Below are 72,089 nucleotides of genomic sequence, written 5' to 3'. Positions count from 1 at the left end.
TATTATCACTATTTGAATCCAGCGAGAGTTTTACAACAGGTTGCATTTTATTTTCTGGGGCTGGGTTAAGTGGGGCAAAAGATTTTAGTGGGCAGACTGCACTAGTTTATGAAATAGCTCCCCAAACTCCATTCATTCATTCAATCATACTTATTTAGTATTTACTGTGTGCAGAGCACTGTGCTATGCGCTTGGGAAGTACAAGTCGGCAACATATAGAGACATTACGTACCCAACACCGGTCTCACAGCCAGTTTATAATTAACGGACCTGGATTCCCTGACTATAGGTTCATATTCTCTGGACTGAGCATTGAGCATTTAAGCCCTACCACCCATCTGTCAAATAGTTACGGGGGACTGTCAGATATGCTCTCAAAATCTCAAGGGATTGGGTCCCTATGTTCCTCAAAACCAATGCAATCACTCCTACCTCTTCAGAACAAAACTCTGGGAACCATGGACGGGAGAGCTTTCTTTATATTTTCATCTTCAAGTAATCAATTGTATAGGATGGAAAAATACTCTCTGTCTAGACCCAAGAGTTAGGATAATAATGATGCTACATGTTACCTATTTACCACGTACCAAGGACTGTACTAAGCCTTGGAGAGATACAAGATAATCAGATCAGATTATGTGATTATCTGATTAGAGAAGCAGCATGGCTCAGTGGAAAGAGCATGGGCTTTGGAGTCAGAGGTTGTGAGTTCAAATCCCAGCTCCGCCAATTGTCAGCTGTGTGACTTTGGGCAAGTCACTTAACTTCTGTGTGCCTCAGTTCCCTCATCTGTAAAATGGGGATTAAGACTGTGAGCCCCACGTGGGACAACCTGATCACCCTGTATCCCCCCAGTGTTTTGAACAGTGCTTTGCACATAGTAAGCACTTAACAAATACCATTATTATTATTATTATTATTATCAGATACAATTCCTGTTCCTAAACGGGCTCACAGTCTAAGTTGAAGGGAGAGCAGTAATTAATTCCCATTTTCCAGAGGAGGAAACTGAGGCCCAGAGAAATGAAGTGATTTGCCTAAGGTCACATAGCAGACTAGTGGCTGAGCTGGGATTTGAACCCAGGACCTCTGACTCCCAGGCTCACAGTGATAGAAGCCTCAGTTATTTATTTGCAATTTTTCCAGGAAAGGGGAATATTTTCCGCATTTAGAGCTCACTCACTAGTGTAGAAAACAATGAATTAATGATCAATAGTGATCTCCTATTAATCCAGTATCTTTGGAACATAGCCGCTGCTAGATATTTGAAAAGTCTAGCTATTTGAGGGTCACAGTCTTACAGGGCATTAACTCATCTAGGGTCATCAGATTCTAGCTAAAAGAAAAGTTCAGTTGCCACCTGATTTGAGTCTGCCTCTCTCCAACCTCAGTGGGATAGCACTTCCTAAAGGAGAGTGTCAGCAGGAAGTGGGAACTTGTGGAATAGGTTGGTGCAGGGGTATAGGAGGGAGGGAGTGGAAATGCTAATGGGGATCCCTCTTTTGGGGACACTTCTCCCTGGTCTTAAGTGCTGAAGAGAAGCTGCATGGCCTGGTAGATAGAGTATGAGCCTGGGAGTCAGAGTAATGTGCGTTCTCATTCTGGCTCTGCCACTTACCTATTTTGTGACCTTGGACAAGTCACTTAACTTCTCTGTGCCTCAGTTACCTCATTTGTAAAATGGGGATTATGATTGTAAAATGTGAGACGTGGACTGTGTCCAACCTGATTAGCTTGTATAAGCACTTAGTACAGTGCTCTGCACACAGTAAGCACTCAATAAATACGACTGAATGAATCTATCCCAGTGCTTAATAATGTGACTGGCACATAGTAAGCTCTGAACAAATATCATTAAAAACCCCAAAAACTCCTTGACTGCTGTGAGGCCTGCTTTATTGGACCCTCCCCTTTTCTGTTTATTGCCTTTTTTAGTTTTAGAAGATCTTTCTGGTACAACAGATGTTCTGGGTATGAGCCTTGGAGAGCTAGCTCTTACTTTACCTGATTACTCCTTTACTATGCATAATTCCATAGCATGAAGTTCTTTGAAGTGATAGCCACTGCCCAATAATTTCCAAGCTGCCACACCAAATACAGTCATTCAGGAATTGTCCAAGATGCAATAAAGCTTTCTTACATTTCAGTAAAGTCTCTTGTATACTTCCAAAAAGACTTGAAGTAACACCTTGTTGGGTAAATTTAGAAACTGTTGCACATTAAGTATAGGCTTCGATTTGGCAACAGCTAAACTGACCTGTCTGCTGGCGACCTCGACCGGGCTTGACAGATAACCAATTGCAAAACAAAGGAGAAGAAAAACAACTTATCTCTGTACTCTGGAAACGGGCCATTTCCCACAGTACAAAAACATCTTGAATAAACACATCTTCCCAGGGTGACCTGGCCAGTCACCCGGGAACTTGTGCAATTGGTAAAATGCCTTCTTGGTTTGCAAAGGGTTTATTAAGGCTCGTACGTTGGCACTAACTCAGAATCTCACCCACGGAGAGGACGCTCTGCCTGGGACCCTCCCATTCGGGACCCTGAAAGCTGAATCCGGGATTCCCCAGCATGAAACTTCAGGAGTTGGTGTTCCCCCGAATTGGCGATGTAACCCCTTTTTTGTGTTTGTTTTAACCCCTTTTTTTGTATTTGTTTTCTTCTTTCGTATTCCCTTCCTTCTATTAAAATTGTCCTTCTATTAAAATTGCAATGATACACCTATATTGCTATGTGTTTGCCCTTCTTTCTCTGAAAAAAAGGGGACTTGTAGTCGCGGATCTGAACCTTATTCGTTGATTAACTGAAGAAATATTTCGTTAACCTAACACACCTACACTAGGTCGATGCCCACCAGAATATCCAGAGGCCTGTGTGCTGCCAATGCTGTTGGTGAACACTCGCGAGTCAGAGGTATGTTTGGGTGAGCCCTGGATCAAGCACTTATGCAAGGTTTGTCCGAGATATTGGCCTCATATTTCCTCATAAAACCAGAGTTGCTATCATGGAAATAGTAGTAATAGTGAGTATGGATAACTGTAAGAATAAGATACGTCCAACCTGAAGCGTATCACTGGCAAAGACCTGAAGATGATACTTCAATTCCCAGCAAGAAGTCTGTAGCCGTCAACTATCTTATTTCCTAGGTGATAATTATCCAGTAGGGTTGTTTTTCACTTTGCATCATCTTCTTCTTCCCCCTTCTCTTGACCCTTTTCATCCTATTCTGTCATATCCCACCCCAATCCTACATTTTTTTACGTTATTCTGGACAACAGAGCTTCCCATAGGAAGGTTCCCCAGTTCCCCAAGCCTGGACAGTATGGATTAAGCGACTGAAGCATGGGGAAGGACAGAATGCGTTTAGAGAATTGGAGTGTTCCATCCTCCTAAATGTGCTCCCAACTCAGCTTACCTGCTCACCCACACCCACACTCACCAAACTGAGACCCCACACCATTCCTGCTCTCCCTGCTGGCATAGAATGTAGAGAGAGGGTTCGTTCAAAGTCTTAGTGAGACAGTCTGGTCTATGAAGAGCTATCCTTCACACCACCATGCCCATCTTCCATCGTATCCCACCTACAATCAATCAATCAATCATATTTATCAACTGCTTACTGCATGCAGAACACTGTATTCGGTGCTTGAGAAAGTACAGTATAATAGAGCTGGTAGGCATGCATTAGGCAAGGTGGTTGAGTACTTTATGGCCAATAGTAAGGGATTTCTGTTGGACAACAAGGTGGATGGGCAACGACTGGAGGCACATGAGGAGTGGGGAAATATGGGTTGAAACCTTTTGTAGAAAAACGATCCTACAACTCCCTAGGATCTGAAAGTGTGCCCAAGGGGAAGGCTTTTTTTTTAAAAAAAAGAATTGTATTTGTTAAGCCCTTATTATGTGTCAGGCACTGTACTAAGCTGTGGGGTAGATACAAGCTAATCTGGTTGGACACAGTCCAAATCTCACATAGGGCTCACAGCCTTAATCCTCATTTTACAAATGAGGTAACTGAGGTTCAGAGAAGTTGAGTGACTTGCCCAAATCACACAATAGACAAGTGGAAGAGCTGGGATTAGAACTCAAGTCCTTCTGATTCCCAGGCCCACATTCTATCTACTGGGTCAGGATGCTTCTTTTCAAGTTTTTAAAAGGGTAAAGGAAGCTATATAGTGAGAGGCGACTGTGTGGGGACAGAAACCTGGATGAGTAGAAAAAGTAGCTTTACCTAACAATTATGGTTTGTGACATGCTGCTGCCTATAACCAACACAGGGAGTTTTGCAGAAGGAATGAATTTCTGGCTGGCAAAGGAGGCGACACCTGCTGGTCATCTCCTATTTGACACCAATTTAGACAGAGTTGTGAGCCCATTTCCCATGTTTGATTAATTATCATCGTCTTCAACATCAATGGTATTTATTGAGCACTTACTATGTGCAGTACACTGTATTAAACACTTGGGAGACGTACAATACAACAGAGTTGCTAGACACATTTCCTCTGCACAATGAATTTGTAGTCTAAAGAGGGAGACAAATATTACTGTAAATAATATATGATATAGAATTCATAGATATGTACATAACTGCCGAGGGGTTGAGTATGGGTGAACGTCAGATGCCCAGAGGCCACCGATCCAAGTACATAGACGATGCAGAAGGGAGAGGGGAAAAGAGGGCTTAATCAGGGAAGGCTTCTTGGAGATGTGATCTTACTGAATCTTTGAAGGTAGGGAGAATGGTGATCTCACATATATGGAAGAGAAGGGAGTTTCAGATTAAGGGGATGACATGGGAAAGAGATAGGCAGCAAAATAGGTGAGATCAGGGCACAGTGAGTGAGTAGTGATAGAGGAACAGAGTATGTAGGCTGGGCTGTAGTAGGAGACCAATGAGGTAAGGTAGGAGGGAGCAAAGTGATTGACTTCTCCATATTTAGTTTCCATCTGTTAATCTGATTGTACCTTAAATCTACAATGAGCATGAGTCCTGGAGGTGAAATATTTGGTGGAAACCATACCTCAGTTGAAGCGTTCAGTTTCTTCGGCCTGACTGATGAGGCCTGACATGGATGAAGATCACATGTTTCATTACATTTTTTTGGAATGTATCTTGTAACGTTAGTGGGGAATCTTGGAATGATCCTGTTAATCTGGACTAACTCTCGATTTCACTCTCCCACGTACTTTTTTAACAGTCATCTGTCTCTGGTTAATCTTGGTTATTCCTCCGCTGTCACTCCACACATCCTATCAGACTACTTAAGGAAGGGTAAGTAGATTTCTTTCAGTAGCTGTGCTACCCAGATGTATTTTCTTGTCATCTTTGCAAGCACAGAATGCTACCTTTTGGCAGTGATGGCTTATGACCATTATGTCACGATCTGAAACTCACTGCTCTATGCAGTTATCATGTAACCCAAAATCTGTGCCCGTTGGTGATCGGATGCTACCTCATGGCTTTTGTGAATGCAACCACCCAGACCATTCTGATGTTCCAGCTATCCTTCTGTGACTCCATTGTCATTAACGACTTTTTCTGTGACCTCCCTCCCCTGCTGGAACTGTGCTTCTCCAACACCCATGGCAACGAGACCGTACTATTCCTGTTTGCAATCTTCCTGGGCGTGTTCATGTTTCTAGAAATCTTCCAGTCTTGTAATTCATCCTCGCCACCATTTTGAGGATTGACTCTGCTGAAGGGAGATGCAAAGCTTTTTCTACCTGCACCTCCCACCTGGCAGCTGTGACAATTTTCTATGGGACCACGGTCTTCAGTCCCTTCTATGGACTGAATAGGGCCCAACGAAATTTGAGTTCCTGGGGCCCTATTTAACCTGGAAACACTCTCTGGCCTAGAACCTTCCTGCCCATAGGCATTCACCCTTTAGACTTTCTACCCCAAGGTCAAGGTCATTGATGACCTTTGAGAGGGTAGTTTCTGCAGAGTGAAGCGCCACTTATCTCTTTCATTCCACCTATATATTCAGTCTGTCACCAAATCCTGTTGGTTCTACTTTCACCATCTTGATAAAATCCGTTCTTTTCTCCCCATCCACACTGGTACTATGCTGATCAAAGCACTTATCAAATCCCACCTTAACTATTGCATAGATTTATCACTGACCTCCCTGCCTTCTGTCTCTCCCCACTCCAGTCCTTTCTTCACTCTGCTGCCCAGAACCTTCTTTTCTAAAAGAAGTCTCTCCACTCCTCAAGAACATCCAGTGGTTGCCCATCCACGTCCACAACAAACAGAAACTCTACCATTAGCTTGAAGCCATTTAATCAGTTCTCCCCCACCTACCTTACCCAGTGGATAGAGCACAGACCTGGGAGTCAGAAGATCAGGGGTTCTAATCCCCTGGACAAGTCACTTCATTTCTCTGGGCCTAAGTTATTTCACCTGTAAAATGGAGAGTGAGACTGAGCACCATGAACAGAGACTGTGTCCAACCCTATTTGCTTGTATCCACCCTAGCACTTGGTATAGTGCCTGGGACATAGTAAATGCTTAATCAATCAATCAATCAATCAATCGTATTTATTGAGCGCTTACTATGTGCAGAGCACTGTACTAAGCGCTTGGGAAGTACAAATTGGCATCACATAGAGACAGTCCCTACCCAACAGTGGGCTCACAGTCTAAAAGGGGGAGATTAACATTTAATCAGTTCTCCCCCACCTACCTTACCCAGTGGATAGATTAACTAATACTATTATTATTATTATTATTATTATTATTACTATTATTACTATTATTTCCTAGAACCAGGGCTGCCTATTTCCCTCCTCTGACACCAACCTACTTTTTATATCTCAATCTTACCTGCCTCGGGGCCGGACTCTTACCTATATCCTCCCTCTGACCTGGAACTCCCTCCCATTTCACATTCATAGAGCACCATTCTCCCTATCTTCACATCCCTACTAAAATACTATCTCCTTCAAGAGACCCTCCCTAACTAACCCCTCATTTCTCCAACCTATTTACCATTCCCTCTGCATCACTCATGCACTTAGGCCTGCATCCCTTAGACACTTAGATATTCACTCCACATCCAGCCCCATAGCACTTAGATATTTATCTTATACCCTGTCATTTCCTCTATCCATTCATTTTAATGTCTGTCTTCCCTTCTAAATTGCAAACCCCTTGTGGGCAGGGATTGTGACTACCCAGTCTATTGTATTGTAATTTTTCAAACACTTAGGGCAGTGTTCTGCACCGGTAGAGATCAATAAATATCATGGACCAATTAATTGATTGGCAGTGGCTATGTAAATCTGGGGATTGGAGGGTAATAATAATAATTGTGGTTTTTGTTAAGTGCTTACTGTGTGCCAAGCACTGTTCTAAGTGCCAGGGTAGAGATAAAGTAATCAGGTTGTACACAGTCATTCATTCATTCAGTCGCATTTATTGAGCACTTGCTGTGTGCAGAGCACTGTACTGAGCACTTGGGAAGTACAAGTTGGCAACGTACAGAGATGGTCCCTACCCAACAACGGGCTCACAGTCTAGAAAGGGGAGACAGACAACAAAACAAAACATGTAGACAGATGTCAAGTTGTCAGAACAAATGAAATTAAAGTTAAATGCACATCATTTACAAAATGAACAGAATACTAAATATGTACAAGTAAAATAGAATGATAAATCTGTACAAACATATATACAGGTGCTGTGGGGCGGGAACGGAGGTAGGGCGTTGGGGATGGGGAGGAAGAGAGGACAAAGGGGAAAAAGAGGAAAAAGTCCATGCCCTTCATGGGGTCCACAACCTTGATCCCTGTTGTCCACCAGCGGCCTTGGCATGACTGACTTCATCTTGTGCATACCAATAGTAACCCTTCATTTTGTGCAGACTCCAGTGTGTGCAAAGCTACATTAACCAAAGTGGCTCCACTCTGTCTGGGTTGTCCCCATCCTGTGCTGACTGTTATCTCCTGATAACATCCTGATAACAGGGATTTTGGCACTAACCAAACCATGAAAAACAAAGGGTTGTAATGTAATTTAGGAGCTAGGAATGCCAAGATTTCACGTGTGACACGTGTGTGGGAATCCTTTGTGTAGCTCGGATGGGGAACTGAATAGAAGAGGAACAAGAGGCTGGGATTGGGGTTGCTTGCCACTAGTACCTCTCTCTGGAGGTGAATGGGCAGGTAGTCAACCTTCCTATCGTTCCTGCTCTATCTGAACTCATGTCTCCGAGTCATTTTTCCTATCTGCGTCACCACCTTGGGTTCTCGAACACTGTGGCTGGCTTATACCGGTTATTCTGTTTTGCACCCTATTTTCTTTAACAATCCCCATTTTACAGATGAGGTAACTGAGTTACAGAGAAGTTAAGTGACTTGCCCAAGATCGCACAGCAGTAACAGTAACTTCTTTTGGTGACCACGAAAGGACCCGAGTGCTGTGATCTGGATAGGAACAACCTCCGTAGGTGAGAACGGTAGACTCTCCTTGTTGATGAACATGTAAGTAAGGATCCAAGTCTCCCCTTCTCTCCTTCTGGGTTGTTAATTTGGAGAGCTCAGTGAGATACCAGGTTAGTGGTTTCTTCCTTCTCTGGTTACACGGTGGAGGATGGTTTCTCCCCCCCTTCGGTTAGATGGGGCAGGTGGTTTCCCCTCCTGGGTTAGGAGGTGGGTTGTCGACCTCAGAAGACGTTCTGAGGGGCCTGGGAGATGTCCCAGGGGTTCTTTCCGGGTTAAGCGGAAAGGGGGTTCCGGTTGTTGGAACTATGGGCTCGAGTTACTGTAAGACTGGCTCGTGTCTGGCAAAACTTCTCCAATCATGGGACAAGGGGCAGCTACCTGAAACTAAAGGAATGTCTAAAAGACAACTTGTGGGGTGTCACAAGGCCTGGACTAAGTTCCTGGACCAACAGAGTTATTATTTCTGGCCCGAGGGAGAGTCTTTTGGTCCTCAAACTCTTCGCAAACTCTGGGACGTTTTATCCTGTTCCCGGTCTGATGAAATGTGCTATTGGTATTGTTGGGCTAAAATTAGTAAGGATCAGTTCTCTCAGACCTAAGTAGCAACATTGCTACGCGTAGGAGAAAAGGCTTCCCGAATCAGCAGCCTCACTCAGCGGACCTGATGGGTCCCTCAGTTCCTATCCGCCCCCCCGCGCCCCGCACGACATATTTACCTCCGGTACTGCTTCTAGCCCCCGTTTGCGAGAACTACCAGCAGATCCCAGGGGCAGACGGGACTATCATAGTAGCCCTTTTAACCTGGCAGCAGAATACTCCATCCTTTCAAAAAAATCCACAGGAAGTGTATCGAAGGGTCCTGGGAATTTTTAGAGCCCATCTTCCTACTTGGGCAGATGTAGAGGAGCTGCTTGAATAGCTTTTCCACTTCTTATGAGTGCTTCCACCTCAGAGCTCTGACTGTCAAGTTAAAGAACGTTGGTCAGGCCCATGTGGCATGGACAACAATTAAGCCTAATTTGAACTTAAATGTGGAAATCGATTGGAATTGACTTAATCAGGCGTGGCAGACTCTCCTGGCCGCCATCCATGAATTGGGCCATAAACCTCCTAACTGGGACTCCTTTCATGGTATGATCCAGTGGTAAGGGGAAACCTCTGATGACTTTTTCACTTGACTTAGCGAGGGAGCGGAGACACTTGTACAATTAAATCTGGATAATGAAAGAGATGCTAGAGCCCTGGCTACTGCCTTAGTGAAACAGGGGAGGTTTGCCAATTATTTTGATAAATATATTCCCGGATGAGCAGCAAAGCCCCTGCCAGAGCTGCTGGAGATTGTACGCCGTGTACAAAATATGAAACCCACCAATGCTGCAAAGGTCCTGCTTATGGGCACATGCTGCTCTCTGGGGCATTGCTTTTATTGTCATCAGGAGGGTCACTTAAGGAGAGATTGCCCCAAATTGTAGTGAGATAAGTGGGGAAGACACCCACGGTTTCTAACCCCAGGTCGCCCAAACAGTACTCGACCAGATCAGCCTCCAGTCTTGAGGAATGGACCCCCTATGCTCCCAACCCAAAATACAGGACCCGACTTCAGCCCCTTTGGACCTTGGGACCCAGAGGGACCCCAGTGACTCTTGTCCCCCCCATATATGCGATCCCCTGGGCATGAGTATCCCAATGTGTGTGCCTTACTGGCCGGTTACTTCCTGGGGATTGACTTCCCTGATCTGAGCCCATACGATGAACCATGGGTAAAGCCATATGGCATGGCTCCTGTGGTGACTGATGACCGGCTCGTCACCCATGCCCGAGTCGTTCTGTGAATTGACCATTAATACAAAGTCCTATAAATTGCTAGTTGATACGGGTGCAACCTATTCAGCACTCCCTTCCTTTCCCCCTGGCGCCCGAGGAAACAATAGGATAAGTACAGTAGGGGTAGGTGGGAAAGTTCAAACTGTTTCTAGAACGCAGCCCCTACAGTGCTGGCTACAGGGGATTTGCATCCACCATCCATTTCTCATCATTTCTTCCACTCCATCTCCTTTAATGGTACAAGATCTATTATGCCGTTTGAATGTGACTCTGGTTTGTGATGATCAGGAAGGAATTGTCTTGACTCTAGGAAGCCTCCTGGGCAAACCTGATCCAGTGCACACTCCACCTGCACAGCTGAGTTCCCTCGTAGGACTCCTGGATGCATCTCCCTGCACAGATGATCCCACTGTAAGGACATTGCCCCTGACACTGTGGAGTCGTGGTCCATTGAATGTAGGCTTTCTTCAAGGGGCAGAGCCAGTTACAATTGCAGTCTGAGAGGACCGGGCACCTCCCCAAGTCAGACAGTATCCAGTGTCTCCAGAAAGTAAAACGGATTTAAAACCCTTGATAACTGCCTTTTTGCATGAGGGAATTTTAATCGAATGTTGATCTCCTTGTAATATTTGTGTGTTGCCTGTGCGAAATCCAGGCTCCCCTCCACCTTATCGGTTAATCCAGGACTTGTGTGCAATTAACTCTTACAGTTTGCCCGGGCACATTGTGGTTCCTAGTCCATCGGCGATAGTTAGCTCCGTGAGTCCTAAAGCAACCTGTTTTACTTGTATTGATCTAACTGGAGCTTTCTTTACCATCCCGGTGTCCTGTGAGAGCCAGTACCTTTTTGCCTTTACCTGGAAAGGCTGTCAACTGACCTGGACAAGACTACCCCAGGGTTTTGTCCACTCCCCAACCATCTTTTCGAGAGAATCGTGCAGAGCCCTATCACCCCTCAAATTACCCTAAGGGATCAGTATGTTCCAGTATATGGATGATATCCTTATTGCCGGGGTCACAGAAGATCTGTGTCGATCTGGTTCCCTCCAGGTCCTCGCTTGTTTGCATCAGCTTGGTGTTAACTTCAACCACGAGAAACTGCAGTGGTGTCAGCCCCAGGTAAAATAACTTGGGTTCATGTTGCGGGTGGGAGAAAGAGCAATTGCCCCCAAGTGAGCGAGCCTGATTCGGTGCATGCCTCTCCTCTTGGGACATGCCGTTGTTGTTCAGACTCCACACGAAGTTGTGCACCTCCTTCGTGGAGCAGCCACCCAAGCCCAATCTGTGGCACATCTGACTAAGTATGAGGATGCCTAATTGGGAAATCCGCAGGTAAATGTGGAGTGCTGTGGCTCCGTGAATCTGTCTACTCTACTGGAGTCCTCCCCTATGACTGACCAAATTCATGATTGTGATGATGTAGTTCAGGAAACTGTAGCTCCTCGACCTGCCATCCGCAATGAGCCTCTGTTCACTCCTGATAATAATAATAATAATAATAATAATAATAATAATAATAATAATGGCATTTATTAAGCGCTTACTATGTGCAAGGCACTGTTCTAAGCGCTGGGGGTATACAAGGTGATCAGGTTGTTCCACATGGGGCTCACAGTCTTCATCCCCATTTTACAGATGAGATAACTAAGGCCCAGAGAAGTTAAGTGACTTGCCCAAAGTCACACAGCTGACAAGTGGCAGAGCCAGGATTCTAATCCATGAACTCTGACTCCAAAGTCCATGCTCTTTCCACTGAGCCACGCTGATCTAACTTTGTTTACAGATGGCTCCTCCTGTATGGACCAAGTGATGTGCCTCACCGGCGCTGCCATTGTTATCCTAACCTCTATACTGTGGACCGGCTCACTCCCAGCTTCTTGCAGTGAGCAGGCAGCTGAGCTTGAAGCCCTTACACAGGCATTATTACTCGGTAAGAGGAAGCACGTGAGCATCTGTATGGAGTCTAAGTATGCCTTTGGGGTCTGTCATGCTACAGGTGCCCTGTGGCAAAGTCGTGGGTTGCTTACCTCAGCTGGCCATCAGGTTGTTAATGGAGTAGGCACATATAGAGTGCCTACTATGGGCCCTCTTACTCGCAGTCGAGGTGGCCATTGTGCATGTTCATGCCCACAACCGAGAAGGTGATTCCCTGAGTTTGGGCAATTGCCGAGCCAATGAGGCCTCTCGTTGGTCAGCCCTCCGGTTTTCCTGTGCTTCTTGCTTTTGGTGTGCTGTGTTTTTCAGCTTCTGAAGGCCTGCCTCTGACATGCTTCATCTACCCTGATGCTTCTGCAAACCCCAACTGTACCCCTGCCAAAGGCCGAGGTCATGGACATGCAGCACCATCTGGGCGCCATGTTTTGCTGAGGAGGGGGATTGTTGTGTGTGGTCTGCTCTGCTATGCCTGGATTTTTCTGTCTTTTCCTTTACTTTAGGTGCCAGCTTTGTGGAAGACCTATGTTATCCCAAGGAGGGTTGTGTGTGTTCTTCCCGGAGGCCATGGGCCTCAGAAGGATCAAAGGGAGGATTGTTGTCTGCCTGCGGAAAAGGCATGACTGACTCCATCTTGTGCATGCCAATAGTAACCCTCCATTTTGTGCAGACTGAAAGCACTCCAGCGTGTGCAAAGCTACATTAACCAAAGTGGCTCAACTCTGAATGGGATGTCCCCATCCTGTGCTGACCATTATCTCCTGATAACATCCTGATAACAGGGATTTTGACACTAACCAAACCATGGCTAACAAAGTTTTGTAATTTAACTCAGGATCTAGGAATGCCAAGGTTTCATGTGCGGCACGTGTGCGGGAATCCTTTGTGTAGCTCAGATGGGGAACTAAATAAAAGAGGAAGCAGAGGCTAGGGTCGGGGCTGCTTGCCACTCTTACCTCTCTCGGGAGGTGAACGGGCAGGTAGTCAACCTTCCTACCTTTCCTGCTCTATCTGAACTCATGTCTCCGAGTCATTTTTCCTATCTGCATCACCACCTTGGGCTCTCAAACCCTGTGGACATTTACACCAGGTAAACTATTTTGCACTTGACTTTTCTTTAACAATCCCCATTTTACAAATGAGGTAACTGAGGCATAGAGAAGTTAAGCGACTTGCCCAAGATCCCACAGCAGACTTGTGGCAGAGCTGGGATTAGAAGCTATGATCTCCAACCCCCAGGCCCATGTTCTTTCCACTAGGCCATGCTGTTTCTCTGTAAAACCCCAGTCGCTGGAGAATATTGGGGCAAATGGGGAGATGGAAGATAATCACTGCTTTCCTCACAGGAGGTTTCATTGCTTCCATTCTGTGGCTGGAGAAGAAAACATTGCTTATTGTCCTATACATGTATGTTTGTATGCATCTATGTGCATATGCACATATGCACATTCATGTGCCCAAGAACATGTGCACTTATGATATTCATATATACACATGTTCACGTGTATGTACTTATATACAAGTGAATATATCTATATATTAATATTTTCCATATACACTGTGTATGCATATATATGCACTCTTTTGTGTGCTGAAGAGCTTGAAATAGGACTATGGTATATCATAATATTCATACATATATACACATAGATATTTGTCTGTGTATAGATTCATATATGTAGACATGGAATAACTTGATTTCTTTTAAATAATTAGCTATGAGCCCAATTTGTGCCTCCAAAGCCAAGATAATTAGAACTGTGCAGTTCTTCCATGTTTTGACCAAACGGGATTTTGGTTCCATTTTCAACTAAGGCTATTGGAGACAGAGCTGCAAGGTGGTAGAGGGTGCTTTAATGCCCCTCACACAAGCCCTGATGGAGAAGATTAATCTTTAAACAGGGAGCCAGACTAAGAAAATCCTTAATAAATGTGGGGACTCTCATGGTATAGGCGTCCATCTCACCAAGATCCTTGTCTCTAGAGAGGAAGAGAGGCAGGGGATCAGAGTTAAGGTAATGGCAGAAAGAGAGACGGGGGACTTGTGGGTGCTGGTACACACAAGTGATCTGGGGACTCAGACCCAATCCAAGGACTGGAGGAATCAGTGGGTTCCACCAGAACACCACAGGAGATAACCCCAGGGCTACAGACCTGGATCCTGAAAGTACTTCCCATCTTTAAAATCTGACCAGCTTTTAAAATCCTACTACATTATAAGAATAGCAGGATTGACAGGGTGTATTCATTAGGCCAAACTGCACCCCGAATCCCACCCTGAAGACTGGATTTCTGCCTTGAGATGTAAGGGGAAGTCAGGGAAGGATTGGCTGAAGTGGGAGAGATGGATGGAAAATCAGTGATGAGAGTAGTACATAGATCTTAAAACCAAATATGGCTGCTAATTATGGTCTGATGATTAACAGAAACTTCAAAGATGGTCTGCTGAATGCCAAGAAAGAAAAAGCTTCAGACAGCTTTAATCGCTAACTCAAGTTCATTACCCTTTCCCTCCTGCTCCAACTCCCTGATCATGATTCCTCATTCAGGAAGGCTAAACAATCTTTTTCACCTCCATCTATTGAAATGTAAAAATAAACCTAGCAACATTACCAAAAATATTCTTATAGAGCTTTGTTTTAAGTTTGAATTTACAATGTGGAATTAATCGCATGTATTTACCCATTCACATTTAAGGCTAATCATTGCCAACTGAACTCTCCATCTCTATCTCACAGTAGACCCCTTACATTCTGCAAAAAGGCATTTTCTATGGCAAACCATGAATATGTCTACAATTTGGGGGAACACAGTTTTCTTCTCAATATTTTCTTCAGTGCACCTTTCATCTCACTGTTTCTCAAATTGTAGATGAGAGGGTTTAGCAGAGGTGTGAGCAGAACATATGCCAGAGAGAGCAATTCCTTGTTTTCTGGCCTTTGTAACTCGCCTTTGTAACTGACCTTTTGTTGCAAGTAGGTGAGATTAGCTCGGCCGTAGAATAGGGTCACAGAAGTCAGATGAGAAGCACAGATGGAGAAGGCTTTTTGTCTTCCAGCCGTTGAAGACATTTTCAGAATAGTGTAGAGGATGCGAGTGTAGGACAGAAATATCATCAGGAAAGGAAGCATAACCACTGAAATGGTGCCTATACAGACATAGATTTCAAAGATGAAGGTGTCTCCACACACGAGCTCCAGTACTGGGGGAGTTTTCACAGGGAGATGGTTCATTGTATTGTGGCATAAAATGGAAAGCTAAATATCCAAGGGGTTAGAATCAGGGCAATAACTGACCCGGAAATTACAGAACCCACTGTGAGCTTGGTGACAACTGCTTTACTCATAAGGACGGGGTAATTCAGGGGATTACAGATGGCCACATAGCAATCATAGGCCATTTTGCACAGGAGAAAGCATTCTGTAACCCCTAGGAATAGAATGCACTGCACAGCCAGCAATCAAAATGGTTTTGTGATCCACTGAAAGAATCAGAACCATTTTGGGGATGATCGTTCCACTGAAACAAGTTTCTGAGATAGACAAGATCCTCAGGAATAAGTACATAGGAACGTGAAATATCTGTTCCAGGGTGATGATGAAGACAATGACCATGTTTCCTACCAAGATAATTAAGTAAATGATTAAAAACACCACAAACAGAAGAAACTGCTGTTTGGGAAAGTTGGAAAAACTCAGGAGAATGAAGTCAGTCACAGGCTCTGGTTCCCCTCATCATTTCAAGCATGAAAACAGGAAGGCAAATGGCATGTTAATGCTCTTCAGCATGAGTTTATCTTATTCTGAAATCTGGCTTCTGCAATGACTTATCCTGTTCAACTTTCATTCACAGCCATCTATGAGAGATCAATATCAGCATTCCCATCTCTTCTGGGATATCCATTTGGCATTTGCTACGTTCACTGAACAAATCACCAGGATGATTTGCAAATCACCAGGTTGGGAAATTTCGCACAGAGCTGAAAAATGGATAATGGATATTCCTAGACCAAAAGGACAGAATCAGATTTCTCATTAGATGGAGAGTTTTATTCTACAAAATCATAGATAACATGGGATTCTGTATCCATAAGCATAAAAAAGGCTTTGCTATTCACGTGTAAATCAATCAATCCATCCATCATATTTATTGAGCACTTACTGCGTGCTTGGAAGAACACTTGGAGCACTTGGGAGAATACAACATGACAGTGAAACTGAAACATCCACAGTGAGCTTACATCCAAGAGAGGGAGAAATGTCAGAAATGGGATTAGAACCCACACCTCTATTCAGAGACCAGAAGCCCCAATAAGGGGAAGTGACAACTTAAGTCTGCCTCCTCAGACCACTAGGCCAGGGCTCTTGCTCTTCCTCTAGGAACACGGGCACATAGATAGTTTCTGTTGACAAGGATTGCTTCTGGCAGGTATTCTATATGATCAGGTTTGGCTTCAGATGTTTGACCACCCTAGTGAGAGGAATAACTCTCCCCTTCTCTAGGATCACATGACAGCCAGTGATGACATGCAATGTGACTTATTGACATCATTTGGAACAATGTACAGTAATCCTCCCTAACCTATTTTTCACCCACCTGAACGTAGCCAACTGACCAATCAATCCATAATACTCTCCCAAGCCTTAGTACACAGTAAGCACTCAATAGACATGACTGATTGATAATATCAATTTGTACTTCCCAAGCGCTTAGTACAGTGCTCTACACACAGTAAGTGCTCAATAAATACGATTGAATGAATGAATGAATGAATTGAGCTCTGTGGGAAGAGTGCCCTGTCTGTGAATTCTTCCCCTCCCTCTGCCTGAGCAACCCACAGCATGGACACAGAACTGCTACACTACAAGGTTGTGAAACAGGAACTATCCCAATCAGATAGACAACCTGGGAATATGGGGAGGGCTAACCGGTTCAAGGGGCCTTCATATATGAGGCATTGCTGCTATTTTTAGTTGTAAGCATTTAGACTGAGACTTGCAGAGCCTGCCCTGCTGATTAGTACTCGGAACCCCTCCTTAGCTTGCTTGCTGTGCTACAGCTATGTGAGTACACCCAATAAAGATGCAGAACTGATCACTCTGGTTCGATGTCTGGTCTTTGGCTCATCATTGCCCAATCTAATGAACACCGAGCCTCCCTCTGGTCGGCGACCCCAGCTGACTTGGGGACATCTCCCCACAATTGGCGTAGTCGGCAGGATTGTGTGTCAATGCCCCAAACCCCAGACATGAGTAAAAAGGAGGTGGGATGCCTGGTATCTCAGATCCCGGGGTGGAACTCGGGACAGGTGTAGCTGAAGTGCTTGATATGGCTGCTGCCCCCGACCCCCGGGAATTGGGTGCTCTAGTGGAGACCCCAGAGGGCATAGAGGATGCTCTATGAGCCCTAGACATACATAAGATGTCAAAATCAGAGCAGAACTCGGAGCGGACCTCAAAGATGTGATCGGCTATAGCTGAAGTGATTGATATGGCTGGCCCTCCCCGGGAATGGGGTGCTCTAGTGGAGACCACTAAGGGCATAGAGGACACCCTATGAGCCCTGGACATCCATAAGATGTCAAAATCAGAGAGGAGAGCCGTTGCGAACCTACGATGGCTGCTGCTGGTGGCATGCCAAAATGAAATGAGTATGTGGCTGGAAAGTGAAAGTAAGGCCCGAGAAGCTTGAAAGGCGGCTCGCGAGAACCAGGAGTTGAAAGAACCTTATGCAGGACTCCTACAAATGACAAATAAGACCGCCAAAGAAGCAGTCGAGAAGGGGGTCATCTTGGGGTGCAGACTAGCAAAACTGAAGGGGCGACCGATGTGCCACCCCAGGGTATGGACACTTATAATGGACACCAACTTGGACCCGGAAGCCTGGCACCCAGACAAGAATGGGGTGATGAGGAAATGATAAAAATAATAGAAGAAGACATCGAGGGAACTAAACTAAACTAAAAGTTCTCTCAGACCCGAAGGGATAGGGAACCCCAAACCCAGGGACCACATTGCTGTAAGGGATTATACCCCGGCAGAATTGATGGGGTCCACAAGCAATACCATCAGCAACCTCAAGAAACGCTGCTGTCACGGATGGTCCAATGCTGGGACCAGGAGGGTTATGGGATTAAATTAACTGGAGTTGCAGCTACCCTCCAAGTCAGGCAGTGGTTGAAGGTGGGTCAGGTCGACATGGGTAACCACTCCCTGATGGATTGGGCAGTGGCCACCGTAAAAGACACCTGGACCATCCCAGACAAGCTACCCACTGAACCAGAAGATTGGGTGGACATTATTGAGTACGTTGGGAATGAAACAGCAAATATATGCTGCAGGAGATTATAGCCCCAGTGCAGCACTTCCGAATTCCAGGATGTGCAGTAAGCTCCTCAAGTTGGCATCCCCTAACATAGAGGGAGTGTTGCTATCCCTTGTTGCGAAGATGATGGGAAAGCCTGTCATAGATCTTATACTGGCTTTGGGGGATCTGGAGGGCCTGATTCCAAAGCCTAGCAGGATTCGAGGGGTGGCTCCAACAAAACCCATCACTCTGGAAGAAGCAAAACAGAGGGTACCCTGATCCCAAACGTGGAGAGATTTAATAGAGGTCAGGATCAAATGAGAAAAGATAGATAAACAGCCAAACAACGTGCTGTTGGCCCTGTGGAGAAAACTACCTAAGGATCAGAGGTATACCACAGGGGAAGACAAACCCACAGCAGAAACACCGAAAGTGTCAATGGGCGCAAAAAAGGAGGCCCGTTCACTCAGCCCCAGGTGGTGCCTTCTGTACTGCTGTACCCGGACCTGAACGAATGGAGAGACCAGACATAGGGAAGTAGCCAAGGCTGCTCCCTTTGGGTCAGGTCAATCAGAGGGGATCGGAGACTATACGTTACCCTGACCATTTGCTGCGGTCCCCAGAATATTCAGTTCACCTTTGCCTTGGTGGACACCAGTGTGTAAGTCACCTGTATACATGGGGACCCCAGGAAATTCATGGGCCCCCGGGTGTGGATAGAAGGGTTTGGGGAACACAGCACCTCCTCCGTGAGAACCACCCTCTGATTGGGTGGGGGCCAGATGGCCCCCACCACCTATCAGGCACTCATCACGGCAGTGCCCGAGTGTATATTGGTGGTGGTTACACTTGAGAACCCAGGACCCCCTCCCTCGATTCCCTCAGTACCAATTTGCGAGAACTGGCCTGTGGAGAAGGGGGAGGGGGAACTGTCAACTGGGACATGGTACATTGATGTGTCAGCCAAAGGGAACCCGATTACGTGGGCTGCAGTTGCAGTCCACCCGCCCATGGATACCATCTTCTGGGAAAAAGGGGTCCATCAGTCCAGCCAATGAGCTGAACTCAGGGTGGTATGGATGCTCCTATCCATGCAACCTGATGTAGATGCCTTGGCAACCGACTCGTGTGGGCTGTATACAGCAGCCTGGTTGGGGCTGTGGGAAGCCAAGGGGTGGATGGTAGCACGGGGCAAGGTATGGGAAAAGAGAGGTGGTGTGACACTGCCCGAATATTAAGAGCCTGGGAGGGCCCCCTCACCGTGTACTACGTGCCAGCTCACCGGGGACACCCAGGAATGAGGAGGCAGACGGGCTAACACAAGGGCGGGAGGCACGGCCCACCAACGCCATCCAGGGGGTACATGTGGCACTAGCTCATAGCAAGGGGGATGCCACGTATCGAGCTCTCCACAGACCGGGGTGGGAAGGAACCCACAAGGAGGTACGTCAATTCTTGCAAGATTGTAAACATTGTATGAAAAAGAATTTGTGGCCCTATGGCCAAAAGAGGACCCCTGCCCCTAAGCCAGAGAAAGAGATACCTGCTCACCACGGTGGATACTCAGATGGGAGTGGTGTTCACCTACCCAGTGGCAGCAGCAATGCAGGTTGCTACTGTACAAGGGCTTCAGGTGATGGAGGCTGAATGGCTTGCCGGCCTACATAGATTCTGATCAGGGGACCCACTTTATGGGGCATGAGGTCAAGGAGTGGGCCGCGCAACATGACATTTTGTGGCCCTTACCCTGCTGGAAGGTGACACCACCATTCCAGCACAGTTGACCGGCAGAACCAACATGTGGTGGGACGCCGCCCCCAAAGGATGACAGTTAGCTGCCACTGTAATCACAGCTGGAGAACACAATGGGCCTTGGGAGACTGTGACAGTATTCAACACCACCGTGCAGGAGCTCTGCCATATGCTGGAGCTATGGGAAGCCACCCTGGAAGGGGCTTGCCTGTTCACCCACACTCGATGGACTACCAAGGCAATCTTCAGGTCGTTCGAACCGTGGTGGGTAGATACCCATCACGCAAACTGCTCTACTGCCCTGGCCCAGCTCCGGCAACAATGGACCTGGTAGGTAGGGAACCGGTTGCCAGCAAGGGCTCCCGGATGATGGAAGAGAGACAACACTGGGTGGATTGGCAGCATGCTAGGAGTACAGAAACAAGCAGACATCCAAGGCCTAGGGGATGCCCGAGGCCGAGACTTCCAATATGAAAGCCAGATCCAGCAGCTAATTAGCCCTGGAATGTTGCAGGACGCCAGAGGGTGGAAAAAATGGCACTGTCAACTGGAACTCTGAAGATGTGGGTGGGTATACTCACAGGGGAGCTGGCCTGGTGGGCCGAAACATCGCCTGGTCAGATGCCTGCATTCAGACTCAGTTAGGGCTGCTATTATATCTCACCACCCTAACAGAAGAAGTAAGCCAAGCACAGTGCCCCCCCCAGCCTTGTTCACCTGTATCCAGCCTCTGTCACATGGCCGGCCATTCAGGTACTATACGGCAGGCATACCACCCATTACTGTAAGCTGAGGGTATGCCACCCGGTGGGCAAACTGCCCCTGTGAGCCACAACCCCAGTGGAATTAGGGATAGTGCAGGATGGCAAGGGGTTGATCCTCCTGGGAGAGAGGTGGGGATGGTGGAATGGGTCCAGGAATCAATGGAAGCCCTTCTCCCCTTCTGGGTGTACCCATGTAAAAAGGGATTGGTTCTGCCCATGGGACTCCAGGAGACATGAGAGCATACAGGACAGTTGGCCAATTTCCATCACTGGGGTGGAAAAGGGAGACTACCGGTATTTGGGTAATGGGAAATTCTGTTGGATGTGCGGAGAACATATAACAATTTTAATTATAGTGTTAGTGCTACCTGTGCCAATTTAATGCTTGTTTGTAGTAGTATGTCTTTAGTAGGGTTGCACATTGGAAATTGTATCAACCTCCCCAGATGGGAGCGACATAAACACCACACCCTCCCCTGGGACATGCCAACGGATCTAGTGGACTCAGTAGCTTGGCCGGAGCAAGTGGAGGAGGCCACGAAAGTGATACGACAAGCCCTGGTGGATGCACAGCAAGACTGGAACCGCACCATGCTCCACCTAACCAAAGCTGGACTGTAGATACGAACAATGAACCAAAGGATGGTGACAGACTGTGGGTGGTTCTCATGGCTGTGGGGGTGCGGGAGTGTTGGAAGGGGATATTGGTCCTAGTGGGTCATGCTAGCATGCATCATGATCTGCGCAGCTTTGGTGCTAGGATGCTGTTAATTGCACAGGCCCTCCACCAAAACTATCGTGGTCCCCAGCTCCAGGTTGCTCTAGGCATATAGAGGGGGCGAAGGGGTGGAGTGTTGGAAGAGTGCCCCATCTGTGAATTCACCCCCTCCCTCCACCTGAGCAACACTCAGCGCAGGCCGCCCTGACTATTGGGGTCCCCAGCTCCTGGTTGCTCTAGGCATATGGAAGGGGCAGGGGTGGAGTGTGGGAAGAGTGCCCTATCTGTGAATTCTCCCCCTCCCTCTGCCTGAGCAACCCACAGCAAGGACACAGAACTGCTACACTACAAGGCTGTGAAACGGGAACTGTCTCAATCAGATAGACAACCTGTGAATATGGGGAGGGCTAACCGGTTCAAGGGACCTTCGTATATGAGTCATTGCTGCTATTTTTAGTTGTAGGCGTTTAGACTGAGCCTTGCAGAGCCTGCCCTGCTGATTAGTACTTGGAACCCCTCCTTAGCTTGCTTGCTGTGCTACAGCTATGTGAGTACACCCAATAAAGATGTAGAACTGATCACTCTGGCTCGATGTCTGGTCTTTGGTTCATCGTTGCCCAATCTAAAGAACCCGGAGCCACCCTCTGGTTGGTGACCCCAGCTGACATGGGGGCATCTTCCCACAACCTCTTCCTGTGTGCAGAGCACTACACGAAATTCTTGAGAGGACACTAGAGTTAGTAGACATGATCCCTGCCCTCAAGGAGCTTATAATCCAGTGGGAGAGACAGACATTAAAATAAATAAAGATAAGGAGAAAGTAATAAAGTGAAAGATATGAAATTTATCACCTGAAACTGACACCTCTAGAGGTATATCACTAATTCAAATCTTGAAGTTATAATTCTTCAAAAGTTCTGAAAAGAAAATCCATGATGATAAAAATCTCCAGAGCTTTGAGAGGTCACCCCATCTCAATAGCAACTATCACCCCCATGATGATGTACCCTGACTAGGAATGTCTCTTAGAGTCAGAGGTCTGTCCTGTATATATGTGTGTCTGCGTGTATGTGTGTCAGTTGGTTGGAGAGGTCTCTGCAGTACTCGGTGGAATTCTCCTTTATTGGCTATAATCAGGAGCGTGGGTAATGAGCTACAAAATAATTCATATTTGGGGATTGTGGGATTCATTTTCATACCTCATTTTCCTGTCATTCTCCCTGCCCATAATGTCATTTATGACTCTTGTGATTTGTACCTCTCACACGCAGTTCATCTTTAAATCATGTTGTTTTTTCATCTGCAGTTTTCCAGATCCATCCCTTCCTCTCCTTATTATTTTTATTATTCTTCACTCTCTTATGCCCACCATCCTAATCCCCCTATTCATCTTTCTAAGTTTTTGAAATTACTCAGTAGTACTATTTATTAAGCACCTACTATTTGCAAAGCCATTGATTAAGCAATAAGAAAAAATACATGGTGAGGCATTAGATATGGTCCATTAATCTTGCCCTGTCTTATGCCATCGAGTCATCTCCGACCCAAAGTGACACCATGGACATATCTCTTCCAGGCTGTCCCACCTCCATCTGGAATCGTTCTGGTAGCAGATCCACAGAGTGCTCTTGGTAAAAATATAGAAGTGGTTTGCCTTTGCGTCCTTCCACACAGTCAACTTGATTCTCTGCTCTCGCCTATCTCCCATGCTGTTGCTGCCCAGAACAATTGAGTTTTGACTTGTAGCAGATTGCCTTCCACTTTCTAGCCCCTGCCCAAGCTAGGAATGGAATGGGTATGCTTCTGCTTGACTCTCTCTCTCTCCTATAGTCGAGACTGGTAGAGTACTGGAAACTCTCCGGGTGCGACACTGAGAGAGGGGTCCATTAATACAGTAATATAAATACATAAATTATGGATAGTAAGTGCTTTGGGACTGATGGGGTTAGTATAGGATGAAAGTCCCAGTGCAAGGGTGATGTAGAAGGGAGTGGAAGAAGAAGAAATGAGGACCTAGTTCGGGAAGGGCTCATGGAGGAGATTTGCCTTCAATAAGGCTTTGAGAGTGAGAGAAAGATCATCTGCTAGATTCAAAGAGGGAGAGTTTCCAGGCCAGACGTAGGAAGTGGGTGAGAAATTGGTGGTGAGGTAGATGAGACTAGTCTCCAGTTGCGGCAATGAGAACTGTGTGATTATTTACTTATTTATAATGTTAATGCCTGTCTTCCCCTCTAGACAGGAAGCTCCTTGTGGGAAAATAATGTGCTTACCAACTCTATTTTATTGTATTCTCCCAGGTGCTTAGTACTCAGTGCATAGTGCTGCGTGGAGTAAGAGAAGCAGTGAGGTTCAGTGGAAAAGAGCATGGGCTTTGGATTCAGAGGTCATGGGTTCAAATCCCGGCTCCACCAAATGTCAGCTGTGTGACTTTGGGCAAGTCACTTAACTTCTCTGGGCCTCAGTTACCTCATCTGTAAAATGGGGATTAAGACTGTGAGCCCCACGTGGGACAACCTGATCACTTTGTAACCTCCCCAGTGCTTTGCACATAGTAAGTGCTTAATAAATGCCTTCAAAAAAGCGCTCAATATACACTATCGATTTATTGATTGCTGTTTGCTCTTATTGAAAGATCTCAATGTTTAGGGTTGCACAACTCTCTCAACAACAACTCTCTCCTCGACCCCCTCCAGTCTGGCTTCCGTCCCCTTCATTCCACGGAAACTGCCCTCTCAAAGGTCACCAATGACCTCCTGCTTGCCAAATCCAACGGCTCATACTCTGTCCTAATGCTCCTCGACCTCTCAGCTGCCTTTGACACTGTGGACCACCCCCTTCTCCTCAAAACGCTATCTGACCTTGGCTTCACAGACTCCATCCTCTCCTGGTTCTCTTCTTATCTCTCCGGTCGTTCTTTCTCAGTCTCTTTTGCAGGCTCCTCCTCCCCCTCCCATCCTCTTACTGTGGGGGTTCCCCAAGGTTCAGTGCTTGGTCCCCTTCTGTTCTCAATCTACACGCACTCCCTTGGTGACCTCATTCGCTCCCACGGCTTCGACTATCATCTCTACGCTGATGACACCCAGATCTACATCTCTGCCCCTACTCTCTCCCCCTCTCTCCAGGCTCGCATCTCCTCCTGCCTTCAGGACATCTCCATCTGGATGTCTGCACGCCACCTAAAACTCAACATGTCGAAGACTGAACTCCTTGTCTTCCCTCCCAAACCTTATCCTCTCCCTGACTTTCCCATCTCTGTTGACGGCACTACCACCCTTCCCGTCTCACAAGCCCGCAACCTTGGTGTCATCCTCGACTCCGCTCTCTCATTCACCCCTCACATCCAAGCCGTCACCAAAACCTGCCGGTCTCAGCTCTGCAACATTGCCAAGATCTGCCCTTTCCTCTCCATCCAAACTGCTACCCTGCTCATTCAAGCTCTCATCCTATCCCGTCTGGACTACTGCACCAGCCTTCTCTCTGCTCTCCCATCCTCGTGTCTCTCTCCACTTCAATCCATACTTCATGCTGCTGCCTGGATTATCTTTGTCCAGAAACGCTCTGGGCATATTACTCCCCTCCTCAAAAACTTCCAATGGCTACCAATCAATCTGCGCATCAGGCAGAAACTCCTCACCCTGGGCTTCAAGGCTCTCCATCACCTCGCCCCCTCCTACCTCACCTCCCTTCTCTCCTTCTCCAGCCCAGCCCACACCCTCTGCTCCTCTGCCGCTAATCTCCTCACGGTACCTCGTTCTTGCCTGTCCTGCCATCGACCCCCGGCCCACGTCATCCCCCGGGCCTGGAATGCCCCCCCTCTGCCCATCCACCAAGCTAGCTCTCTTCCTCCCTTCAAGGCCTTCTGAGAGCTCACCTCCTCCAGGAGGCCTTCCCAGACTGATCCCCTTCCTTCCTCTCCCCCTTGTCCCCCTCTCCATCCCCCCCGTCTTACCTCCTTCCCTCCTTCCCTTCCCCACAGCACCTGTATATATGTATATATGGTTCTACATATTTATTACTCTATTTGTTTATTTATTTATTTTACTTGTACATATCTATCCTATTTATTTTATTTTGTTAGTATGTTTGGTTTTGCTCTCTGTCTCCCCCTTTTAGACTGTGAGCCCACTGTTGGGTAGGGACTGTCTCTATATGTTGCCAATTTGTACTTCCCAAGCGCTTAGTACAGTGCTCTGCACATAGTAAGCGCTCAATAAATACGATTGATGATGATGATGATGATGATGCACCAGCATTTAGGAGAAGCTGCATGGCTCAGTGGGAGGAGCATGGGCTTTGGAGTCAGAGGTCAGGGGTTCAAATCTCGGGTTTGCCAATTGTCAGCTGTGTGACTTTGGGCAAATCACTTCACTTCTCTGTGCCTCAGTTACCTCAATTGTAAAATGGGGATTAATACTGTGAGCCCCCTGTGGGACAACCTGATCACCTTGTAATCTCCCCAGCACTTAGAATGGTGCTTTGCACATAGTAAGTGCTTAATTAATGCCATCATTATTATAACCCTTTCCAGGCCTGAGTTTCTCTTCATAGCCCATTATAAATCATTCATCCTTTCATTTAGACAACACCCTCTTGAACCGGCTAATATTTTCTACCTGTTAAACTTTCTGAATCCATAAGTTCTGAATGTTTATCATCCACTATGTGTAGAAGAGCTAAGCCCTCAGAGCTGGTTAATCTAAAGCATGCTTTCAAAACATGCCTCATTATATACTTCAAACTTCACATTTCTATCGTAATAATTCTAGTTAGCAAAGAGGTGGAGACCTGAAGTTTATATTGCACTTGATTGAAAGTCGCAAAACCAAGGGCTATCAATCAATCAATCAATCAATCAATCATATTTATTGAGTGCTTGTTGTGTGCTGAGCACTGTACTAAGCACTTGGGAGAGTACAATGTAACAGAGTTTGTAGAAAAATTCCCTGCCCACATCCTGGTGTAGTGGATAGAGCGTGAGCCTGGGAGTCAGAATGTCATGGGTTCTAATGCTGGGTCCACCACTTGTCTGCTGTGTGATCATGGGAAAATCACTTTACTTCTCTGTGCCTCTGTTACCTCATCCACAAAATGGGGATGAGGACTGTGAGCCCCATGTGGGATAGGGACTATGTCCAACCAGATTTGTTTGTATCCACCCCAGCGCTTAGTACAGTGCCTTGGCACATAATATGTGCTTAACAAAATGCCATTGTTTTATTATTATTATTATTATTATTATTATTATTATTATTATTATTATTATATCATTCCCTTTCTAAATGAGCTTAGTAGAATGACAAATTTCCTGGGTCTTATTTTGCCTAAGTAATCAAAGGGAATAAAACTCCCCAGCTGATCGACATAATGGTCATTTCAAGTAATAATCTATGTCAAGAGCATTATCTTCTTATGAAGAAAAGTAGCAAGTCATAGTGGATAAAGCACGGACCTGGAAACCAGATGACCTGAGTTCTAATTCCGGCTCTGCTACTTGCTCACTTTGTGACCTTGGGTAAGTCACTTAATTTCTCTGTGCCTCAATTTCCTCAAATGCAAAATGGAGATTCAAAACCTGTTTTTCTTCCTACTTAGACTGTGAGTCCCAGGTGGGCCAGAGACTGTATCCATTCTGATTAACTTGTAACTACTCCAGCACTTAGAACAGTGCTTGACACATAGTAAGCACTTAACAAATACCAAAAAAAAAATTAGAATCTCAGGTAAATAACCCCAATGGACAAATTTCTTTACATACACTTTTGATTTTGAAAACATTTTAACATACTGAGTTCCTTAAGAAGCTGAGAAAATAAATTATTTTCCATATGCTAATATTATCGAAACATCTCAATGTCACTAAATAGCCTCAGAAATAATATAAAAACAGGATTCCTTGGATGAGCCTTTAAGGCTAGAACTCCTTGCTCTCCTGCCCCCACTCGAATTCCTCTTTCTCATATTGGAAGGAGGATTTGGCTCAATTTCATAAATATATCATCATAAGTTCCCTCACATAAAAGCTGCAGTGGGAATTGGCTTTATGTGGAAATCCTAATTGAATGGTAATAGTTCCTTACTTTACACAACAATTTCATTCCGTGCAAAAGCTAGGTACATCAAATTGGTACTAGGAAAAAACAGATTAAAACATAACGGACCAGAAAGGCATGAAAACCTTCCAAAACCAAAGCTGTATGAAAACCAGTTTTCTTTTCTTTTTCAAGCCATTTCTCCAACATTATACTTGACAACCTTTTGGAACAAGAAAAAGTATTTTTCATTTTCAAGGTATAGCTTAATAATATGTCTTTCCAGTGGTAATTTTTGGAAGAAAAAGAAGTAAACTTCTCTCCCTTCATTCCTTCCCTTTTCCCTCTTCCCTATTTTCCCAATAAAGCAAGGTTTCAATGGAGGGGTTGCTTATCTAATGGAGGAAGCATCCTTGTGTGGTCCCTAGGCAATTTTCCAACCACTACAAAATTCATGCAGATCTCCTCTCATTGTTATCATTATTACCATTGTTCTCACATACTAATGGTAATGATAATAATAACAATAATAACTGTGGTATTTGTTAAGTGCTTACTATGTTCCAGGTAGATGCAAAATATCCTGGGTAGATACATTCAATCATATTTCATTTAATCGTGTTTATTGAGTGCTTACTGTGTGCAGAGTACTGTACTAAGTGCTTGGAGAGTACAAATGGCCAGCAGGTCCCACATGAGGCTCAAAGTCTAAGTAGGAGGGAAAACAGATAGTGAATCTCCATTTTGCAAATGAAGGAACAGAGGCATAGGGAAAGTTAAGTGACTTACCCAAGGTCACACAGCAGAGAGGTAGTGGAGTTGGGATTAGAACTCAGGTCCTCTGACTCCCAGGCCCAGGCTCTTTCTACTGGGCCCCGCTGCTTGTCAGGACATGCTGCTTCTCTGCTCTCCTCATGCTCCCCAGGTCTGTAAAGCCCACTCTATGCTTCCAAATATGGCTGGCTTAAAAGTGAGAAAAATGTCAAACAAGTGCTAAAAGTGTGAGAAGACTTAGTACGAAGCATACAATCATATCTTGTCTGAGTTATTGCTCATGTGATCTGCATTCTAGTAGAACTTGTACATCATCAATCCACACTCTCCTTCCATCCAAGTGAAGATAGCAGAGTTCACAGCAAATCCAAATCATCAAGTTCCCTCTGCAGTGATGTTGCACTGTGATTGAAAAACTGGGTTCCCAGATTCATAAAAGCCCAGAATCGAATTAAAAATATGAAGACTATATTTTAGCCATAACTCTGTAAGAGTATCAAAAGAGGGTAAAGTGATGAGGGGGATAAAATCTGGCGGATGAACATTTCAACACAGTAAAGTTTCCTGTCAGCTTGAATGATGAACTAAGAAGAGTGAGAAAAGTTAGTATTCACATTTATTTACAAAAAGAGATGAATTAAAGTAGATTGTTTTCATAAAGTTATAATAAGAATAGTACACTTACTGTAAGATGATTACCTTCTCTAGTCTTCAGTATGTGGAAAAATGTTCATGATTACATTGCAATAAACACCTTTACCTCCAAGCCAAAAAAGAGTAGCTGGTGTTTTCACTACTACAAAGAGCCTTGTGATTTCATTATATTAATTATCCTCAGTTACTGCTGAGACTTAATCCCTTGAGTATCAGAATATACTCAAGGGATTGTCTCAGCAGTAATTGAGGAAAGTTAATGCAAGGGAATATAGCAACAATAACATCAACTGTTGCCAGAATTATGGTTTTATGCAACCAGATTACTAAATGTATTACTCCAATACATTTCTCCAAATTGCCTTTCTTTTATTTAAATGTTTCCAACAAGCCAAGATTTATCCATGCCCCATCAAATCTAATAAACAACACCCTTTACTATTCAGATGTCACCCCAAATATAAGGAACGTAAACATTCTTTACAGATATCTTCTACTGGAATGTAAGCCCACTTCCATCATCCTCTTTTGCTCATTAGATACAGCAGGAATAATTGAATATATAAAATGTAAGTCAAGGAAGTAAGAATATATGTGTAGCTTATTGGTTTTAAATATACTCATTGCAGTTCCATTAAGAGCTGATAATAAATTAAGAATAAAGACAAATATTTGATTAGTAGGGATAAATTATATATGACACAGAAGAGCGGCATTAAAATATCCATCAAGACATCCTGGGCTCAGTTTTATATTAGCTGTTAGGACCTTGCTGAGTTTAGGACATTTTCCAGGCTGCCCAGTAAAAGGTCAGATTTGTTCAGCCAATGGGATGTCAGGAATTTCGTTCTCCTATAACCCACTTAGAGAAATTATTAGCACACTTCACACCATAAACCACATTATCCTAGAATCAATGTAATACTAAATATTTAATTTCTACAGACTAAATCTCGCCAGGACATTCTACTTGATACAGCTCAGATTCAACCTATGCTTTCCACCCATCTCTGGTTAGGTTACTGTATCAGCCTCTTCAGTGACCTCCCTTCTTCCAAATTCTTCCCACTTCAGGTTAAAATTCACTCCGTAGCCCACATCAACTTCTAAAATGTCGTTCCACTAACAACTCCCTCCACTTCAAAAACCATCAACGGCTACCCATTTACTTCTGTATAATGCAAATCTCCAGATGACTGGCTCTAAGACTCAGCTTGAAATCTCTCCTTGTACTTCCCTGCCCTCATCACACACTAAGCCTCAGCCTGCAGTCTGTGCTAGTGCAAGTCAGTTAGTCATTTGATTATATTTATTGTGCAGTTACTGTGTGCAGAGCATTGTACCATTCATTCATTCATTCATTCATTCATTCATTCAATCATATTTATTTAGCACTTACTGTGTGCAGAGCACTGTACTAAGCACTTGGGAAGTACAGTCGACAACATATATAGACGGTCCCTACCCAACAACGGGCTTACAGTCTAGAAGGGGGAGACAGACAACAAAACAAAACATGTAGGAAGGTGTCAAAACCACCAGATCAAATAAAATTATAGCTATGTGCACATCATTAACAAAATGAATAGAGTAGTAAATATGTCCAAGTAAAATAAACAGAATAATAAATCTGTACAAATATATACAAGTGCTGTGGGGAGGGGAAGGAGGTAGGGCAGACGGGGGGATGGGGAGGAGGAGAGGAAAAGGGGGGCTCAGTCTGTGAAGGCCTCCTGGAGGAGATGAGCTCTTAGTAGTGTTTTGAAGGGAGGAAGAGAGCTAGCTCGGTGAATGTGTGGAGGGAGGGCATTCCAGGCCAGGGGAAGGATGTGGACCGGGGGTCGATGGTGGGACAGGTGAGAAAGAAGCACAGTGAGGAGGTTAGCAGCAGAGGAGCAGAGGGTGCAGGCTGGGCTGTAGAAGGAGAGAAGGGAGGTGAGGTAGGAGGGGGTGAGGTGATGGAGAGCCTTGAAGGTGAGAGTGAGGAGTTTTTGCTTGATTCTTAGGTTAACAGACAACCACTGGAGATTTTTGAGGAGGGGAGTGACATGACCAGAGCGTTTATGTACAAAGATAATCTGGGCAGCAGACTGAAGTATAGACTGAAGTGGGGAGAGACAAGAGAATTGGAGATCAGAGAGGAGGCTGATGCAGTAATCCAGTAGGGATAGGATGAGAGATTGAACCAGCAAGGTAGTGGTTTGGATGGAGAGGAAAGGGCAGATCTTGGCGATGTTGTGGAGGTGAGACCGGCAGATTTGGTGCCGGATTGGATGTGTGGGGTGAATGAGAGAGCGAAGTCGAGGATGACACCAAGGTTGCGGGCTTGTGAGACAGGAAGGATGGTAGTGCTGTCTACAGTGATGGGAAAATAAGGGAGAGGACAGTGTTTGGGAGGGAAGATAAAGATTTCAGTCTTGGACATGTTGAGTTTTAGATGGCAGGCAGACATCCAAATGGAGATGTCCTGAAGTCAGGATGAGATATGAGCCTGGAGGAAGTGAGAGAGAGCAGGGGTAGAGATGTAGATTTGGGTGTAATCAGCGTAGAGATGATAGTTGAAGCCGTGGGAATGAATGAGTTCACCAAGGGAGTGAGTGTAGTTAGAGAACAGAAGGGGATCAAGAACTGACCCTTGAGGAACCCCTACAGTAAGGGGATAGGAGGGGAGGAGGTGCCCGCAAAGGATACTGAGAATGAATGGCTGGAGAGTTAAGAGGAGAACCAGGAGAGGACAGAGTATGTGAAGCCAAGGTTGGATAGCATGTTGAGGAGAAGGGGATGATCCATAACATCGAAGGCAGCTGAGATGTCGAGGAGGATTAGGATAGAGTAGGAGCCATTGGATTTGACAAGAAGGAGGTCATTGGTGACCTTTGAGAGGGCAGTTTAGGTGGAGTGTAGGGGGTACAAGCCAGAGTGGAGGGGTCAAGGAGAGAGTTGGCATTGAGGAATTCGAGGCAGCGAGTGTAGACAACTCATTCTAGGAATTTGGAAAGGAAGGGTAGGAGAGAGATAGGGAGATAACTAGAAGAGGAGGTGGGGTCAAGAGGGTTTTTTTAGGGTGGGGGAGACTTGGGCATGTTTGAAGGCAGAGGGGAAGGAACCAGTGGAGAGTGAGCAGTTGAAGATGGAAGTTAAGGAGGGGAGGAGAGAAGGGGGCGAGTGCTTTCATAAAATGAGAGGGAATGGGGTCCGAAGCACAGGTGGATGGAGTAGCACTTGAGACGAGGGAGGAGATCTTATCTGAAGATACTGCTGCAAGCCCAGATACCAAGCCCAGGTACAGCCCAGATACCAAACACTTGTGCAGTCACATTTCCTGCCCATAATGAACTTTCAGTCTAAAGAATGAGACAGGCATTAATATGCATAAATAAAATTACAAGTGAACCTTCTCCTTGCCCATGCAGTATGGCAGAGTGGAAAGAGCCCTGGCCCAGGAGCCAAAGGTCCTGGGTTCTAATTCTTGTTCTGCCAATTTCCAGCCATGTGACGTTGGGCAAGTCACTGAACTTATCTGTGTCTCAATTTCCTCAACTGTAAAACGGAGATTAAAATGGGGATTGATTGGCTCGCATCTCCTCCTGCCTTCAGGACATCTCCATCTGGATGTCTGCCCGCCACCTAAAACTCAACATGTTCAAGACTGAACTCCTTGTCTTCCCTCCCAAACCTTGTCCTCTCCCTGACTTTCCCATCTCTGTTGACGGCACTACCATCCTTCCCGTCTCACAAGCCCGCAACCTTGGTGTCATCCTCGACTCCGCTCTCTCATTCACCCCTCACATCCAAGCCGTCACCAAAACCTGCCGGTCTCAGCTCCACAACATTGCCAAGATCCGCCCGTTCCTCTCCATCCATACCGCTACCCTGCTCATTCAAGCTCTCATCCTATCCCGTCTGGACTACTGCATCAGCCTTCTCTCTGATCTCCCATCCTCGTGTCTCTCTCCACTTCAATCCATACTTCATGCTGCTGCCCGGATTATCTTTGTCCAGAAATGCTCTGGGCATATTACTCCCCTCCTCAAAAGTCTCCAGTGGCTACCAATCAATCTGCGCATCAGGCAGAAACTCCTCACCCTGGGCTTCAAGGCTCTCCATCACCTCGCCCCCTCCTACCTCACCTCCCTTCTCTCCTTCTACAGCCCAATCCGCACCCTCTGCTCCTCCAACGCTGATCTCTTCACCTTACCTCACTCTCGCCTGTCCCGCCATCGACCCCCGGCCCACGTCATCCCCCGGGCCTGGAATGCCCTCCCTCCACCCATCTGCCAAGCTAGCTCTCTTCCTCCCTTCAAGGCCCTGCTGAGTGCTCACCTCCTCCAGGAGGCCTTCCCAGACTGAGCCCCTTCCTTCCTTTCCCCCTCGCCCCCCTCTCCATCCCCCCCATCTTACCTCCTTCCCTTCCCCACAGCACCTGTATATATGTGTATATGTTTGTACATATTTATTACTCTATTTATTTATTTATTTATTTTACCTGTACATATCTATTCTATTTATTTTATTTTGTTAGTATGTTTGGTTTTGTTCTCTGTTTCCCCCTTTTAGACTGTGAGCCCACTGTTGGGTAGGGACTGTCTCTATATGTTGCCAATTTGTACTTCCCAAGCGCTTAGTACAGTGCTCTGCACATAGTAAGCACTCAATAAATATGATTGATGATGATGATAGGACTTAGCAAATGCCACTTTTTACAATAACAATTATTTTCATTATCATTTTGACATTATGACATTAATATAATATGGGCAGCAATAACATTTACAAATAATTGGGCTGGCACTTTAGTAAAGCTAACAAACCACGGGTATTTATTGAGAATCTACTGTGTGTGCTGATCTAAGCTCTTGGGAGACAACTGTAGTAATACAAATAAACTGAAGGAGTATCAGAGTGCTGTTAGTGCAAATGAAGAATTATCTTCATTTTACTTCAGTCAATCAGTGGAATTTTTTGAGCATTTACTGCATTCAGAGTACTGTGCTAAGTGCTTGAATACAACACAACAGAGTTGGTAGGGATGTTCCGTGCCTACACACTGGTCCTCTGCATTCACATTTGTATGAGATTCATCCTCTCCTTCCCTCTTTTTCCCCTATCACTCTATTCATCAAACCCTCACCAGACAAGGGAATTCAGATTATCCAATCCCAGCTCGGTAAGTAATCTAGTGAAGTAATCAGGTTCATTTTAATGCGAAGAGTCCTTGCACAACAATTCTCTACATTCATTCATTCATCCATTCAATCGTATTTACTGAGCGCCTACTGTGTGCAAAGCCCTGTACTAAGTGCTTGGCAGAGTACACTATAACAACCAATAGACAAATTCCCTGCCTACAACGAGCTGCAGTCTAGAGGGGGACTATACATACCAAGCATACATACATACATACATATACTATATATATATATATGTATATACATATACTATATATATATATATTCTATTCAGTTAGTCTCACTAAACTATGATTTGGATCAATAACTGAAAATATTAATCTTTCTAGGTTAAATTTAAAAAACAATTCAACATACTATATTTGGGGTGAAAAGTTGAATCCCTTGAGAAATCATTACTTGATCAACTATCTCCAGTAGAATAATAAGGATAACGTGGCATAAAATAATTCAATAGGTAAATAGGGGAATTTGTCAATATTCAACTTGATTTTGCTAAGGAGTTGGTGTTGTTGTCTTATGCTGTCAAGTCGTGTCCGACCCATAGAGATGCCATAGAAACATCTCTCGAAGAATTCCTCACTTCCATCTGCAATTGTTCTGGTAGTGTATCCAGAGAGTTTTCTTGGCAAAAATACGGAAGTGGTTTACCATTTCCTCCTTCCAAGCAGTAAATGAGTCTCTACCCTAGACCCTCTCCCATGCCTTTGCTGCCCAGCACAGGTGAGTTTTGACTTGTAGCAGATTGCCTTCCACTCACTAGCCACTGCTAGTTATTTATTTTACTTGTACATATCTATTCTATTTATTTTATTTTGTTAGTATGTTTGGTTTTGTTCTCTGTCTCCCCCTTCTAGACTGTGAGCCCACTGTTGGGTAGGGACTGTCTCTATATGTTGCCAATTTGTACTTCCCAAGCCCTTAGTACAGTGCTCTGCGCATAGTAAGTGCTAAATAAATATGATTGATTGATTGATTGATTGATTGATTGATTCAAGTATATATGCTGCCTTTCGTGTGTACTGAGTCAATCATTGGAATACTAATTAATCTGGTAATTATACACAAATAACACTCAGACTAAACCTGTGATTCACTCCAAGCAGCTCTCAGGGAATTTTTAAAAATTGATAACTCATTTACATTCTTTGGATTTCTGTCCTCATTTTGTTTCCCAAGAAATATTACTCGTTGCTCAGTTAAAAGTATTACTTTGGATAATGTAGTTAATGAACACATTTAATAATAATGATCATAATAATAATGGTACTTATTAAACACTTCCTAAGTGGCAAGCACTGTTCAAAGCACAGGGCTAATACAAGGCAGTCAGGATGGACACAGTCCCTGTACCACATAGGGCTCACACTACTAATCCCCATTTCAAAGATGAGGTAACTGAGGCCCAGAGAAGTGAAATTCCTTGCCCAAGGTCACACAGTTGACATATGGTGGAGCCAGGATTACAATCCATGATCGTCTGACTCTTCAGCTCTTGTTCTATTCACTAAGTCATGCTGCTAGATCATATTAAGAAACAATTCCAAGTATGTGACTAGGCTAAATTGGAAGAATTTCATTCATTCATTCATTCATTCAGTCGTATTTATTGAGTGCTTACTGTGTGCAGAGCACTGTACTAAGCGCTTGGGAAGTACAAGTTGGCAGCATATAAAGACGGTCCCTACCCAACAGTGGGCTCACAGTCTAGAAGGGGGAGACAGAGAACAAAACAAAACATATTAACAAACTAAAATAAATAGAATAAATATGTACAAATAAAATCACATGTGTGACATGAACCGTGTTCCATCTGAATAGCTTGTATCTACCACAGAGCTTAAAACAGTGCTTAACACATAGTAAGCACTTAACTTAACTTGGTACACGGTAAGCACTTAAAATTCCACAGTCATCATCTTATTTATAAGACTGGGTTCCATGTTTGTGCATGTGTGGGAGTAACTAATTGTAGAAGGAATTCCTTCTTTCTGGAAGGAAAGAATATAGTTCACATTTTGCTGGTTTCTCTACTGCTGACAAAATGCCAACGAGGTGTTTAACACCTCGAGAAGCAGAGTGACCTGGTGTAAAGAGCATGGGCTTGGGAGTCAGAGGATGTGGGTTCGAATCCCTGCTCTGCCACTCGTCTGCTTTGCAATTTCCCCAACACTTGTCCCTTTGGTTCTGCTGGATGTAGTCATTTGTGTGTTCACCTGGGAAAGCAGAGAATTTAGTCTCCTTTACTTCAGGTGGGTCTTTTCCTGGCCTTGCTTGCATTTCAGTGCCCAAACCAGAGCCTGGAAAGGGAGATAAAGGTATGCTTGGAAGCCATTTTGGTCTCAGAGGAAGAGTAAAGCGTTCTGTTCTGCCCTTACCAATGGGATTCAGGTTAGAATTAGAGGACCCTGGACCTTGAAATGGAAGAATGGGTCCCGAGGGTTTGGACCTTTATTATCATCATTCAGTTCAAGATTCCTTGAGAATCCAGTGTGATTCCATATTCCTAAAGGGGAAAGGTTATTTCCAGAGATACAATGGCCTGGTGGCTCTCCTGGTCCAATCTGAATCCCCAAGCCCACAGAACAACAGCCTTAATAGCCCTGCCCGGACCCATTAACAAAGAGGTCTACTGGAGCTGCCCAGGACTGTACAAAGAATCAGATCTAGTCTTGTTCCAAAACAAACTCAGAAAACTCAATGTAATTGTATGCAATCATTCAGAAGTGGAATTGTCCCTAAGCATTTTCAAAATTCAGAACAGGAATTGTCCATAAGCATTTTCAATCATAAGATGATATGATGTTGTAAGGGTAAATCAGATGCTCCCTTGAATTAATTCTTACCATCCCAAGAACCATTCAAGACATTCTGTGGAATCCTCCTCTGTACAGTGCTCTGCACATAGTAAGTGGCCCCTAAATACCATTGATGCTAATGGGTTTTTTCTGTCATAAATATTACAATGGAGCAATTACAAACCATTTTTGGTAGTCCATTGAAAATATTTTTGTATTTGGCCTTTTTATGTCTGACCTGATTACCTTGTATCTATCCCAATGCTTAGAACAGTGTTTAGCACATAGGAAGTGCTTAACAAATGTAACTGTTACTATTAGTTGTATTATTTGTTAAATATTTGAAAATTACTGTATTTCTCAACAAAGCTTAATCACCAATGGCCGTATGATCATGGATATAATACTCTGTTATCTGCAAGATTATTTTCAATTATATAACAAATAAATACACCTAAGGGAAGACAAAAAATGTTACTTAATAATAATAATATTGATAGCATTTGTTAAGCACTTACTATGTTCAAAGCACTGTTCTAAGCACTGGGGGGCTACAAGGTGATCAAGTTGTCCCACGTGGGGCTCACAGTCTCAATCCCCATTTTACAGATGAGGTAACTGAGGCACAGAGAAATCAAGTGGCTTGCCCAAGGTCACACAGAGACAAGTGAAGCAGCGTGGCTCAGTGGAAAGAGCATGGACTTTGGAGTCAGAGGTCATGGGTTCGAATCTCAGCTCCACCACATGTCTGCTGTGTGACCTTGGGCAAGTCACTTAACTTCTCGGAGCCTCAGTTTCCTCATCTGTAAAATGGGGATGAAGACTGTGAACCCCATGTGGGACAACCTGATCACCTTGTATCCCCCCCAGCACTTAGAACAGTGCCTTGCACATAGTAAGAGCTTAACAAATGTCATTATTATTATTATTATTATTATTAAGTGGTGGAACCGTGATTCGAACCCATGACCTCTGACTCCCAAGCCTGTGCTCTTTCGACTGAGCCACAGTGCTAGGATACTTCACTTATGAAAGGGAGTTTGATTTAAGAATCTTAATGCCATGTATATTTTTAGCGTTCAATCAATATGAAGCTGCTAACCTCAGAATTTCCATTGATGAAGTAGATTCAACATTTAGTCTCTAAGACAAGTCTTCTAGCATAATGTTCTCCCCAAGACCTCTTTCACCTCACTGTTCCATAGGCTGTAGATCGGGGGTTCAACAGGGGAATCAGGAGAATATACGAGTGCGTCAGCAGTTTCTTGCTTTCTGCTGAATAGCAAGTTTTGGGCCCACAAATAAGTTAGAATAGCTGCACCGTAGAATGGAGTGACCACAATGAGATGGGAGGGGCAAGTAGAAAAGGCTTTCTTCCTTCCTTCAACAGAAGACATCTTCAGGATGGTGGAAATGATGTGGACATAAGAGAGCAGAATGAGAAGGAATGGGACCATATTGACAAAAATGTTACCCGTCAGCGCACAGAGCTCAAACAGATAAATATCTGCACACAGCAGCCCTAACACTGGAGGGGTGTCACAGAAAACATGATCGATACCATTAGGTCCGCCGAAGGGAAAATTAAATATCCATACAGTTTGTATTATTGCTACCATCAGTCCCAAGCTTCAGGAATCTCCAGCTAGGTAGCTAAACACATGCCGGTTCATAAGTATTGGGTAGCACTGTGAGTTACAGATAGCTAGATAGTGGTCATAAGACATTACACCCACAGAAAACATTCACTAGCCCAAAGACAAGAAAGAAGAACAACTGTGCAAAGCAACCAGCAAAGGAAATAGTCTTATCTCACTGGAGAGAATAACTAGGATTTTAGGGACTATGACAGTATTTAAGCAAATTTCTAGATAGGACAAATTCCTTAGAAAAAAATGCATTGGTGTTTGAAGAACACGGTCCACTGTGGTGACTAGAATAATGAGGACATTTCTCTTTAGGATTATCACTTAAATTATTAAGAATAACATAAATAATAGAAACTGCAGTTTAGGAAGTTTAGAAAATCCCAAGAGAAGAAACTCAGTTGCCGAGGAGTGATTGCCTCTTCCCATTTCTGCAGCAGGCTTTGGGTAGAGCAGGAAGAGGAATAATAACGATGATAAACATTTGTAAATTACTTACTTTCTACAAAGCATTGTACCAAGCCCTGGGGAAGATACAAGATAATCAGGCAGATACAATCAATCAATCAATCAATCATATTTATTGAGCGCTTAGAGAGATTGGGAAATGGAGAGAAAAATGTTGAAGCAGGAAGGAAAAAATGAAGGGAAAGGGAAAAGTGGGGATTTAGGTGAAATATAGTATCTGTAAATTGGTGGCAAGAGTGAAGCCAGATTATCCCTGGATCAGAGCAGACATGATTTTCACAGCACATCAAATTCAGGAGTTCAGGGAGCAGCACCAGGAATTCTATTCCATTTTCAGCAACTTCAAAAGAGTATTTTACATCAATACATCTAGACTGTGAGCCCGTTGTTGGGTAGGGACCATCTCTATATGTTGCCAACTTGTACTTCCCAAGCGCTTAGTACAGTGTTCTGCACACAGTAAGTGCTCAATAAATACGATTGAATGAATGAATGAACAGTGGGTTTCAGTACTTACTAAGTCAATTTTAAGATGACTCAGTGATGGAATGGATAGTGCTTTAAGATCTGAAGATGTATTATCTCATTATTGCCTCACTACCATAAGGATAAGTAGTTGATCCATGCCTGTTCAACTTATCCTACCCAACCATTTGGGGATGCAACAGACAATCATTCATTAGTGTTTACTTGACATCTCCTGTGTGCACACCACTATAGTAAAGCTCTTGGGAGTGTGACCCAGTCACTGCACCATTTTGAAAGATAATCTGAGAAACTGAGTAAAATATAGTCTGGAAAACAAAGAAACTGGAGGAGGGAGATCAGCAAAGAGGTTGTTGTAATAGTCAAGCCAGGATATGACAGGGGATGGGTGAGCATGGTAGTTGTGTGACTGGAAATAATAATAATAATGTTTGTGGTGTTCAGTGATTACTATGTGCCAAGCATTGTGCTAAGCATTAAGTTTAATACAACTCAATTTTGTCTATCCCAAATGGGACTCATAGTCTAAGAAGAAGGGAGAACAGGTATCTTATCCCCATTTTACAGATGAGGTTATTGAGGTACAGAAAAGGTAAGTGATTTGCCCAGGGTCACACAGCAGACATGTGGCAGAGCTGAGAGTAGATCCCAGGTCCTCTGACTTTCAGGCCCTTGCTTTTTCCACTGGATCATGCTGCTTTCCAAGGAAAGGAAAGAATGGATTCTGAAGATGTTATGGGGGAAAACTGACAAAATTTGGTAATGAACTGAGCATGGTGGTTGAAAAAGAGGGAGAAGAGAAGGGTAAAGTCAAGATTGCCAGTAAAAGTGGGGATCATAGCAATGTCAACTGTTATGGGAAATTTAAGCAGAGGAGAGGATTTGGCAAGGTATACAATAAGGCATCTGGTTCTTGGCTTTAGAATACAGTTTTGATCTTCCAGAAGGAGACCATATTCATGAGTGTCTTTGAAAGAGAATCTTTTGCATGCTATCACTATTCATCAATGAAAATAGTACACTGTATCTGGCCCCTTGTCATTTAGGTGATCCTTACTCAAACACCAATGGCTAATGTATTGATGTCTGTCACCACCACTCTTTATTGTACTTTCTCAAGCACTTAGTACAGTGCTCTGCATACAGTAAGGGCCCAATAAATACGATTGAATGAGTGAATAAGAATGGAAATGTATTTCCTGATACCAGCATTATATGTGCTTGAGTTAGGTTTGCAGAAGTTATCCTACCCAACCATTTGGGGATGCAACAGACAATCATTCATTAGTGTTTAATGAATGGCTTGCATTGACCCATCCACAATTTTTTGCCGTGCCACTCTAGGCCCAACAGCATATATCATAGCGTAGTACAATGTCCAGCGCCTAGTACAGAGTTTGACCTATAGTAAGTGCTTAACAAATACCATAATTATTATTATATCATGAGCCAGTTGCTGGGAGGACTGAACACCATCTGTGGTCACAGAACAGAATAGCTCCATAACTTCAAGCAGTCCCAGGCAACGCTGTGCCCTCACCCATTTAGTAAACTATTATTGAGTATACTACTGAGTGACTTAGCAAAGGCCTAGAGTGGATCTTTTCCACCTTCTTACAAAAACCAGAATAGCTTGAAAGTTAGTCAACTGGAAAATAAATTATAGCTGACTTTCAATGTAACTCTAATAGTTATCCAAACACTCTAACTACAAATAATTTTCTTCTATTATATAATAGTAATAACAATACTGAGATTTATTAAGCACTTAATATGCTTCAACCACTGCTATACAAACTAACCGGGTGAGGCACAATCTGTCTCATGGGGGTTCACAATCTAAGGAGGAGGAAGAACAGACATTTTAATTCCATTTTACAGATAAGTAAACTGAGGCACAAACAATTTGTGAATTACTCAAGGTCATGCAGTAGACAAGTAGCAGAGCTGGCACTAAAGCCTGGGTCTACTGATTCCCAATCTTGGCCTCTTTCCTCTAAGTTTTGCTTTCTCTCTAAATAGATATGGTTTGTGTTTTTTCACATTTGGTTTGAACCATGGGAATGTGCTTTCCCCTGCTTTGGTTAGCAAGGGAAGAGAAACTAAATAAATTAAATAAACTAATGCTAACTAGGATATACTATTTCCCATAAGGTACTTTCCCACTCATGCCATGTCCTCCTAGTCAGGTGAGCTGGTCTTTGGCTATGCCAGCTTCTGCCAGTTGTCACCAAGGGCACTGTCGTTTCAGGGAGATATCTGGTCTATCCATGCCTCTCACTGATGCTTTCTTAACACTCAGTCATATTTATTAACTGCTTACTGTGTGCAGAACATGTACTAAGTCCTTGGGAGAGTGCAATGAAACAGAGTTGATAGACAGGTAGGTATGTTCCCTGGCCCCAAGGAGTTTACAGTCTAGAGGAGGAGTTTACACTGAAGATCTTCAGGCACAAGTGGAGCTACTTCCTGAGCTCCAAGCTTGAGCAACTACACCAATTCCTCCATTTCTCCATCAGCTGCCTTTTCCTTTACAGTGCTGACTGATGTATTTGGGCCACTGCACAAGGGCAGTGTCAGATGAGCAGGAGAGTGGGAGGTGGAGAAGATTCACAGAGCAGGAACTGGAACTTAATGTCTGCAACTTCTCTACCCATCTCCAACATTATTCCTGTCAGAGAACCATTTTAGGAAAGTTTATAGCTCAATGCCTACTCTCACATCACTGGGGAGCTCCTCTCCCCTTCCTCCCCACTGTCCTCACACAGAGAGGGACAAAGACAGACAGATGCGGAGACAGAGGCAGACCCAGAAACAGAGATAGATGGACACAGAGTCATAGAGATATAGTTGGACACAGAGACAGACAGAGGGATAGTTGGACAAAGAGACAGATGGACACACAGGCAGACAGACACAGACAGACAAATGTATGGCAGGGACAATACTAAGTGTGTCCCACTGACAGCCATTCACAAGGTCATTGCCCCTCTTAAGAGTCAACACACAAACCTGTAACTTTCTTTTTGGTGAATGTTAGGTTTATAACGGAACATGAAGAAATGAAAACTCAGCCCCCTGGGCACAAATTAATTTTCCCTCAAAACTTTGTTTAGATCTGGCCTAAATAAGGGGAATGAAATTAATTACTCTATTGACTCTGACATAGTAACAATAACAATAATAATAATGATGATAAACATTTGTAAATTACTTACTTTCTACAAAGCATTGTACCAAGCCCTGGGGAAGATACAAGATAATCAGGCAGATACAATCAATCAATCAATCAATTGTATTTATTGAACGCTTACTGTGTGTAGAGCACTGTACTAAGCGCTTGGGAAGTACAAGTTGGCAACATATAGAGACAGTCCCTACCCAACAGTGGGCTCACATTCTAAAAGTGGGAGACAGAGAACAAAACCAAACATACTAACAAAATAAAATAAATAGAATAGAATAGAATACATAGAATAGATACAGTCCTTGTCCCACAAGTACAAACAATTCAATTGGACCTAAAGCACTACGTCCTCTCAAACTCAGAATTAGCACTGACAGAGAATAACCAAAAGCAATATTTAGTCTCTACGAACACGTTTTCTTGCAGTATTCTTCTCAAGGTCCTTTTCACCTCACTGTTGCGTAGGCTATAGATGGGGGTTCAATAAGGGAGTCAAGAGATTGTACGAGAGCATCAGCAGTTTCTTGCTTTCTGCCGAGGAGCTAGTTTCGGGCCATAAGTAGGTCAGAATGGCAGCACCACAGAAGGGAGTGACAACAATAAGGTGGCCGGAGCAGGTAGAAAAGGCCTTTTTTCTCCCCTCAGTAGATGACATCTTCATGATGGTAGAGATGATGTATATGTAGGAGAGCAGAATGAGAAGAAATGGGACAGTATTCAGCAAAATGGTGCCCATCAGTGTATAGAGTTCAATCAATCAATCAATCGTATTTATTGAGCACTTACTGTGTGCAGAGGACTGTACTAAGCGCTTGGGAAGTACAAGTTGGCAACATATAGAGACAGTCCCTACCCAACAGTGGGCTCACAGTTTAGAAGGGGGAGACAGAGAACAAAACCAAACATATTAACAAAATAAAATAAATAGAATAGATATGTACAAGTAAAATAAATAAATGGAGTAATAACTGTGTGCAAACATATATACATATATACAGGTGCTGTGGGGAAGGGAAGGAGGTAAGATGGGGGGATGGAGAGGGGGACAAGAGGGAGAGGAAGGAGGGGGCTCAGTCTGGGAAGGCCTCCTGGAGGAGGTGAGCTCTCAGTAGGGCCCTGAAGGGAGGAAGAGAGCTAGCTTGGCGGATGTTGGGAGGGAGGACATTCCAGGTCCGGAGGAGGACGTGGGTCGGGGGTTGACGGCGGGACAGGTGAGAACGAGGCACGGTGAGGAGATTAGCGGCAGAGGAGTGGAGGGTGCGGTCTGGGCTGTAGAAGGAGAGAAGGCAGGTGAGGTAGGAGGGGGCGGGGTGATGGAGAGCCTTGAAGCCGAGGGTGAGGAGTTTCTGCCTGATGTGCAGACTGATTGGTAGCCAGTGGAGATTTTTGAGGAGGGGAGTAACATGCCCAGAGAGTTTCTGGACAAAGACAATCCTGGCAGCGGCATGAAGTATGGATTGAAGTGGGGAGAGACACGAGGATGGGAGATCGGAGAGGAGGCTGATACAGTAGTCCAGACGGGATAGGATGAGAGCTTGAATGAGCAGGGTAGCAGTTTGCATGGAGAGGAAAGGGCGGATCTTGGCAATGTTGTGGAGCTGAGACCGGCAGGTTTTGGTGACGGCTTGGATGTGAGGGGTGAACGAGAGAGCGGAGTCGAGGATGACACCAAGGTTGCGGGCCTGTGAGACGGGAAGGATGGTAGTGCCAGCAACAGTGATGGGAAAGTCAAGTAGAGTGCAGGGTTTGGGAAGGAAGACAAGGAGTTCAAGCACAGAGGTGTCTGCACACATGAGCTCTAACACTGGGGGGGTGTCACAGAAGAAACTATCGATGCTATTGGGCCCACAGAAGAGTAAACTAAATATCCACAAGGTTTGAACAATTGCCAGAAGCAGCCCCAGAAGGCACGAACCTCCTATCAGTCGGATTAACATTCTTAGGTTCATTAGTACTGGATAGCACAGAGGATTACAGATAGCTAGGTAACAGAAAATCCCAACAGAAAGAACTCAGTCACTGAGGACTGAGATCTGATTTCTACTTGTAATTTCTGTGGCACTCGTGCTGATAATTTTTTTCTTTCAGTGTAAGATCCAGAAATCACCACTTTTAAACAGAACTTACGTTCTTTAAATTCCCTTGATGGCATCCATTTTTGGTCTAATTTTCACCTTCATCTTTATCATTTGACTAGTGGACGAGCTGTATATCAGATCTAGGATAAGTGAATGCATAAAATATAAGTATTTGGTGAATGAATAAAAAACAAAACCGTACAGGCTTGAAAAGCACAAATATATCTATATTAGATCCAGTTTAAATCTCCATTGGATTCTGAGAATCCCATAGAGTGGTTCCTGTCCTGTTTCCATTTTGCCAGGATTATTTGCTCCTGTAGCTCTATGAACACCATCGCAGCAGCAGCTGCGGAAGGAGGTAGAAGGTGGTGTTGGCAGAGGTGGGGAATATATCTGAGGACTATTGCAAACTAGATTTAAGGGTATTCCCTCAGTGGCATAAAAAGGTCCTGGTGCTACGACCTTGGGAAATGCTCAGTTAACCTAATTGTTAAAACTGTCCGGTGCTGTATATCAGATTCCCAACTTACTCTGGACTCCTGTTAGGTTCTATGACAAAAAAATTCACGAGCCAATTTATCTTGTTGTGTTGACCATTCTCTTAGCAAAGCATTTTGGGAATATCCATTTCTTTTTCCTTATTTATTTTAAAGATCTGGCTAATCTCAGAATGTTAGTACTACCGGGTGGGGTAAATGTATAATTCCTGGTTTATCCTGGCAGGAAATCCAGAATAGATAGAAATAAATAGAATAGGTAGACAGTGGGGCTTTCCTTTCTGTAGCTCAAGTGAATGCACACTGGAATAATAGAGAAACTGGAGTGAATATCATAGTATCACCCTGAAAAGAGATCATACCAAAATCTATGGTCATATTCCTCAACAATGACATTTGTGGTATTTGGTGAGTTTGGTATTTAATTTGCACTTACTATTGTCAAGCACTGTTCTAAGTGCTAGAGTAGATACAAATAATCACATCAGGCCTAGTCGTTGTCCCACGTAGGGCTCAACAATATACATATAATATAAAAAATGTATAATTATCTGAATTCTGAACAACATAGTGGAATTTATTTTCATCAGAAATCCACTATAATTCTGTCATCTTCAAGAACAAAACCATATCTGCTATACCAATGAAGAAATGAAATAATTATGGATGATTATTTCCAATTTCAAGCACTTTGAGGGATTAATATTTTCCTAAAATTTCAAATAATACCAAGCAAGCAAATCATTATCTTACTGCCTGGGGGAATCAGGCACCCATTGACCTCAATTAGTGTCTCATACAAACAGTCCTGTTCTAGTAGGGAATGTATTCATACAAATAAATTTCTAGAAAAATAGAGCTTTCCTAGAACTCGGGATCAAAAGGCATAGTCAGCACTGATATTCTATGACTGAATTACACTGATTTCATTTGGATAAGCAAAGTAATAGTAATAATATCTAATTTCAATTTTATGTAGACATTCCCTTTAGAAGGATGAAGGAGGCAATTCTTCTAAACTGAAAACATCATTTCAGGATCCCAGACAGTTAAACACTAGCACAGTCAATCAATCAACCAATCATATCTACATTTTAAACACTTCCTGTGTGCACAGCACTGTACTAAACACTTAGGAGAGTACATACAACAGAGTTGGTAGACACATTCCCTGGCCACAGTGAATTTACAGTGCGTGGGGGGTAGCTAGAAAATAATATAAATAAATAAATTTCAGTTATGTACGAAAGTACTGTGGGGCTGAGGGAAGGGTGAATAAAGCATTCAAATCCAAGTACAAATGAGAGAGCCATTTTGGAATTCATAATGTCTTGCAATAGAAATTGTTGAAATACAAGAGAGATTCAGTGTTAAACCCTAAGGGCTTCCAAAAGTGGGGCATAAGCAGTGGGAAAAACTCATTTCAACGTGAACTCCTGCTACTGGGAGGGATATTGAGTAATCGTTGATTTGCTCTTGCTATCTTCAGACGGGATCAGACTAAAGCCATCTTAGACAAATGGTGATTTGTCCTGTTTGTTGACCTACTGAAGGTCCCTCCACCCCCTCCCTCAACAATCTTTTCCTTGCTCCTGTTCTCAGGAAACTCCTTTCCATCTTACCTAAATCCCTCCTTCAGCAGGTAAGCCTATTTGAAAAATTGAGGTGCTTTCCTTTATTTTCAGTTTATCATTTTTTTCCAGTTTCATATATAATTGTAGCATTTGTTAAGTACTTACTATGTGTTGAGCACTGTTACTTTAGATCCTTTTTTCTATCTTAACCAACTGCCCTGGCCTCCCCACTCTCCAAGTTGATAATCAGTTACTCTGAAATCATTTTGGCAATGATGTTAGGAAGTTGGGTTTCCAGACACCCAAGCAGGTAGATAACTTGCCCTGAACTTCCCTTCTCCCACGTTATGCTCCATCCTTCCCCTCGTTTGCAATCACCATCAAGACTCAAAGACAAAAACAGTGAGCAGTCAACACCTCTGACTTTCTGGCATCATTTGGTAAAGGGAAATGTTTGGGTCCTTTCTCTGATTTCTGCTGCATTTAAAACAAGGAAGTTAAATATCCTGTTTTTCTAACTCTATTTCTTCCGTCATCTGACTTACTATAAGAAAAAGAAGGCAGAGCAGTGCACCTACCTCTGCTCATTCATCTCGTTCTGGGGTCCACGAGGTGACGAGGCAGAATTATATTTAGGATGATTGACTTCTGGGACCAGGTTTCCAAGATGTTTTCTAACAGTATGCTAGGCACCATAGCTCATTAAACTATGTTCCCTGTAAAGAAATAATACAGATGTTTCACATGTTTGTATGTCCCATAGGACTTATTGTAAAAACTATCCTAAAAGTATAAATTAATGATGGTATTTGTTAAATGCTTACTATGGTGAGAAGCAGTATGGCATAGTAGATAGAGCATGGGCATGGGAGTCAGAAGATCATGGGTTCATAATCCCAGCTATGAGTTTTATCCACTGTGTGACCTTGGGTAAGTCACTTTACTTCTCTGTGCCTCAATCACCTCATCTGCAAAATGGGAATAAAGACTGTGAGCCCCATGAGGAAAAGGGACTGTGTCTAACCTGATTACCTTGTCTTTACCCCACTGCTTAGAACAGTGCTTGGCACATAGTAAGGGCTTAAGAAATACCGTAGTTATTATTATGTGTCAAGCATTGTTGTAAGCACTGGAATAGGTTATCACGTGCTTAATAATGTGCTTGGCATGCAGTAGGCACTCAATAAATATTAATTGATTGATTAGCTGGCTGAATGGAGAAAGTTTCGTCTGCTGCAACCTCTCCCACATCCTCTGAAAAATCATTTAGCCCCAACCACTGCCAAGATCCTGTCTTCATGCTCTGATTTTTGGCACATGAAATTCATTTACTGAACTGTCATTGGCAGGCAAGAGAATTCCACAGTGGATTCCTCTTTTGGTGGAATCTCATTGATCTCACACTCTCAAACCTGAATATGCAACCTGGGAAATTAAGAGTGCAACAGAAGCAGTGAGAGAAGCAGTGCATAATGGAAAATGCAAGGTCTTGGGCGTCAGAGTTCCTGGGTATTAATTCTGGCTCTGCAACTTCTCTGCTGTGCTATGTTGGACAAGTCACTTCACTTCTCTGTGCTTCAGTTATCTCATCTGTAAAATGGGGATTAAGACTATGGGTCATGGGCTGTGTCTAGTCTGATTTGTGCATCTATCCCAGCATTTAGTACAGTCCTGGCACATAAGCGCTTAACAAATATCATTAAAAAAAGTCATCTGTCTTTCCTGCTAGACTGTAGGCTCGCTGTGCATAGGTAATGAGTCTGCCAACTCTATTATAATACCTGGCTTAGTGGAAAGAACATGGACTTGGGAGTCAGAGGTCGTGGGTTTTAATACTGGCTCCACTGCTTGTCAGCTATGTGACTTTGGACAAGTCACTTAACTTCTCTGGGCCTCAGTTTTCTCATCTGTAAAATGGGGATTAAGACTGTGAGATCCACGTGGGACAATCTGATTACCTTGTATCCACCCCAGCGCTTAAAACAGTGCTTGGCACATAGTAAGTGCTTAACAAATACCATCATCACCATTATTATCATTAATATTAATCTCCAGATCACCTAATACAGTACTCTGCAAAGAGTAAGCATTCGATAAATACCATTGATGTTGATGATGATGATCCAATCTGCTCATCCTATTCACCAGCCCTATATTCCATCTGCTATACAATCCCTCATTTCCAGCTGCTTCCACGTCTTCTCAAGGACAATCTACCAGCAGTTCAAACTCCGTAATGCTGAAAGTGAGCTTCTAGGCATCCATCCTTAGATCTATTTCTCCCCTTCATGACTTTCCAATTGCAGTATAAAACACCACCACAACCCGTTCTATCCCAAAAGCTGGTGATCTTGTTGACTCTATTACTCCAGGTCCACGGGGCAGCCCACCCAATGTCAATCAGACTCCTCATCCTCCCTGGCACCCCAGTAGAAGCCCACCCTTCTTATCCCTGCAGGATATCCTTGAGATGACAAGATGACAATCATCTTGCTCATGCAACCCACATAATCAATCTATATCACTAAATCTTGTTTGTTTAAGATTCACATCGCTAAAATCCACCTCTCCATTCAATGTTACCATGTTAATACAAGCACTTATCTTATCCCACCTTGTTTACTGTATTAGCCTGCTTGCTGACCTCCCTCCATACTTCTATATGCTGCCTGGATCATTTTCTACAAAACAATGTCAGCTCAATCATCTCCTCAGCAAACAGAAACTCTTTAAAAGCATTCAATCACCTTGCTCCCTCCTATCTTACATTGCTGCTCTCTTACTACAACTAGCCCATATATTTGGTTCCTCTAATGCCACTCTTCTAATACTTGCTGTACCTTGATTTTGTCTATCTCACCGCTGACCTCTCACCCTCATCCTGCCTCTGGCCTGGAACATCCTCCCTCTTCAATAACAGTCTCTCTACATTCAAAGCTCTATTGAAGGCACATCGCCTCCGAGACATTCCCTTATTAAGCCCTCATTTCTTCTTTTCTCACTCCCTTCTGTGTCACCTGGTTTGCTCTCTTTATTCAGCCCTTCCTTAGCCCCATAGCATTTATGTATTCATTCATTCATTCAATTATATTTATTGAACGCTTACTGTGTGCAAAGCACTGTACTAAGCGCTTGGGAAAGTGCATTACAGAAACAACAATCATACACATTCCCTGCCCACAATGGGCCCACAGTCTGGGTAGAGTAAATAGATTGGCAATTAGAGAACCAGGATGGTGTAGTGGTTTAGTGGTTCTAATCTCAGTTCCAACACTTGTCTGCTGTGTGACCTTGGGCAAATCACCTCAATTATCTGGGCCTTAGTTAACCTCATCTGTAAAATGGGGATTGAGACTGCAATCTCCACGTGGGATAGGGACTGTGTCCAACCCAATTTGCTTGTATCCACCCCACCACTTAGTACAGTGGCTGGCACATAGTAAGCATGTAATAAATACCATCATTATTAGAGGGGGAGATGGGCATTAATAGAAATAAATAAATATACAAATTACAGATTTATACATATATGCTGTGGGGATGAGAGGGAGCAAGAATAAAGGGAGCAGGTCAGGGTGATGCAGAAGGGAGTGGGAGGAGAGGAGGGCTTAATCAGGGAAGGCTTCTTGGAAGAGATGTGCTTTCAATAAGGCTTTGAAGTAGGAGAGAGCAATTATCTTTCTTCCCAGAGACCTTCCCAGACTATGCCCCACTATTCCTCATCTCTGACTCCCTTCTGCATCTCCCTGATTTGCTCTCTTTGCTCTCTCCGTCTTCCAGCCCCACAGCACTTATGCATATATCTCTAATTTTATTTATTTATATTGATGTCTATTTGTATTGATGTCTGTCTTCCCCCCCCCCCTATAAACTAAGAGTTCGTTGGGGGCAGGGATTGTTACTCTTTATTGCACTTTTGTACTTTCACAAGCACTTAGTACAGTGCTCTGCACACAGTAAGTGCTCAATAAATACGATTAAATGAATGAATGAATGAATGAATCTGTCTGATATGAAGAGGAAGGACGTTCCAGGCCAGAGGTAAGTTGTGGGCGAGAGGTTGGCGGTGAGATAGATGAGATTGAGGGACAGCGAGATGGTTATTTAAATATCTGTAATTCATTTATTCACATCAATAAGTATAAATCTGCCTCCCCCACTTCCCTGGATTGTGTGCTCTCTGTGGGCCGGGATATGCATCTACCAACTCTGTTGTATTGTACACTCCTAAGCCCTACAGTGATCTGCATTTGGTAGGCACTCAATAAGTATGATTGATAGCAGGAGCACAGCCTGTCCAGAAACTGTCTTTAGAATGTCCAGAATATTGGAGAAGCCAAACCATTCATAATTCAGGATTTTCACCAGAAGCAGTAAGATAACCAAACACTGCCCATTCCAAACACTGTTATGTAATGCTTTTATTGTGTCAGTTTTCATTTTTTTAATGATCCCACTGTTTAAAACTTATCATTCCCTTCTATGTATCTGTCATTCCCCACTTAGATTGAAAACCAATGTGGGATGGGACTTGTACCTGGAACTATTAATTTCATTCACAACTCAACATTTAGTATGGTGCCTGACATGAAGTACTTAATAAATATCACTATCAATTTTTGACTCATCTCTTTCACCTCCCAACTTCAGCCTGCCTCAAAATCCTAGTGGTTTTTAATCCACAAAACATCCAGGAACCATTTCTTCATCTCTGACTTTATGGTCATCCTCTAATACAAACCCTGGTCGCCTTCTGGCTGGTGTACTTCATCAGTTTCCTTAATGGTCTCCTTTCTTTGGCTTCTCTCATTTTTAGTCTATTCTACATCTTGGGAAGGATCAGATCACCTTCCTAAAATGCCATTCAGAATGCACTACTGGACTCCTCAAAATCTCTAACGGTCACCCGTTTCTCTCCAAACTATTTGATATAAGCAGTGTGCCCTAGAGCTTAAGAGTCTGAAGGACCGGGTTCTAATCTCAGTTTCACTACTTGTCTCCTGTGTGACCTTGGGTAGGTCACTTAAGTTCTCTGTTCCCCCGTTACCTCATTTGTAAAATGAACCCTATATGGGACATGGACTGTGTCCAACCTAAGGAGTGAGTGCCTGGCTCATAGTAAGTGCTTCACAAGTATCATACAAAATGTATATAAAGCTCTCCACATCTCTCTCTTGACCTCTCTGCTTGTTTCCACTATACTGCAGCCCACACTTACAACTTGAGGCTGTTAGGGTGGGGAAATTCCCATTCCATTCTGAGGTTGTCTTTGCACTGTGATTGAAACTGATAAAAGGCTGAAGTCACCAAGAGAACTTGGAGACTAGGAGAAAGGAGTAAGGAGAAAACTCTGGGATGGGATGAGCGAGGGTCAAAAGAGTGGGAGACTGTGCTGATTGGGTTGAAGGAGGAAGGAAGCTATCGGGAGTGTATTCCCAACATCCCTTTCCTGCCCTATGTTTTAAAGAGAAGCCCTTTGGTGTCTTCGGAGGGAGCTGGTTTGAAGGTAGGGTATAGGAGTCTTGAAATTTGGATCACGAGAGGGAAAATGGTTTTGGATCATCTGGCCAGGCTTGGCTTCATGCCTAGACACGGTGGCCCTGACTAAGCCCAGTCTTTACCATGGTGGTAAGCTTCATCTCCAGGGGCCAGAAGGTGCAAAAATGAGGCTGCTTTTTACCACCGCTGTCTCCCTTTGACTTTTGTATTTCTTAACCTGATTCCTTTAGTGAGTGTCTCTGCCTCATGAGCATTTCCTGAGTAGTGGAAGACTATTCCAGGTGTGCTTGATGGGTGGAAGAAGTCATGGAATCACTATGGATAAGCACACTTAACCTAAGAGAAATCACCCCTCTGAGTTCCTGGAGGAGGGAAACTTTGGAAATGATACAGTACAGCCCATGGAGAAAAAGGCTCCAGAGGAAAAAAGCATGATAAGCACTTACTATGTGTCAAGCACTGTTCTAAGCGCTGGAGTAGATATAAGTTAATTATGTTGTCCCATGTGGGACTCACACGCTTCAATCCCCATTTTACAGATGAGGTAACTGAGGCACGGAGAAGTTAAGCAGACTGCCCAAGGTCACCCAGCAGACAAGTGGCAGAGGCAGAATTAGAACCCATGTCCTCTGACTCCCAAGCCTGTGCACTTTCCATTCAGCCATACTGCTGTGTGTAAGAGAAGAAAGAAGGGATTTGGCCATGTAGTCTAGATTGCCTTTTTGAGGGAGTTCATTAAACAAATAACAAGGGAGAATAGCAGTCTCCACAGAACAGAAAAGAAAGGTCCTTTTCTATTTTAAGGCCAGTGAACCTCTTTGGAGTCCAAATGCATCTTGGTTATCTCAAAGATGCAAAAACTACGATCGCCATCAGAGACCCACATTATGTAAGTGGAGTTTCACCTTAGGAAGAAATGAAGTAAATTAATGGGAAGCAATATGAAAGTAAGAAACAAATACAAATTATATCATTTTAAAAATGAAAATGATGTAGGAAGATTTATGCCTTCTGAAGACGGGACTTCAATATACATTCAGAAAAGTAATTGTTGCAACTAACCAATCGGTATGAAATCATAGAATTCTAATCTGCACTATGACTATTTAGTGCTCAAAAATCAAAAAGTATCCTATTTGCCTGTGTGGGTAAGTTAACCAGGTCCTATGGTAATTTATAAAACTGGATTTACATTTGCTTTAACATTTATTTTTCTTCATTTTTTTCTAGGATGTTTATGCTTACATTCTCTAAGTAAATTTTTAATGAAAATCACTTGCAATTCTTCTAGATGTCATTAAAATCAAATCATAAAGGTGGCTAGACTGTTTTCCTTTACTTGAGGGCCAGCAAGAAAGAATGTTGGACTGTGTACTTTGACTCCTCCTTTTCCCTCCTACTGCCTCCCGCCTCCTTCCCACCCATAAACACACCATAAGGGGATTGACATTTTTCCTCTTTATTTAAAATAAATAAAACAAAAACTAAGAAAAAAACACAATTAGGGCCACCCATGATATAAATATAGCTGATTACTAGACGTTCTGAATATCAAGGGGCACATTGTATGCTTTTTCTTTATTAATTAATCCAGATTTTATCTAGGGAACATTTTAAAATTAATGTGGTTTTAGTACCACTGCAGCACCACTGCCTTTCTTTGTTCCCTAATAAATATCATAATTCAGAGTCTTCCCCTGTCCTAGGCTGGGTCTGCCCCAAACTGCAGACATCACTTAGAATATGCAGATTTGTCACAGACATCATTCACTGTTGTCCATGTCATATCACCAATCAGTCAATCAATGGTATGCATTGAGCACCTACTATATACAATAGAATTAGAAAACGTGTTCCCTGCCCATAATGAGCTTACAGTCTAGAGGACTTAAGGGTAGATTGTCCCAATCCCTACCACCCCAAATCTTCATCTTCCATTGTCATCCATTACTAGTAGTAAGGGGTCAAAGCAAAATGGAAAAACTCAAGCCTGTATTATTAAAAATCTTTACCTCCTGGTTAGAGCATGGATCTGGGAGTCATAAAGACCTGGGTTCTAATACCGGTTCTGCCACTTGTCTGTGGTGTGTCCTTGGGCAAGTCACTTCATTTTTCTGGGCCTCAGTTACATCATCTATAAAATGTGAATTAAGACTGCAAGTCCTATATAGGACAGGGACTGTGCCCAGCCCGATTACCTTGTATCTACTCCAGCACTGAGTACAGTGCCTGGTACATAATAAGCACTTAGCAAATACCACAATTATTAAATCCCCTGTTGGTCTCATCAGTAATCAGACAGTCTTAAGATAACAAAAGATGAAATGGTATATTCTAAAATCTGTGAATGTTTCCCAAGTTTCCGCTGTTCATGAGTTTGGAGCCCAGTGATTTCCTACACATGCGAGGAGAACAGGTTGGCTTCATCTGTGTGGTAGAGTGGATTTTCTGTTCTGAATTGTGTAGTAGGTGGAGGGGCAGAGGTGTGACCTTCTCCCACAGTGTAGAGTCCCAAAACTTTATGTGACACCTTTGTGCTTAGAGTATGACTAAGGGTGCAGAGCATCATTCGATAGTTTGCTTGAGAGAATAACAGGGAGTGGCAGCCACTTGCACCCTGAGGTTTTCAATCAGTCAGACCACTGCTACTCAGCTGCCCCCTCATTCACATTAGTTCCTTCTACAAATATTATTTAGGGGCAACCATGAGCTGGAGGTTGTTCAGAAGAGATAAAATACATAGGAATGCACATTGTAAATGATAGTGATATCTATTTGAACAGAATTAACTGATTTTTTTTTCTGGGCTTTGAGAGTACGGGATGCTCTGTGTGCTTTGGCTACATGCTTTTATTCAAACTTTCTGATTTTGTCCTTTTCACAGCTGAGTAATTTAGAAGAAATGGAGCTGGGAAATCTGACTGTAGAAGAATTTGTTCTGGGATTTCTGGATCTTCCCAAACTGAGAGAATTCCTCTTTGGGATTTTCTTATTCAGCTACATGATCATCCTGGCAGGAAATGGACTCATAATTATAATCACTACGGATCAAACTCTCCACACACCTATGTACTTTTTCCTTAGGAACCTCAACTTCTTGGAAATCTGTTATACATCTGTAACTCTGCCCCGAATGCTGATGAGTCTCCAGGCACAGGATGGATCTTTTTCTTTCCTTTTGTGTGCTGCACAGATGTGTTTCCTCCTAATTCTTAGAGTCACAGGGTGCTTTCTCTTGGCTGTGGTGGCATATGATCTTTACGTGGCCATATGTAATCCGCTGTGGTACCCGATTATCATGAGCCACAAGGTGTGTGTCCTGCTGGTAGCTGGTTCCTGGATCAGTGGCATTTTGGTCCAGATAGGGCAGACGGGTCAGATATTCTCCCTGCCCTTCTGTGATTCCAACAAGCTGAACCATTTTTTCTGTGATGTCCCACCAGTACTCAAGCTGGTCTGTGGGGACACATCTATGAATCAACTCTCAGTCTATGTTGTGGCCCTACTCTTTGTAACAGCCCCATTTCCCTTGATACTCATATCCTACATCAAAATCATCTCCACCATCCTGAAGTTACCCTCGGCCACGGGGAGGTGCAATGGCTTCTCCACCTGTTGTTCCCACCTCATTCTTCCCACCTCGTTCTTTGGATCTGGTATCATCCCATATCTACGGCCCAAATCAAGACACTCCATGGGTATGGGCAAATTTCAGTCTTTGTTCTACACCACTGGAACACCAGTATTTAACCCCATGATGTACAGTCTGAGAAACAGGGAGGTAATTGTTGCCCTGATAAAATTTCTATCACAAAGATTCATTAGGTAGGTGATCACATTAACTAAGGAAGCTGTTTTCCTAACAGGTCATCATGTATTGATACCAAGAAACTCTTATTCCTGGCTATCTCAATCACCCCAAGTCTGTATAGATATGCCTTCAATACTCACTCTCTTGTGCCCAGGGTAAACATGTCAAAAAATGGAATCTCTGCAGTGTCTGCAGACTATTTCACATGCAAAGGAGGTCAGATATCCAGTATGTTGGGACCTTCTTTAACTTCTATTTGCTACTCATTCATTTACTAAGAAGAGAAAGAATAAATAGGTAAGAAACTACATTGAGCCTGACTCAAACTGACTCCTCAGTGTATTTTGCATAAATTTCCTTTTATATTCTTGATTCTTATCCAATGATCCAAATAGAATTATTTTATTGACAAGTCTGTTTAGGTAGACAGAATTTATTAAAGGTTTTTTTATCAGAAGAAAACCACCTGGGATCGAATCCACACAAATACTTTAAGAACAAAGTGACTAACTGCAGGAGTTGAGCCTCTCAGGTAGAACTAATATTTCTAGAGTCTTGTAAAAGTACTGTATACCTGCCATGAGAGTTTCAGTCCCATATCTCAGGCCAGTGATCCCAAGTTAGGGAATGGAGAGAAAAAGGTAAGAAAGGGAATCAGAGTCAGAGAGAAGGAAATGGTTTTGATGACTATTGAAATCTCTGTTTAAAATCTCTGACCAGAAAACACTAATACTTCACTCAGAGCTTAGTGTTTTTCACAGTCTTTTCTAAGTAACCAAGACTCAGATTCAGGTAGGAGAAAGCAGGGTAAGTGATCTGTGTCTCCATGGTGGTTGGGAAAAAAAAGGAAATCACATATCCTTCCACTGTGTTGTCCCAGAAAAGGGGTACTTCTGGGGAAAATAGTAATTTAGGTATTCTTAGAGAATTAGTTTAAGGCAAAAGGTGTAATCAGAAGCATATAGTGAGAGAGGCAAGGAAACCTCCACATTCTGAAATTCATTTTTGAAGAGCCATCAATCTGGGCCAATAGTAGAAATATCTGCCCAAGTCTAATGTTAACCTACAAATCATACAGTGGTATATAATGAGTGCTTATTGTGTGCAGAGCACTGAACTAAACACTTGAGAGAGTAAATATAACAGCATTTGTAGACATGCTCCCTGCCCATAAGGAGCTTAAGGTCTAAATGGTTTAGCCAATATAATAATAATAGTGGTATTGGTTAAGCGCTATGTGCTAGCCACTGTACTATGTGTTAGGGTGAATACAAGCAAATCAGGTTAGACACAGTCCCTGTCCCAGATGGGGCTCTCAGTCTTAATCCTGATTTTATAGATGAGATAACTGAGGCCCAGATAAATAATAATAATAATAATAATAATAATAATAATAATAATATTTGTTAAGCGCTTACTGTGTGCAAAGCACTGTTCTAAGCGCTGGGGAAGATACAAGGTTATCAGGTTGTCCCACATGGGGCTCACAGTCTTAGTCCCCATTTTACTGATGAAGGAACTGAGGCCCAGAGAAGTTAAGTGACTTGCCCAAGGTCACACAGCTGACAAGTGGCAGAGCTGGGATTCGAACCCATGACCTCTGACTCCAAAGCCCATGATCTTTCCACTAAGCCACAGCTGCTTAAATGAATAAATGAATCCATTTGCCCAAGGTCACACAGTAGACAAGTGATGGAGCCAGGATTAGAACCCATGAATTTCTGACTCACAGGCCCGTACTCTATCCACTTCACCATGCTGCTCCCAGTGAATACTGTCTTTTCGTATCATCATCCTCATCATTCTCATCATCAACACAACAACTACACTGACGTAGGTATGGCTTCACTAGGAAAGATTTCATGGAATTGTATCAGGTAACCTCTGAGGATACTAACTATGGGATTCATTTACTATACTGCAAAGCATAAGCCAGCACTTAAGGTAGACCAAATTACCATTGTCATTATAATCATCAGCAATGGTAATTATTGAGCACTGACTATGAGCAGAGCACTGTAATAAACAAATAGGCAAGTACAATACTACAGAGTTGATAGAGGCATCGCCTGCCCACAAAGAGCTTACAGTCTGTTGATGTCTGTCTCCCTCTATCTAGACTGTGAGCCCGCTGTGGTCAGGGATTGTCTCTCTTTATTGTTGTATTGTACTTTCCAAGTGCTTAATGCAGTGCTCTGCACACTTTGTGCTCAATAAATACGACCGAATGAATAAATACGGGCTACAGGGAGAGATAATAATAATAGTTCTGGTATTTGTTAAATGCTTAAGACCACTGATTTAAGTACTGGGGTAGATACAAGGTAATTAGGTTGTCCCACGTGGGGCTCATAGTCTTTACCCCCATTTTACAAATGGGGTAACTGAGGCACAGAGCAGTTAAGTGACTTGCCCAAAGTCACAGAGTAGCCAAGTGGTGATGCTGGGATTAGAACCCATGACCTCTGACTCCCAAGCCTGGGCTCTTTCCACTGAGCCATGCTGCTTCTCTAAAGCTAGACATTTACATGAATCTTACACTAATCCACTGCTTCTCTAAAGCTAGATATTTACATGAATCATACACTAATCCCAGACTTGGTATCTACGGAGTCACATTTAACATCAATCAATGGTATTTATTGAGCACCTACTGTGTGCAGAGCACTGTGATAAGTGCTTGGGGGAAAACAAAAAGACAAAATTAGCAGACAAGTTCCCTGTCCATGTTCCTGGGTATATGCAGGTGAATAATGATATAGATTTTGTATATAAATATCAAATATTCCAGAGTGGCTTGCATAAATCCTGGGGAAGATGGAGTGAATGAGTGGTTCAGGAGTATGGAAACAGTTCCAATGAACAAAGATGCTTTACAGAATACGTAAATTACATGACATTTATTAATGAACTTAATGACAACAGAAATCTTCACTCACAATTAGAAGTATATGAAATACAGTAAGGGGTAATAATAAAGTATTAAGAATATTTCTGTTTTCATTGACCCTCTATTCAATTATTCTTTTCCTGAGTACCAGTTATGGAGTGCTTGTTTTTACAGACAAAATGCTCTGAAGATACCTTGATGGGAAATAGCATTCCAAAGTGATGGGATTAATTATCATGGGATTTTCCAACATGTGCAAACTTCAGGGGCTTCTCATTGGGTTATTCCTGGTCATTTACATGATCATTAGTATGGGAAATGCATTTGCAGTTATAATAACTAAAGCCGATGAAACACTCCCTCCCCATACCCAACACCTTTTTCCATGGGAATCTGTCCTTTCTGGAAATTTGTTATCGACAGTTACTCTTCCCAGAATGCTGCTGAACCTCTAGACAGAGGACAGAACAATTTCTTTCTCTGTTTGAGCTACTCTGCTGTTTATGTTGATTTTTCTTGGTGCTACAGAATATGTCCTCCTGGGAATGATGTTATATTATTTTTTATGGTGTTTGTTAAGCACCTACTATGTTTCAGGCACTCTACTAAGCTTAATGGTAGATATGAGTGAATCAGTTTAGACGCAAAATCAGGTTAGACACAATCCAAGTCCAAAACAGGGCTATCAGTCTTAATCTCCATTTTACAGATGAGGACACTGAAGCACAGAGAAATTAAGTGACCTGCCATAGGTCACACAGCATACAAATGACAGAGCTGGGATTAAAACCCAGGTCCTTCATACTCCCAAGTCTACACTCCGTCCTCTTGGCCATGGAGCTGCTCTTGTTATGTGGCCATATGTAACCCATTGAGTTATCCCCTTATCATGAGCTACAAACTGTGTGTCCAGCTCGTAGCTGTTACGTGGAAGTTACCTTCCAGTCTATATAGGGCAAATATATTGAGTCTTCACACAACCCTTTGTGATTTGAATAAAATTAGCCACTTTTTCTGTGACTTGCATCTGGTTCAGAAACTGGTATTGGTACTTACTTGGTAAGTGCTTACTATGTGCCAGGCACTGTATGAAGCGCTGGGATGGATGCAAACATATGGGGTTGGATACAGTCCCTGTCCCACGTGGGGCTCACAATCTCAATTGCCATTTTACAGATGAGGTAACTGAGGCCTAGAGAAGTGAAGTGACTTGCCCAAGGTCACACAGCAGGCAAGTGGCGGAGTCGGGCTTAATAATAATGATTATAATAAGAATGGTAATTGTTAAGCACTTACTATGTGTCAAGCACTGGGGTAGAGACAAGGTAAGCCGGTTGTCCCACGTGGGGCTCACAGTCAATCCACATTTTACAGATGAGGTAACTGAGGTACAGAGAAGTTAAGTGACTTGTCCAAAGTCACACAGCTGATACGTGATAGAGCCCAGTTTAGAAACCAACAACGTCTGACTCCCGAGCCCATGTTCTTATCTCTAAGCCAAACTGCTCCTCTAGAAATCTTCCCCAATAAGCTTCTGACCTATAATGTGACCATGCTGATCGTGACGGTTCCTTTCCTGTTGATCCTCATGTTCTCCATCAAAAATCATCTCCCTTTCCAGAAACTGTCCTTAGATTATGGGAAAGCACAAAGCCTGCTCTATCTGCTCTTCCCACCTCATTGTCATCACCTTGTTCTTTGGATCTGCTATCCTCATGCATTCTCTGGCCAAGTCAAACCACTCAGGAGATGTGGACAAACCTGCTGTCCCTCTACCCCTATGTTCAACCCACTGAAACCCAGCCTGAAAAAACAGGAGGTGACCACAGCACTTAAGAAATCATGTAAGACCTGATTAGCCGTCCAGGCTCTGTCCTTACATGTGTTACTTTCCCCTAATCTCTCTTGAATTTCATTCTCTTTTTCATGGAAAACTTTCCAAAGTGTCAAGTTTACCTTCAATTCTATTTTAATCTATCATTCATTCATTCAATCATATTTATTGAGCACTTACTGTGTGCAGATCACTGTACTAGGCGCTTGGGAAGTACAAGTTGGCAACATGTAGAGACAGTCCCTACCCAAAAGTGGGGTCACAGTCTAGAAGTCTATCAAATGATAACCCCACCCAAAAGAAGATAGGCACAACCAGGACCAACAAATTTAATTGAGAAGCACTGTGCTTAGTGGATAGACAATGGCATTGGGTGTCAGAAGGACCTGGGTTCTAATTGCAGCTCCACCACTTGTCTTCTGTGTGACCTTGAGAAAGTCACTTCACTTCTCTGTGTCCCAGTTACCTCACCTGTAAAGTGGGGATTAAGACTCTGAGCTCCATGTGGGAAATGGATTGGGTCCAATCTGATTAGCTTGTGTCTCCCCACTGCTTAGTACAGTGTCCAGCTCATAATAAGTGCTTGACAAATACCACTGAAAAAGAAAAATGTCTGATGAAAGGAATTGAATAAGCAGTAGATCTCTAGGTGTTACTGTTCAAGGAGCTTGATTTTTTTTCTTTTGGAACGAGAGTAATTTGAGCGATGTTGGGTGCACACAATTATTTGATGTCACCATTTAGGGCACTGTTCTGAAAATTAGTCCCTTTATATGTGTGTGTGTGTATATATATATATAAAACCCAGCCCTCAAACCTCATCCCTCTAATCCTCACCTTCATACTGTTCCTCGATTTCATCTATCTTGCCTTCGATCTCTCGACCACGGCCTGCCTTTGGCCTGGAATGCCTTCCCTCCTCATATCCAACAGACAATTTCTCTCCCCACTTCCAAGGCCTTATTGAAGGCATGTCTACTCCAAGAGGCCTTCCCTGACTAAGCCCTTCTTTCCTCTTCTCCCACTCCCTTCTGCATCGCTCAAATTTGCTCACTTTATTCACCCATCAATTCAGTCCTACAGAACTTATGCACATATCTGTAATTCATTTATTTATATTAATGTCTGTCTCCCCCTCTAGACAGTAAGCTTGTTATGGGCAGAAAATATGTCTATTTATTGATATACTGTATTCTCCCAAGTGTTTATTGCAGTGCTCTGCACTTGGTAAGTGCTCAATAAATGTGATTGACTGACTGGTTGGATTTTAATACATGTGCAACATCTGTTTAAATACAAATGAGGGAGTATTCCTCACAAAACCAGAGTAGTGGTCCTGGAAGCAGAAGCCAATTAGGTGCAGAGGAATTTGTCTGTAGGATGAAAAATCAACCCAACCTTCAACTCCCAGGAATGCCTCTAGCATTCCTTTATGATCCCCTCTCCCTTATTTTTAAATTAAACAATAGAACATTAATTATAATAATAATGGCATTTATTAAGCGCTTGCTACATGCAAAGCACTGTCCACTGGGGAGGTTACAAGGTTTTCAGGTTGTCCCAAAGGGGGCTCACAGTCTTAATCCCCATTTTACAGGTGAGGTAACTGAGGCACAGAGAAGTTAAATGACTTGCCCAAAGTCACACAGGTGACAATTGGCAGAGCCGGGATTTGAACCCATGACCTCTGACTCCAAAGCCCGTGCTCTTTCCACTGAGGCATGCTGCTATGATTCTGTGATGCCTCAAAACTTTGGCGTCAGGTTATACACACAATAAGCCCTCAGTGAATGCCATTAATTGATTGAGAAAATGCCAAATTTTATATACTGATGCCTTGGCATCTCATCTCGTCTTAGCCTTCTACCTTCTGAGTTTGGGCTGCTGTTGTCCATTTTAATTCCCAAAATGAGGAATGGGCTTTCAACACTCTAGCATGGTCTTTCCAAGAGCCCAGAATATCCTGTGCACACAGTGAGCCCTCAGCAAATAATAAAGCTGAGAATGTGTCAGGTAAAGGTGACTAAGCTTTGACTTTATATTTCAATAAAAAAGTCACATTCACAAATCAGAGCCTCTGACATCCTGGGAAACTATTGTTTTACCTAGAATCTCTTCAGGGCACGTTTCACCTCTTGATTCCTCAGACTATAGATCAGAGGATTTAGCATGGGAGCGAAGACTGAATAGGAGAGAGAAAGCAGCTTCTTGGTCTCGGGAGTGTAGGAAGATTTGACTCAGAAATAGGTTGAACTCGTAGCCCTGGAGAACAGCAAGACTACAATGAGGTTGGATGAGCAGGTGGAGAAGGCTTTGTGAAATCCCTCGGCGGAGGACATCTTCAGGATGTTGACAAGGATGTGGACATAAGATGCAGTTATCAATACAAAGGGGAGCGTCAGGACGATAACAGTTGCTGTTGCACCATACACCTCAAACGCGAAGGTGTCTGTACGTACACACCAGATCTAAGAGAGGAGGGCCATCACAGAAGAAATGGTTAATTATATTAGGCCCACAGAAGTGCAATGTAAACATCATTGTAATCTGTACTGTTGCCACAGGAATCCCAGTTAGCCAGGAAGCCAGGGCCAGCTGCAGACAGAACCTCTGGTTCATAGTGAGTAAATAGGGAGCGGATCACAGATGGAGACCTTTCTGTTTTAAGCCAATGTTGTCAGGATCCAACACTCCGAAGGCCCTAAAAAGAAAAGGAAATACATCAGGGCTGCACAGCCACCAAAGGAAATACTGTTATACTTGGACAGGAAATTGGTGAGCATTTTGGGGATGACAACCGTGGTATAACCAATATCTATAACTGGGACAGACTCCTGAGGAAAAAGCACAAGGGGTTGTGTAGGGCAGGGTCCACAGTGGAGACCAGCACTAAGAGGGAGTTTCCGGTCACGGCTATTAGGTATATCACAAGGAAAATCATAAACAGGATGACCTGAAATTCATGGAGACTGGAGAAACCCAAAAGAATTAATTAAGAATGTAACTGATTACCTTCTTTTATTTGCATGGTGTTTTTAAGGGAGATGTAAGTACAGAAATATCTGGGCCCAAAATGGGTCTTCTCTGTTCAGAAAAAAAAATCAGTAGCAAAATTTTCAGACTCCAGGTCTTCCCTACAAACATTTTTCAGCATGACCTTGGGTAGCTTGTTTAGCCCTGGATCAAGGAGGTGATGGTGGAATATATGGTGTCTAGGTTCTCTTTGGGTGCAAGATCAGGAAACTGGGGAAATGGTGAAGATAGCCATTAATACACATTCTGCAAAGGAATGATAAAATAGTGTTTCATTTTATCTTTACTTGCTACTAATGTTTCTCAATATCGAACCCACCTTTTTCTCACCACACTATATCCTATCATTTTCATTATGAAATAATAAAATTTAATTTAATTTAATAATTAATCACAGCTTCTCTGCAGGGAACAAAGCACCCCAATGCATGACTCTCACATAGAAATCTCCTCAACTCTCCATCATAAACACACACACACAAACACATACACACACACACACACACACACAAACACACTTGCACACACACCCCTACATCTCACACACAGAAATCCACCTATACATACATACCTATACATATACACAGTTAAACACATGCACATAAGCTGGGTGCTCTTGTGCCTAACAACAACAGGGTTAAGGATTTTCACACACACACACAGACACACAAATAAATGTGCTTCTTAGCAACATGGAAGATTCCGAAATAGATTCGTTGTTTCTCTGCCCCTCCTCTTCCCCCACCTTTCCTGTCACTACACTGTTACAAATCCACTCCCTCATCCTTATCACCTTTCCTCTAAGTCCTATCCTTAGGAAAGTGGAGCTATGATTTTAGCTCCGTGAAACAGGTTCCAAAAAGAAAAATATTGGTCTACCCCTTCTCAGAAACCTTAAAATCCTTCCATACTCTTCCTTTCTCCTTTCGAAAATGACAAGAAGGACAGATGCTATCAAATCAATCTCGGGGCAGGGAGAGGAGGAATAGTTCGAAAAACAGGGTACCAAGAAAACCATCTGAACTTCCTAAAGTCTTACTCTTGCCCTAACAAAGGTTTATTGTTGTCTCTTACATTTTGTTTTATTAAACCAATGTAAGATTTCCTTTTTTAATAGCGTTAGTAAAATTAAAGGAAAGAAGACAAAAAAATCCCAAATCTATCTCGAGATTCCATTCCAAAACTGTGTAGCATTTGACAATCATTTCGGTTTCTAGGAGAAATTTAGCATAATTTTATACATTACACCCAACAGCAAGTCACTTCTCTTCAACACATTGGATGGTGGCTCCCCATTCCTTGGAAATCTTCAGGGTCACTTATCACCACTAATATCAAATGAAAACCTTTGAGTGTGGATTTCACAGCCCTCTGACAACTGACATCATCCTCCACCGAACTCAAGAAAACCTGTTCACTGGTCCAACACTTTCCATTTTACTTGCCCATCAAGTAACATTTTTTCCCCAAAAGAGATATCTGTCACTTCTTCAAGCTTAACGAATCCAGCCACTACATGAACTCTTCCCTCAATACCCCTTCCCATAATAGCCCTCCCCACACTGTTTCACTCAGCTACCTTCAGATTTTGTTGTACTCTTTTAGATTTCTTTTAGTTGTTTATGGTTATTTTAAACACCTAGCTCACCTTATCTACTGTTATCAGATGGTCATGTCTTTCTACTGGACCTATATCCCTCACTAGTTTTACAGCTCCTGGAAAGCAAGAATTACATTTTATCCTTCCTTTATAGTTCCACATTCAGTGCCTACAACAGTGTATTGTGTGAAGATGGCATTCACCGAGCACTACTACTAATCAATCAATTGCATTTACTGTGTACTTACTGTGTGCAGAGAACTGTACGAAGCACTTGGGAGAGTACAGTATAACAGATTTGGCAGACATTTCCCCTGCCCACAAAGTGCTTACAGTCTAGGGGACCTTACTAGTATGGTTTTTTCCATCCTCCCAACATCCCTGTGAGAGTCAAAAGAGGTAAATAAAATAGTGGTAATCTCCTTTTATAAGTGGTTTATAAGGACAAGGGAGAAGGAGAGGTATATAAGGGGAAGGGAGAGATCCAGGATTAGAAGCCAAATCTGTCATTTTCTAGCCCGGTGTCCTTTCTACACTATTTGATAAGATGGTGAACGCTTTATTGAGAAATTTACCTGCCTCTTGAAGGAGGATTGTTCTTTCCTGGTTGATTGGAAAGGCTGATGTTTTGGGTGGTAAGACCTCTTTGAAGTTTTGGGGTGACACTTGAGAGGTTGTCCCTAGGCCATTGCTTAGAGCGAAGGAAGCAATGGAATAGCTCATTATCCTTTTGCTTAATCTTTCTTTATAGAAATATGGAAAGCTTTGAAGGATGTCATGCCCATGAGATGCTTGTATTTTTTGCACTTAAAAGATACTGTGAAATCATTTAATTTTAAATTGTGCATACTGGGGATGAGGTGTCAAATGTGTTTGCCTGAGTTTGTAGAGATTTTGATATTTCCAAAGCCTTGCCTCCAAAGTCTGCTTATGTAAAAGGAAAATATCATCTCAATTTTATCTGAACTTAGGCTAGGTAGAATTCTTGGAATTCTTCATTGTATTCACATTAGAAATATCATATAGATTATGAAACTGAATCCTTGGTGGGTTTCTTATATTATATTCATCTCTGTCTTCAAAGGTTTGGAGACTGGGTAAAAAAAGAACTGCTCAGAATTTGTTTTGCACTAAGGAAGATTTATTTCTGATCATTATATTTAATATTAGCTATTCAGTACTGAACTTTTCTTCAGTTGATTAAGGACATAGAATTTCCTGTAGATTGTACAGTCCTTGTGGGCAGGATTTTGTCTTCCAATTTTGTTGAGTTGTACTTTAGTGTTTAGCACAGTGCTCTGCACACAATACTTGATCAGTTAAAAAAAACTGATTGATTTTGATATTCAGTTTTTCAAAGAAAAGCAGATATAGAAATCAACAGTAACAGAAATCTACAGAAATCAGATTACAATGGCTGCAGGAGTGAGCTCTGTATCTAAACATTAATCATCACAAAGGTTTCAGTGTGCTCTCCTAATAGACAGTGTTGGTTCTCAAGGCAAAACAGCAAGCAAGCATGAGAAGCAGTATGGTGCACTGGATAGAGAATCGACCTGGGAGTCAGAAGGTCATGGGTTCCAATTCTGACTCCACCACTTGTCTGCTGTGTGACCTTGGGCAAGTCATTTCACTTCTCTGGGCCTTAGTTACCTCATATGTAAAAAATTGGAATTAAGAGTGTGAGCCCAATGTGGGACAGGGACTGTGCCCAAACCTGCATCTACCCCAATGCTTGGCAAGAACAGTGCTTGGCACGTAGTAAGTGCTTAACAAGTACCATTATCATCATTATCATTACGATTAATGTTATTATTATTATTATTATTATTAAATTATACCTATCAGTGGAAAAAGGTTAAACAATGCCCCACAACCAGCCCTGAAATTGGTGGTTTTTGTTCAATCCAAACCAAAGAAAATTCACCCCTTTAGACCAGGGAAAATAATTCCTTCTTTATTCTCTTTTAGAGTCTCACAAATTCCAACCATAAGATTGAATTCTGAGAAATGAAGATGTTTGTATATCTAAAAATGGATTGCTGTGATCACAATTATGCTGACTATTTGTAATCTTTAATGTCAACATCAATCAGTTGTGTCAATCAAAATTGAATAAACTCAAACACAGAAGGCGCTTCTCCCATAATACTTTCCGGTTTAATCAAAGAAGTGAAAAATTGTCTACTCTAAATTGATTAGTGGCATAGGTAATTCAAAGTACTTGACAATAAAAAACTGAGGGGATTTCACCCAGAAATAGAGAATGGGGAGTTTACTGCTTCAGATTTGTGAGATTGCAACATGGGGTTGAAGTTGAAGGCAATGTACATGTTTCAGGTGATGATAAGTTAAAAACCTGCAACACCCAATCCATCTGGAATAATTGAGCATTCACTTCATATTGTGCCCTCTATTAAAAGTATTTGGTTATAGAGTTACTTTCTGATTTTTAAAATGGTATTTATTAAGCACTTCCTGTTTGCCAGGTACTGTACTAAGTTCTGGGGAAAAACAACACAGTCAGGTTGGACGAAATCTAAGCTTGATGCCCTGGCAATGGCACTTTTCCACACAGTTATTTACCTGGTCACCAGCAAAATCTTTTTTCAGTCTCCAGAACAAGTAGCTTGTGGCTTCTTTCTTAAATTCATAATCTCTCTGAATTTTTGGTCTCTATTCTCACTTTGGTGCCCTTCCCTTTAGGCCTTCTTTTTAATATCTTGCTAACTGACCAATTGTCAGTGTTAGATTCCATTATGCATAACTTTCTTTTGGATATTTCACTTTTTTAGTAATTAGTTTTAATTTGAGTGGATGTTAAATATTAATTAAAATCTTTTCAGCCTGGAATACTGGGCTTCAGGGCTACCTTGTGACTCATGGATTTTTTTTAGTAAATCCTTAGTAATTCCACCTCCTAGAAGCCTCAAACTGGCATGATCACCTAATATCTCCCAGGACAGAGAACCGTTCAATGATGATTAGTTCTCTCCAATGAGAGGTCAAAAACTGGTGCAGTCCAACAACCATCACCAAGGACAGAGACCAGCTTGAGGACACTGAAATCTTTCTGCCGAGCAACCACATTTCAATCTACTATTTCATAACCTTACCCAAAGCATGATAGGCACAACCGGGTCTAATAAACTGACTTGAAAAACAATGTGGCCTAGTGGATAGCCCATGGGCTTGGAAGTCAGAAGGATCTGGGTTCTAAAACCAGTTCAAAGTTTCTGCACTGTGGCCTTGGGCAAGTCACTTTCACTTCTCTGTGCCTCAGTTACCACATCTGCAAAATAACATTTAAGAGTGTTAGTCCCGTTTGGAATATGAACTGTGGCCAATTTGAAAAGTTTGTATGTACCTCAGTGCTAATTATGGTGTCTACCTCATGATAAATACTTAACAAATACCACTTAAAAAGGACTGATAAAAGGAAATGAATAATCAGTTGATCTCTAGGTGTTACTATTCAAAGGGATTGATTTTTTTTTCTTTTGGAATGAAACAAGTACGTGCTTTGAGCTTTGCTGCATGGCGAAAATGATTAGATGTCATTTCACTTACGGTTTTGCTTCAAACATTAGGCCCAGTAATTGGATTTTAAGACATGCCAGCATGTGTTTAAATGCAAACTAGGGAGTAGTCCCCAAAAGAGTGGTGTAGTTATCCTAGTAGCAGGAGTGGATCAACGCCTGAGGAATTTTTCTGATGGATGAATAATCAACCCAACCTTCAACTCCCAGGAACTCCTAAAGCATACTTTTCTGATCCTTTCTCCTACTTTAAAAATAAATCCATATAATATTAAGACATACCATTAACTCTTTAATGATATAAAACTTTGGCCTTATGTTCTGCACAACTTAAGCCCCAATAAATACCATTAATTGATAGAGAAAATATCCACTTTTATGAGTATCCTGTTCTCAACATCTCATCTCTTGCTAGCCTTCTATGTTATGGGTTTGCACTGGTGTTGGCCATTTTAACTCTGAGAACAGATGTATTCTACTATGGTCTTTTCAAAGAGCCTAGAATATTCCCTACACACAGTGAGCCCTCAGCAAATTATAAAGATTGGAATATGCTAGGTAATGGTGACTAAACAAAGCCATTCACTTTTTGATATCTCAACAAAAAAACTCACCTTCATAAATCAGAAACTCCCAGATCATGAAAAAATATCTTTTTTATCCAGAATTCCCTTCGGGGCACCTTTAACCTCTTGGTTCCTCAGATTGTACATCAGGGGATTTAGCATGGGAGTGATGATGGTATAGGAGAGAGAAAGCAGATTCTTGCTCTCAGGAGAGTAGGAGGATTTGTCTCGGGAAATAGATCAAACTCACAGCCCAGAAGAACAGTGAGATCACAATGAGGTGGGACAAGCAAGTGGAGAAGGCTTTGCGACAGCCCTCTGCGGAGGACACCTTCATTATGGTGACGAGGATGTAGACATAAGATACAATGATCACTCTAAAGGGGAACAACAGGAAAGTCACGATCGCTGTGACACCACACACCTCAAATGCGAAGGTGTCTTTGCATACCAGTGCTAAGAGAGTAGGGCCATCTCAGAAGAAATGGTTAATTGCATTAGGCCCACAGAAGGACAGTGTAAACATCACAGTAGTCTGTACTGTCGTCATGGGAATTCCTGACAGGTAGGAAGCCAAGGCCAGCTTAAGACAGTACCCTTAGTTTATAATGAGCAAATGGCAGAGCAGGTCACAGATGGTGGCCTGTGTGTCATAAGCCACCGATGTCAGGATCCAGTACTCTGAGGGTCTGAAAAAGAAGAAGAAATACATCTGGGCTGCACAGACACAGAAGGAAATACTTTGATTCTCAGAAAGGAAATTAGTGAGGATTTTGTAGATGATGACAGTGGTGCAGCCGATATTCATAAGGGAGAGGTTTCTGAAGAAAAAGTACATGGGGGTTTGAAGGGTGGGGTCCACAATAGAGACCAACACTAAGAGTGTTTCCTATCAAGGCTATTAGGTATATCACAAGGAAAATCATAAACAGGATGATCTGAAATTCATGGATATTTGAGAAACCCCAAAGAATGAATTCAGTCACATGTGACTGTATGCTTTCCTTCATTTGTATTGCTTTATTTTAGCAATGTAATTACAGAAAGGTCTGGGCCTAAAATGTGTCTTCTCTGTCAGGAAAAAAATCACGATGCTTTCAGAATCCAGGTCTTACCTCCTAACAATCGTCAGCATGAACTTGGCTAGCTTGTTTGGTCGAGGATAAAGGAGGTGATCATAGTGTGAAATATATGGTATCTAGGTTTTCTATGGCAGAAGCAAGTTCAGGAAAATAGAAAAGTGGTGAAGTTAGCCAATAATACAAATTATGCAAAGGAATGATAAGAAAGTGTTTCATTTTATCCTCCCTTGCTACTAGTGGTCATCACTATTGAGCCCTCATTTTTCCCACAAAACTACATCCTGTCATCTTCATAGGACTGGACAGAGTCTGCAAAGACTGTGAGCCCACTGTTGGGTAGGGACCGTCTCTATATGTTGCCAACTTGCACTTCCTAAGCGCTTAGTACAGTACTCTGCGCACAGTAAGCGCTCAATAAATACGATTGAATGATTGATTGCAAAGGAGATTAAATAATCACAGCTTGTCTGCAGGAAACAAAGCACCACAATACATGAGTCATGCATAGAAATCTCTTCAACTCCCCATCACAAAACAGCACAAATATAAACCCACCTATACACAAACATACTAACACACATGCACACAGGAAGGGTGCTCATGCATCTAACAATGAAAGGGTGAAGGTTTTTCAGAAAAAAACACCAAAACAAAACACGTGCTTCTTAGTAACATGGAAGATCCAAAAATGGGTCCCCTGTTTCCCTGCCCATCCTCTTCCCCCAGCCTTCCTGTGACCATTTGTTACAAATCCAGCTCCCCTTCCTTATCACCTTTTTTCTTTCAAGTCCCATCCTTAGGAAAGAAGAGCTATGATTTTAATTTTGGCAAATGGGTTCCAAAAAAAAAAAATAAATATTGGTCTTCCATTTCTCAGAAACCTGGAAATCCTTCCCTACTCTTCCTTTATTCATCTGGAAGTGACAAGAAGCACAGATGTTATCAAGAGGGTAACAGACTGAGATTGAGCCCCGACTGAGCCCCCTCCATCCTCTCCCCCTCCTTCCCCTCACCATCCCCCGCCTTACCTCCTTCCCCTCCCCAAAGCATCTGTATATATGTATATATGTTTGTACATATTTATTACTCTATTTATTGATTT

At 43.0% G+C, this 72,089-nt stretch overlaps 1 protein-coding gene, 1 non-coding gene and 1 pseudogene across 2 annotated transcripts; 1 reads left to right on the top strand and 2 right to left on the bottom strand.

Annotated features, from left to right (window-relative positions):
• Positions 1–15,002: 15,002 nt before the first annotated feature.
• On the bottom strand, positions 15,003–19,196 carry LOC119924365 (annotated as a pseudogene).
• Positions 19,197–23,488: 4,292 nt separating this feature from the next.
• LOC119924405 lies at positions 23,489–23,630 on the bottom strand. The gene has a single exon (XR_005449125.1). It is a non-coding gene; the product is annotated as a small nucleolar RNA SNORA7 (small nucleolar RNA).
• A 31,904-nt stretch (positions 23,631–55,534) lies between these two features.
• LOC119924364 (olfactory receptor 10AG1-like) lies at positions 55,535–61,188 on the top strand. Its single transcript, XM_038743221.1, has 3 exons — positions 55,535–56,457; positions 56,598–56,671; positions 60,848–61,188. The coding sequence occupies exons 1-3, from the start codon at positions 55,535–55,537 to the stop codon at positions 61,186–61,188; spliced, it is 1,338 nt and encodes a 445-aa protein (XP_038599149.1).
• Positions 61,189–72,089: the final 10,901 nt, after the last annotated feature.

Source organism: Tachyglossus aculeatus, unplaced genomic scaffold (assembly GCF_015852505.1).
Source record: "Tachyglossus aculeatus isolate mTacAcu1 unplaced genomic scaffold, mTacAcu1.pri scaffold_97_arrow_ctg1, whole genome shotgun sequence".
Lineage (NCBI taxonomy): Eukaryota > Metazoa > Chordata > Mammalia > Monotremata > Tachyglossidae > Tachyglossus > Tachyglossus aculeatus.
The sequence above is the reverse complement of the archived record's forward strand: the minus strand, read 5'-3'. Positions and strand labels throughout refer to the sequence as shown.

What these genes read in the sequence shown, in the direction of transcription:
- LOC119924364 (XM_038743221.1), top strand. Translation starts at nt 55,535, where the DNA reads ATGGAGCTGGGAAATCTGACTGTAGAAGAATTTGTTCTGGGATTTCTG. An exon ending in CTATCACAAAGATTCATTAG is followed by an intron (nt 56,458 to 56,597) that starts GTAGGTGATCAC and finishes TCTTGTGCCCAG; the next exon opens with GGTAAACATGTCAAAAAATG. An exon ending in CAAAGGAGGTCAGATATCCA is followed by an intron (nt 56,672 to 60,847) that starts GTATGTTGGGAC and finishes CTGCTCCTCTAG; the next exon opens with AAATCTTCCCCAATAAGCTT.